The sequence below is a fragment of the Hakea prostrata genome, chromosome 3 (genome assembly GCF_041222555.1).
Source record: "Hakea prostrata isolate BN-2017 chromosome 3, UWA_Hpros_2, whole genome shotgun sequence".
In the NCBI taxonomy this organism is placed as follows: Eukaryota; Viridiplantae; Streptophyta; class Magnoliopsida; order Proteales; family Proteaceae; genus Hakea; species Hakea prostrata.
This window is the reverse complement of record NC_142602.1, coordinates 20,437,659-20,508,004: the sequence shown is the minus strand read 5'-3', so window position 1 is coordinate 20,508,004 and position 70,346 is coordinate 20,437,659. Positions and strand designations below refer to the sequence as shown.

Genomic DNA, 70,346 nt, shown 5'->3' with positions numbered 1-70,346 from the left:
GAGTGGTAAAATGGGAGGTTCAGCCTTTAATTATCTTTCAAATATCAACGTTCAATCGCAATGACACAATGACACTACACTTATAGTTGTTATATATGGCTAACTCTATTATGTACAAATTTCAGGTACAGACGACATCAACCAACATTCCATTATGGTACAATTGAATACAACGAGTTTCATCCTATGACCCTGAAATATGGTCTCTGAGAACTGAGATATTATGTATCATGCTCTGATCAACAACTCATAAACGTTGTTATTGTTATCTCCACTAACACGCTTCAACATTTCAAAGCTCTTTCGACTCCCCAGAAAATCAATCCGCCTGAATTGCACAAAACCGATCTCCACCGTCTCTTTGCTGCTGTATACAGATCGAAGCTGATCGGCATATTTGGAGTCGGTATGTATCGCGGCATCTACTTCATCTGATGACATGTTTTCCTGCAATGTAGGAAGATGCAGGCATCATTCAAACTTTACGAGCCGTCCGTTTAATCAGTTAAAAGTTGGATAAGCTGGATATAATCAGGACTCTTCACAAATACACCAAGGTTTATGATGTTGAAATGGAAGGCAGTACATCAGATAATAAATAACTGAAACCTCCAAAAAGAGATACCTGATAAAATGCATAGATACGATCTAGCACCTGCATACATGTAAAACCAGAATCGCTGAAGTATGTTCTGGAGGAAGGCCCCATCTCACCATATCGGTCAATTGGAAAAAGAATTGTCAGAAAGTGATCTTTGAATATCAACTCTGATTTTTCACTGGAACAGGAAAATGCATATCAGAAAATTTGAAAGCTGTTAAGGAAGAAAAAAAAAAGCTTCACGCTTGGTGATACAATAGAAAGGAATGGAAAACTAATTCAACGGCAACCATATGGCATTAGCCAGATGAAAAATAGGTCCAAGCTTTACTCGTGTGGCATATGCCAGCATAGAAGCACTCAGAAGAGCTTTCCCCCAGCAAATAGTGTGCCCATAAGGCATTAACAATCAAATTGATTTTTAATGGCCTACCAATTATAGAAACTGAGGGACTATGGTCTTCAAGTCAAGAGTCTTGGCGTAGATCTTCAAAATGGACCACAGAAAACTGAACCCCATTCCATGCACCATTATCTGCCTAGCATTAAACATTGTCTGAAATTAAGTAAAGGGATAAATACATCAACCTTTCACTGAGTGGACGAGATAAGTTCTCAAACAAAGCTTCTGGGTTCCCTCCATCCCCTCTTGCATCAAAAAATATAGATGGATGTTGGTCGCCTACATCCTCAAAATCAATCGTATCTGAATGAATACAAGCAGTTGAAGTTGGCTCAGATATCGTCCAGCATATTGAATCCAGAAGTCTGCTTGGGGCAATAGAGCGTATTGGAGCTTGAAATGTCTGTAAAGAAGGGCAGAAAATATTGCTGGATATATGTTAATGTGAATGATCACCATATATAATAGTGTAGGAAGATGGCAAACAATAAACAAATGAAGAATTTCATCAGAAGAGGGGTCAGGAAGATCTTACCACTGTTATAGACATGTAGTGACACCATGTCTATTTTATGCTCTCCAACTTACATACCCCAGCATCCCTATGTAATGATATGACAGGATCATGTAGTAGGTTAATTTTTTTCATCTAGGATAAGTCTAAATTTCGATAGCATATTGATACGGTCGGTTTGGACAAGTGTCCGGTTGGACCGACCAACCATGGCTGAACCAAACAGACTGCATGCCACCCTGCACACGCTAGGTATTATGCAAAGTAGGGATAACCAACTTCACCTAAATTCTCGAGCCAAATAGACTGCACGCCACACTGCACGCGCTAGGTGTTATGCAGAAGTAGGGATAACCAACTTCACCTAAATTCTCGGACATCGTTCCTTATCGAAAAAGGAAGACATGGTTGGTCATAGAGTCCAGGTTGAACTCAAACACTATCCATCCCAAGAAAACCCTAAATCAGACGATCAGGAGGTGCTCCAGGAAATCGATCGTATGGCCAAGGTAATAATAGTATCTAGAGCAAATTGCACTGGCACCTCAAATTGGAGGCCTTAAAGCACTGACACCCCCACTTTATGTTTAAAAAGCACAGACCCCAAAATTGAATTTTCATTGGATATATTTGTCAAAATTATCACTGAAAACCTTTCAGACATTGTTTATTATAGGGATATTTTTTTAAAAAAAAACAGTAATTTAATTGTTTTCAGTGATAAATTTGACAAATATATCCAATGAAAATTTAATTTTGGGGTCCCCATGCTTTTTGAACATAAAGTGGGGTGTCAGTGTTTTAAGACCTCCATTTTGGGATGCCAGTGCAATTTGCTCTAGTATCTATATAAACCTAGTACATTTATATAAACCTAGTACATTGCCATAACCAAGTATGCTGAGTCTAGTCTACAATCTAGTATTCAGAGCTCTACAATTTGTCATAGTATGAGCTTTCACTAACTTGATCGTCAAAGGCGTTCCTCGGCTACCTCAGCCGAGCACGTTGTTTTGCAGGTTAGTTTGGCTTGCACTGACGAACAGGTTTTTGGGGCAACACATATGAACCAAGAGTATCCAACCATAGGAAGATTGACCCCAGCCCTCCTGTTGCCAGAATCTTTCTATATTGGTCTGGGTATGTAGATAGTAGCATCATACAATGACAAATTAGCAAGTGCATCCTATTGACAAATTAGCCAGTGCACCTTATTGACAAAGAAGGCATGTAATCCAATGTGTCTGAATTTACAGTAGAGAACCTCTATTGTAACTGTATGTAAAGGAACAAGCAATGGATATAACTAAGTAGCTCAATGCAAGAAAATGCCACCAATGATTTACCTGCTGCATACGGTAACCACGGCGATTTCGAACTCCACTTTTTGCCAAATTAACAATCTTTTGTCTTTCTTCAGGGGTTTTTATAAATTTTCTCTCAGCTGATTGAAAATTTAGTGAATCTTGACAGGCACCAATTGTATTTGCTTCCTGAAAGAAGTTGGAGAACAGTGGAGGCACAGTTACAAGTATACAGAGGGCATTGAAGTGGGTAAAAAGCTAATTTGCAGGCCAAAAATGAACTTTTGGTTACATAGTCATGGTAGACATCGTTACATACTAGTCAACAGAGAACTGCTCCAGAAGTGCAGTCGTTTAATTGAGCAAAAAAGTATATTATTACAGACAATTTTTTTTAATGCTACAAATATAATAACAGGGAAACCTCATTCGCTTTAGCTACCCACTATAATTCAAATAGAATAGCTTAACAAAAGCAGGTTTTATGGATTAATACCACATTTACTCAACTGATTCCCAAATAGGTTTCCCGTTACTCTTTATTCAATGTGAAGTTGGGAACACACATTGGTTGTTTCAAGGCTTCAACACTTTACTGCTGATCAAAATTCCAAGATTCGATAATTTTCCTAGTAGATTCAACTTAGAAAATGGTAACTGATTAACTCCACATTTATGTTCAAAGAAATTAATATATTTAGTAATCAAATTTCCTTTTATTTTTTGGTAAAAAGTAAAATTTTAGATAATTATATAATGAAAGACATAATATTCTTAACAGGTTTGTCCTGCAAGAGAACTGTTGGACTTGTGATATAAAATACATACATTCAGCTTCAACTGGTAACTAAAACAGGGAGGGTAACTAATACCAGAAGTGCAAGGGCATCCCTAGCTACCTTCTGCATATTCATTGAGAGAGAGAAGAGGAGGAAGCAATTGTAACACAGAAAAAATTATCAAAATATTTTCACACTGCAAGCATGTAGGGAAAAATTGCATCTGACACACTCAGACTGAAAAACAGAAACAGCAACAATACCTTTTCTGCAATTAAAGTCTGAAAATTTTCCAGGATCACCCCAACCTGCCTAGCTAAATCAGCAGACAGATGCACAAGCCTTTGCATATTTTTCTCCTTTTTTGTTTTTAGAATCCAAAACGGCTGAAATTCACAGATAAATGACTTCAATGGTGATCAGATTCAAGCATAGAGCCTCTTATGATGATGCAAATGCATTAATACAACTTTCAAGCAACCAAGGAAACCTAATGCTAACATAGGATTGAACATAGCAACAGTTCCCAGCATCAGTGACCCCCCAAAAAAAATCCAACTGATGGATAACCATCCTGGACCACCCTTTCAATCAGCTGAGATGTGTAGGGTTGTTTAAACAGCAGCAATGAAAAAAAACAAACTCAGTAGCACTCACTGTAACAAGATTATCAGTGTGGCCAAGATATCTCTGAACAGAAGGTCCTTCACACACTACATGACTTGCACTGGAACCAACAAACCAGTTATCCACAATTGTAGCACCTTCTTGAATAGATGCCTCAACAACCTGTCATGAATGAACTGGTTATCCCCAAATGTAGCACCTTCCCAAAATCTCAATTAACGAGAAACTTTCAGTGAGGAGTCAAATTTTTTGTACGACTAGAATAGATTGTGCTACAGAATGCAAGATGCTAAGATAGTCTACCCAAATCTGCTGGACTAGAGCCCAATATTCACTAGAGAGCTACGACAAAAAAGCCGTGTCTCCCAGAGGAAACGAATTGATCCTATCAAGTAGAAGTTCAATGAAGATCCTACCTTACTTTGTAGTTCCATGGAAATATCTGAGTCGACAAATATGGAATGTCTGGAAAAAACTGCTGCCCCAGTTTTACCCTCCTCCTTTTCAGTTACATGTGTATTTGGTAGCAGAGTGGTGTTATATTGTTTGCTATCTGCACGCAGACTGACAGGCATACAAGTATTCCCGGTGGCGGTGAACTCCAGCAGGTGATTCAACTTCTCCGCTTTTAAGTCACTTTCTCCAACAGTCTTAATACTGTAAAGTGATTCACTCAACCTCACTGCAGCATTTATGGACAATTGAAGAAGAAATGTTTTGATTATGCTCTCATAATTTCTTCCCCTTGATTACTTTCATGAGAAAAAGAATGAAAAAAAGAAGCAAAACTTCCGCTCTTAATCAATAACAATAGTTGGGGATAGTGGAAAAAGTTATCAGGAAGTCTCACTAAGGCCAGAAACTTTTTGGCAAAGTTTCTACCCAGCATACTGATTAGTAGCTGTCTGGTCAATTATCCAGGACCATCTCCACCCACAATGGGCCAAATTATCAGAGAATTCAAGACAACTTCAGAACAGAGTATGTCTACCAAGCAAAGGTAAGAGGTCAACTGGTCCAGATCCGCAAATAAATAGGACATCTCTCTGATTTCCCAGGAACTGTTCAGGATGGAATATTTCTCCAATCAATAACCAGTTGTACACTGAGCTAACTGAATAGAGGCTTCTATAATAAGCAGCCATATAATAGTTTACCACAATAAGCACATCAGTGATCATAGCCCCACCCATCCAAAACATGACCAACATAATTGTTTCCAAAGTTAACTGGTGTTTAGTAATATCCATATTCAGTCTAAAATTCAGTAAAATTAGATAGGAAAAGATTTGTACTCACTATTCCTCTTAACACTATCCATGAACCATCCCAAGCTGACAACGAAGAGACCGTTTCTCAATCCATGCTTTAAAGCATGCTCAAACTTATGTCCACTGAAGCTGTAATAAGCGTTAAGTGCTGACAAAGGTTCCTTGATAAAAGTTATAGTATAACATACAATCTTTTTCAATCATGCAGAGCAAATCCAAGACAAAAGGCAGGTAAAAGGTGTCAAGTGTTAGTCAGGCAGCACGTTAGAAAGCTAGTCTTTAAGAGACATGTCGGGGATGTATTGAAGAAATGCTACAGATGTTTCGATACTCATGGATATGCCTACAAGCAAAATAAGTGTTGTCAGCATTGTATGGCGAAGGCCAAACAAAAAATGATATCCAAGCAACATCAGGTTATCTTTGTCCTCATGGCATCTATGGGATTCAAATCTTTATTGGGATGTACATCGAATTTACTAATGAATAATATTAAGTGTGGGTACCAGCCTTGGGCTGGTGGCTTTGTGCCCTACTAGTGGTATGCAGTGTTGAGGCTTGAGGTCTTGTCTCTACACAAGAAAAAGAAAGAGAAACCAATACAGTGCAAGAAGCCAGTATTCTCCCTTCAGTCCCACCCCTGGGCCAACCTATGCCCACCTAGTGGCCTGTGGACCCTTTGATAGAATGAGCCAAAAAACAAAACAATAATAACAAGCAATTAAGCTAAAAAAGTTTTAAAAAGAAAATGGATTTACATGTAAGGAGATTAAAATAATCCCAAAGGTCCAAACCAGAAAGCATCAATGTAAACATACAACTAAGTATAACTAATAAGTAACATACATTAAATATATACACATTTATACTATTCTGCAGGTAACACATTAAACTCTTAGTGGTATGTTACTATTAATGATAAGTACTAAGCAAGAAACACATATTCTATTGATCACCACAAAATCATTCAAGATTACCCAAATCTAGGCCAACTTCTAGTTTAGATGTGATACTAGGCCAAAACTCAAGCAAGAAAGGAAATATTAAAAAAATTTGTAGCATGCTTCAACCTGCAGGTTTAATGTTCAATTTCCACATGGAGAAGTAATGCAATTTTTTTCTTGTTTAATCATTTCCTCCACATTGTTTTTAGGCATAGATGGTATCCGGATTTGACCAAAAAAGCAAGAGCAAGGGGAAGTTTTCTTTTCAAAAAAATGGATTTTGGGTTTTGGCATCCTATAGATTGATTTGTTGTTTGTTTTTTTAGTTCTGCACATAATATTTTAATGTATCTCTATCATATCAAGATGGTCAATCTTGATGAGCATCAGCTGTATCAAACTGTACACCTGTACCATTGATACTTGATTCCATGGGTAGGTACCATTTATAAAGGTCTTCATATTGCATTTTCTTTTTGTTATTTCCTTGCTGTATTTTGGGTGTTCAAAGCTTTCACACAAATGACAATACAGTTTGGGGAGCTATGGCCTACCCAGTATCACCTGGTAAAAGAGGAGACAACTTGGACCAACCACAAGCTGTTCAAGGCTCTTCACAAGATTCAAACTCTGGACCTCTCACATGCACAGAAGATGTCACGACCATCAAAAGAAGAAATTATTATCACCACTAATCTAGTGACTAACCTACTTGTAATACAACCTATCAAAACCGTTTTTCAATTCATTATGCAATCCCAGAATACCCTAATTTTGAATTAGTTCAGCTTAGATACTTGCACATCTGCCATGCATAGAGATCGGGCAAATTGTTCTCATACTAATGCAACAACTAAGATACTGTGAAAAGGGTTTCTTGTGAAAGGATATCTGGGCCACCAGATGAGTACATCGTGAATGCAAGCTGGGACTGTACTGGCCACCTAATTTTTCCGTGGCGTCCATGACCTGCTTCCTCGCTTCTGTCACATTACATAGCGTATACATGAATCAATTGCTGTTAAAACTATTTATCATTTTTATTCACACACAAAACTGAAGCTTGCAATTGGAGAACACATATTTTGAAATTCGAAAAGCTGGCATTACAAACATTGTCTAAACCTTGAAAACAAACAAAATGTAAAGCAAGACAGACTGCATACCTTTGGATAGCCCAGTGACACAAATAACCAGACCAGAAAATGGACCGCTGGCTCGTATTTCAGGCAGAGACATGACAGAGGAAGCTGGGTACGTTGGCTCGAAGGATTTCGTTCCTCGCAAAGAAGACATTGAAGATGAGATACTAACAGATAGTCTCGAACAGCCATTGCTGTTTATCACCTCGACTTTTTTGCCAGCCATCTTAAATTCTCAAACCTCAACCAGAATTCAGCCCAAATTGCATAAGAAAACTGAATCAGTTTCAGAGACCCATATACATAAAAAGGTGATCTTCACAGCTTCACTGAAACGAGAGGATTTGGAGAACAGGCAAAGATATTTTCCGATATGAAAAAGAAATTCTAATCCGAAAATATTTTTCTTTCAAAGGTGAGTAACCTCTTAAGAGGACTAACCTCAGTTTGCTCAAATCTGAAAAATGAACACAAGTATGTTACCATAAAGTTTCAGAAAAGGCTAAGGTTTGCAGGTTCTAGAGCGCTAGAGGTCTATAACGCCAAATCAGATGAGAAATTGGAAATGAACCAATTACAACCATGAGTGCGAGCATGAGAACTTTGGTTGATCCATTCACCCAATGGAACTAAATCCCGAATTCTGAATTCAAAAGGGAGAAAACAAAAAAGGAAGTTTTGAAGGAGAAAAGGGGAAAAAGATGAAACTTTCCTTTGGCTTTGGGGAATCTAGAATTAAGGACAGAAAGAATTTCTGAGAACTTTTTTGCCGGCAGATAGGATAACAGAAAGAAAGGAAAACAACAAAAGAAACGACAATCTTCACGAAGAAATGCTTTTGAATTCCTAAATTGTTTCTTCCTTCTCTTGCCTTTCTCTTTATAAAATAAGAAAGGCATTTCTCAAACTGATCTATCACTATCAGAAATTCCACTTGCAGGCTTCTGGCGTTTAAACCCTATATTATAGTAGAAAACGACTGTTCGAAAAGGGGGTCCAGCTGTCCAGATCACCTCTCACTTACTTCAATTGATTTTTGCTTTGAATTTTGATACTTGAATATCTTCAAGCCTTCAACAGTTTTGAGTTATTGAATTTTTTTTTTGTGGGTAGAAGAGAGAAGGGTTGTTAGGCTTCAGAATCATCGACTCTTATTTGAGAAAAACCCAAATCTCAGAGAGGGGCAATCACCCTCAGAACACCCCATCTCCTTGAACGAGTGTCGTGCTTGAAAATTTAACTCTGATTTGAGAAAAACCCAAATCTCATAGAGGGGCAACCACCCTCAGAACACCCCATCTCCCTGAACGAGTCTCGTACTTGAAAATTTATTGAGTTGATACCTTGGGATCAAAAGGTTTAAAGTAGTGAAATCGAGTACCGTATCCGTATTGTAATTTTAAGAGATGTATCATCCCCGTATCGAGTATTGTATCGTTTTGACAATATATTTTAATGCAATTTAATAGAGATACATATCAAAATGTATCGTATAAATATAGATATGTGTCGACTAGTATCAGTATGGTATTGTGGAATACTTTAAACCTTGCTTAGGATTAGGGTCCCACTTATATGTCATATTTCATGTTTATATTTAGTTCGAATGTCATTTTATTTCTTTCTATTCATTTTTTTTTCTAGTTTTAATTTTGTAGTGATTCAATTTGCATAAACCAAACTCATGGAAATTTTTTTTTCTTATTTTGCTAAATCCTCACCTTTGAGTAGATTTCAAGTTATGAATACTCATAATATTTACGGTTTTTTTTAAATCCAATTTAACTCCCAAAATATATAACAGAAACTATTATGTATCTAGTTCAAAAACTCATTCTATTCATTTTTACTCAAAACACTTAAAATTCAAATGTAAATTGAGAGTGTAATACTAAAAATGTATTCTTTTTATGGAAATACCATTGTTTTTCATAATAATCTTTCTTAATTTTCCCCATCAGTTTTTATTAATTTTTCATTTTAACATATCAAATTTACTTTTCATTAATTTATTAGGACAAAAGTTACCAACCCATTTTTCATTTTTGACCAAAATGGATTATTGTATTCATTTCTTCTAACTAGACAAAATAGAGAATAAGAATTGATACAAAAAAAAAACCTTGACCTTATGGATCATATGGTCTCTACTTGTCCTCACAGTTAGCCTCATATAATTTGTGTCACAGAATTTGTAAGATAAGTATTTCTCATATGGACTTCATCATGTTGTCCGTGAGCTTAATGCTGTAGCAGATTTTTTGGCTGGGCTTTACCCATCTGTACATGAAATTTCTTTCTCTCCTCATTCTTTACCTGAAGTTTTGTCTCGTATTATAAAAGATGACGCTGAAGGGAAGACTAATTTTTTCTTTCTAATACACAGCTACCTTTTACCGGGAAAAAAAAAATCCACAAATTTAAATTTATTTTTCTTCGAATAAGGGAATGATTAACAAATAATTCACCAAACTTACGGAGATTTAACCTCTTTTTTTTTTTTTTTTTTAATTATTCACCTAAACAACTCAGAGAGATTTTTTTTTGGAAAAAGGTAGCTGTGTATTAGAAAAAAAGAAAAAGTTACAATCTGAAATAAGTCTTCCCTTCAGCGTCATCTTTTATAATACGAGACAACGCTTCAGGTAAAGAATGAGGAGAGAAAGAAATTTCATGTACAGATGGGTAAAGCCCAGCCAAAAATCAGCTCCAACGATTAAGCTCACGGACAACATGATGAAGCCCATATTGGCATAACCGTCTCAATGAGTCTCGGATATCACAGACATCCTCTGTTGCATACCATGGTATGGTAAACCGACCTAAAATCATCGCAATAGCACTCGATGAATCAGAGCGAATCTGGACTCTCTGGATAGAATGTTTCAAAACTAGTACTAGTCCTCGACGAATGGCCGTAAGCTCCATGCAAAGAACATTTGTTTCCGGACATCTACCAGCAAATAGCAAGATAATCGCACCCATCTCATTTCTCGCAAGAATCCCATATCCTCCTTGATTCCCCATGACAGAGCCTTCACAATTGAGAGAAACCCATTCTGCAGGTGGTTTATTCCAAGTTAGAGCATGTGGTATTGAAATCCTATATTGCCCCTTGATCTTCCAACGATGAAACAAAGACCGATTGCGATCATTATCTATGACTTGTTCTGTCCCAAGGAATCTCAACCTCGTATCATAAATAATACGGTTTAAAACATCAGTGTGAGTCTCTGACTTCCCCTGAAAAATGCGATTATTCCTCTCTATCCAAAGACGATAGAGAAAGCAACAAAAACTGAACCGAAATAGTTTACCCATCAAATCCGGTGTTGTTGAAATGAGAAGCCGCCTGTGTCAACTCTTTCGCCTAGATCTATCACTTGGCTTAAAACCATGTAATCGAAGAATCGACCGTCCCAATTTTGAATATACGCAGCAAAAAATAAATGGTCATGTGTCTCGTCTTTCAGAAGACAGAGAAGAACACATGTTGGGTCGAGGCAACACCCCGGTTAAACAGTCGACTTCTCACAGGGAGCCGATGATGAGCAGCCATCCAAGTAACAAACATGAACCTAGTTGGTGCTATGGACCGCCACACCAGAGACCACCAATTTACGGTTGGAGCATGAGGCCGGATAACTTCATGTGCACTTTGCATAGAAAAATGACCAGAGGAAGTATGTAACCATATGAGGGAATCCCGTTGAAGCCGCTGCCATATTTTGGTTGTCTTGATCTCCTCCCATCTATCACATAATAAAGGATCATTGCAAGGGTTGAACCACCGATTGGCGTAAATGATTTTAGATACTGGCATCATGATGTCCACGACCAATGGCTTCCACAATAAGGTCATTTGGCTTGGCAATCGGACCATTTGGAAGCCATGGGTCATGCCATAACATAACTTGATTCCCATCTTTAATCAGAAAACGCCTGCAAAGTGTAAGAGTAGAACGAAGGTTCAGAATAACCTTGAGGGTATGTGAACAATCCCAGGGAATATGCATAGACCAAATAGAGTCAAAGCTAAACCACCTCTTGCAAACATACACACACCAATTTGTTGGAGCTTTTGAAGCCAGACACCAAGTATGGCGAAGAAGGGCAATTTTGTTCCAAAGTTCAAGCCTACGTAATCCCAACCCGCCTTCTTTAATAGGTTTACATACCTCTTGCCAGGAAATTCTGTAGGATCCCACACCAGAAGTACCCTTCCATAAAAATCTACAGAATATGGACTCGAGCCTTCCATAACTAAGATACTAGATATGTCCATCTTTATATATGCCCATGCTCCATCCCGCATTGCCTAGCTGTTTGTTATGTATTCCAGCACAAAGCAACAATAGATAATTAGTATAAGATATGCAAAGATTAAGTCTGAATCTTATATGGTTTTCAATCAATTTTTCATTAGGACCCATGGGTTCATTTATTGACAGTAGGAGTTTTAAATCTAGTATCCACTTTGAAACTTGCCCTAAGACATTAGCAGGTTTCGAGTGAAGCTTTTTTGAAAGGTATAAGATTTCTCTCCTTTCACATAAAGTAACCGGTTATTGTAAATACAGATAGAAACCATGTTTTAGTCTCCTTATCCATTTGGAAATCAGAGATAAATGCATTGCAAAGATGTAAAAGTGAGTGATGATGCCAATGTTCTGTTCGCAACCGTAGTAGCCCAGCTACTTGCATTCTCTTTGTCCACCTGCAAGAAATAAAGACACTCACACATTGTTTCTCACACTATTGTGTCCATCGGGATAAGGTATTTTGAAGAGGTAAACCTACATTCAATAATCGCCAAAGAAATAATTAAAATTTCGGGCTGATGGGAAGTTTTCAAAAAAATCCCCACCACTTCGAAAACTCGTTTCGAAGAGTCGGGAATTTTCATCTCAACATGGCGTTAGCTCTCAATTTGGTGGAAAGCTGCCCGTTGAAGAAAGGGTAGAAATTCAAGAGTCTGATTAGAAAGTAAGATACGAGGGATATCAGATAACTCCCTATTAAGTGCTTCAAAGTCTACTGCCAGACGAGCCACTGTACATTAAGAATTAATATTAACCATTGTCAATGAAGAATCCTTTAATGGTAGGAAGTGAGTTAATTCCTTCACTGAATATGAACCCAGCAAGGGTAAAGAAGTGGGGTAGAGATTGAGACTATACACTGCCTCAGCCTGAAAACCCCAGGTACTCACATGATCCCTCATCATGCTAGTATGTTAGATATCATAATCTGTGAATGGAGTCAGAAATGAAACGTATAGATACAGATGCTTTTACGTTTTCTTTAGATGATTAAGGTCAATAAGCAATACTGTGCATGATAGCCACTAGAGAGAATGGAAGCACTGTATATGTTGTGTGTGCAGTGTGCTGCTGTCAAATCCTGTTAAGTGACATGAACCACCTGCAACAGGTGGACACAAATAGATTTGAAGTGGATTCCAGGAGGGACTTTCTGATGCTTGGGTCTGCTAGACAAGGCCAAAGTTCTGAAAGGATGTGAGAGAGACAGATTACTAAAAGAAATTTTGTTTGTAAGTGATACGTGATGATTTTAGAATTCAATAGCTGTGATAGATTAAGAGGGTTGATCGAGAATATTACAGTTAGTTGTCACATACTGTCTTCTTATGAATCACACTGGACATACCTGCATGACAACAAATAAAATTTTATAATAATCGCGGGTGAAAAGTGAATGACTTTATGTCTAAGCCCTCTTTGATTAATTTTATTATAGATAGTTAAGGCGGCAATTATAAAATCATTGTCATTATCAAAGTCAAAGAGTAACACAGTTGATTCAATAATGGAGTGAGGAAACAGTTGCTCTACTATGGCTTTGGCTGGGATCTTATAGCCTTTCTTTAAATTAAGGGAGGTCACCATAGGCAATCTTCTATGCAAAAGCTTCAAAGAAAGTCTAACTTTTTTGGGGTTAATTAGAGGCAAATGCTACAGTATTGACCAAAAAAGGGTCTTCATTATCATTATAGTTTTCCAAAGAAAAGCTATGTATTCCTCCTAGGTAATGGTAGACCATACAAACTTGTCCTTTCTTGAATGGACAGAGGCAGCTGGGATGTTCAAAATGCATTGAGCAACATCTGAATGCCACCATTCATTTACCAATTCATAGCTCCATGTTTGATCATGAGTAATGAAGTGAACAATTACTTGTAGAAGGTGCTTTTTTCTTCTTCTTCTTTTTGTTGGGGTGGGTGGGGAAGGAAAGGTGCTTGTAATTGTGGAAGTCTAATAATCCATTTGCCCTTCCAAGGATTGATTGCTCCTCCATTACCTACTTGTTTGAATAGCCTCTTGAAGAGCAAATCTCAAGCATAAATAATGGATTTTCACCCCATGGAAATTTTGACTAGCCTGGGCTTTAAGAGAGTTTTCATTTTTTAAGTATTTTGCTTTCAATATTTTACCTCACTACTCACAATGATAAGTTTAGCTAAAGAAATTCATTCCCATACATTTTTTCAAAAGGGGTCGATTCATATTTTCCATCAGTTTTACATTGAGATAAGCACTTCTTTTGGATTAGCATATCTTATGCCAAGAGATGGTTTGGATTAATGATCCTGCTCCAGTGGATTAAAAGAAATTTCTTCAAGAGACATGAAGGTCTTAGAGCACCACACTGATAATTTGAAGCAAGACACAAAGTGAGAAAAAAATAATGTTAAGTTTATCTTAAATAATATGTGGGCTTGGATTAATTACTGGGATTAATAACTGATGGGGTCTCAACACATCAGGCCGATAGACTACCATTAGGTTTGAAATGGGCCAAACCAGTTCATTTGTGAAAATGGACTAAGGTTTAGAATTACTATTATAAATAACTATGACAAAGTCTCTCCAATCATTTAAGTTATTTGGTGTCTTCTCTCTCCACAAGAAAGAGGTACTGTAGAAAAGACAAGAAAATTAGAGAAGGCTTCATCAATTGAAGAACGTTTCGTTACTCTTAAGATTTAGCATTCAAGGTTTGGACTAATCTTTTTCAATATACGTCTTGTGTAAGATATGTCCAATACTTCCTAAATATCATATCGTATTCTAGTTCTTGCATGATTTTTAATTGATTGGAATTTTGAAAAAAACCATCGATATTGTTCTAACCCATAGTACTAATGATGGACTAAATTAAAATGAATTTACTTACTACACATTAGCCATTTTTGTCTTCGACCAATGTTGCAATCTAGAGATGACCATTTGAACAAGGGAATCGCATTGTTGTCTCTTCAATTTACCACAATTGAATGGGATGCCTAAGTAAATATCAACTTCAGTTGGTGGGAAATTTGAATGACAACTCTCTTTTCAAGGATGAGGAAGTCCTTGGGTTGTATCGAACTCTAGTTTTCTAGACATTAAATCTTTAATCCAAAAAAAGCACAATAATATTGAATGTGTTTTTTTTTTTTTTTTGGGTTAAAATATTGAATGTGTTTTTGGAAGTTGAAAAATAGTTCTCATTGAAAGCTGAGTGGCTTGATAATCTATACCACTAATTAGCTTTTTTTTTTTGTATCTTGTTTTAGTGGTATGTCTGATCGTAGTGGTGCTGTGGTGTGTCTGTGCCACTTATATTTTATTGAATCTCAACTACTCAAAGCCCCGTGTACATATTTAATAAACTTAAATAACACAAAACAAGTTTTTTTTTTTTTTAATGATTGTGCCCTTGAGATTTAAAAAAATTATTGTAGTACACATTTGACGGTGAACATCATATGCACCACCATGTCAGATGCTCAAGTAAATCAAGATCCATCTTTTTTCCATATGAAAATGCTAATATATTTTGCCAATGCAGGGTTGATTGGTTGGTAAGATTTATATTCTTAATAAAGAGATAGTAAGTTCAACCCTTGTGGATGACATATATAATATCTCTATACCCAATATATATAGTCTGTTACAAAAATATATATGAGGAAAAAAAAAATGTTCATACAAGACAAAATAAAATTATGGTCACAAAATCAGTGTGGAGACCGTGTGTCTTTCTAGACCTTCTTGTGAACCCCTTTCTCTACCAAACTTCCTCTTTTGAGTTTTCCATTTTCCATCTTAATTTGGTTATTTCTTCATGGTGGAAAAGTGTATTCAATTACTACGCAGTGATTATATGATTGTGACTTGGGCAAAACAACTAAAGAGTCTGGTTACTTTTTTTTTTTTTTTTAATTAGAAATAGTTTCCTCTTCTCCAAGACTCAAGATACCCCTTCCGAGGTGCTATTACAAGCTTTGAAAGCGTTTGAAGAGTTCTACAAAGTGAAGAATAAATATGAAAAAACAAATACAACAAAGTTTTCTCAACTTTAAGCAATTGTATGGACCCCCCTCATCAAGATTGGCTCAAGATTAACTATTATGCATCTTGGAAGAAAGGAGAGCCTAAATGAGCCTAAATGAGGTCTAGGTATTATTTGCAGGGATTTTGTATTTGTCATATCTGAATTTTAGAGCCTTGGTAGCAGCAGGGAAGGGGAGGCGTTGATAGTTAGAATAGCTTTAATTGAAGTAGCTTAGATAAGATTATAATACAATCAAATTAATTTGTAGTTATCAGCCCTATCTCTAAAGAGCAATGGTCCTCTTATATCACAATTAGGTTCATTTTAAATGATATCGTGTATCTTAAGACTAGATTTGAGTTTTGTATTTTTGAGTATGTTTTTAGGTTGGTAAATTCAATAGCCGATAACCTAGTTAGGAATACCATGTCAGCTAGGAGCATGACTTTGGTGTCTGTTTCTATTCTATAGTGAAAGATCTTTGTATCCTTTCTTCTTCGAACTCGTCTTCTGAATAAAAAATCTCTTTGAACAACAAAAATAATATTAGGTCGTGTCGTTATAGAGATCCTTCCCTGTCGGCTGTCGCTGTAGCTACCCCCACTTGCCCGGAAAGAAAAGAGACCGATTTAGACGGAAAGGTGGACAGCTCATCAACCGTTGATGCGACGAGCAATTAATAAATAGGCATCCACAACGGACGGCCTCTGAAGTTAGATTCCAATCCGGCAATCCACAATATGTCAATGCCTTTATGGCAGGTGGACCCACAAAATCCCACACTGTGAGGTGGAAAGCTATAAGCTGGCAAATGACATTCAAACTTCAAACGACTAACCATTTAAAAAATGGGTTACCGAGAGGGAAAATAAGAAATATTCAAAATCCATCCTTAACGGCTCTTTCAAGTACGGAATAGCATAGGGATTTAGTTAAGCCATGTGGTACAGAATAGGCAAAGCTGTTATTGGCTTATTCCTAACGGCTCTTTCAGTTTTATTTATTTTTTAGTAGGATCTTTCAAGTTAGGGACCAAAGAGAGGCTTCAAAATTGAAAAGTAATTGTTATTTTATTGCGACCAAAGCTATGATTTGTTGATTAAAAAAAAAAAAAAAAAGAACTATGATTTTTATCTCTGTTGGTCTCCTAAGTCTAACCATCGTTATTTGTTTCACTATGATTTTTTTTTCTTAAATAATATAATTTTCCAATAATGTGTGCAAAATTTTGTTTCCCCTCTAAATAATAGTTGTCAAAATTTGTATTGTATGCTCTCTTATTATAAATGTAAAATAAATAAATAAAATTTCTGAATAACACAAATGGATAAATTTTACACATTCTATTAGTAGCAAAGACTTCAAGGTGGCCATCCTTTCCATCAATTTTGTTTATTAAAATATTATTATATTAGAGTTTTTTAATAAAAAATTTAAATTATATTCCGAAAAAGAAAAAGAGAAAAATTATGGATATGATTTCTAATAAAGTCAATAGTAAATAACTTGTGGATATGCTTTTTAGATTTTTTTTTTGGGTGTGCAGCAACTTCCTATTAGTTATAACAGAAATCGAAGAGGTATTGAATTCCACTCTCTGTCCCTTCACATTTTCTGGACCAAATTCAGAGCATAAACTTGCAACCCTACTCACAATTATTCGTGCCACTGACCAACCACCTCATTAACACCATTATAACTTTTTTATTAATTCTTTTTTCAAATAATTAAAGCAACTTTAATTAGTTGAAAATCAACATTATTCATTTTTATTATTATTATTTTTGCGTGTAAGAAGATAGGAGTCATGAAGTCATTGCCAAGTGCCAACAGGGACAGACTAGTAACACACAGTAGTTTTTCTTTAGAAATTAGAATAGGATTGGATCGCGCTAAAGTTGCCGCACACGGACTCCCCGCGGCTGCGCTATTGGCAGCGCGGCTCCTCCGCTGTTGGCGGCGCTCAACTCTCTCCTTCTCCCTAAGCTTCAACGTGGCTTCCGCGTCCGCTTCGGCCGCGTTTTTGCTCCCTGTTGCTCCAAATTAAAAATATCCACTTTTCCAAGAAAGACGAACCGTCGGTCATGCGCTTGAAAATCTTACAAACTCCATTGGAAAGCGATTCCGAAAATTTCTCGAACGTTTTCTTTATTCTCCCACCCACGCAGTTACTCTTTCAAACACTCTTGGCATCAATCGCGAAGGGTCTGGAGGCCAATCCCAGGTACATAACCGATCGCCTCAGGTGATCTGTTGGGCTTCCTTGTGGTTCATTTGATTCATTTTTCAAGATTTTTCGCCGAAAAATCTAGCTAGCTGAACCAAGATGGTGGATGTGTTCGTAAAATCCGTCGACGATGGCTTAAAACTATCGAAAAGGATTTACTTTGGGAAGGATCGTGCTGTTTCACCTCCGAAACAAGTGGCTATGGAGACCAGCCATTCTTATCTTCCAACATCTCCTATGGTTTACGCTGTTATTTTTGATCCTTCCATTGTTGATAATCCTGATATGCCAAGCTACCAGCCTCATGTCCATGGTCGCTGCGATCCCCCAGCGTTGCTTCCACTTCAGATGAATGACATTGCTCTGGAGGCAGAATGCTGTTTAGATACCGTGATTGTCACTGTTCGTGGTTCCTGGCGTGTTCATTGTGTCATGGGAAGCCGTAGCTGCGATTGCCGCCTTGTTATCCCCATGAGCGAACAGGTACCATTCGAAGTTTAAATTTTTGGATGAAATCACAAAAGCCAATGAATGCGTTAATGCACCTGTTTTAATTCTTGATGACTTCTACTACTAAATGCATCACAAAATTTTCTTTTTGGATGGATAATAAATTGTATTCAATAAGCGCAAAAGAATACCATAGAAATTCTCAAAGGGGTCGAGTGGTGGGGAGTTGGGGTGGCTAGGAAAAGGAAATATACAATCGATAACCATCCTCAGGGGACATCCTCCCGTACTTAGTATGTGTCTGGACAGGAACGTCCCGAGATTGAACAAGAACAAGTATCCAGGTAGGACTCAAAGGAGATGGTTCCAAATTTGTTAGTGATTTTGTGGTCAACGTTCTCAGACTCCGTTCCTTCTAGACATGGTAGATATTTGCAGAAAAACCTATCTTGTAAGTCAACGCAAGTTTCTTTTAAGACCTTCAAGAAACATTACAACTGTCATTCGAAGACGGATTCTAGCATGCTAAGCAACAAAGGACAGGTGATGAATGTCCTTGGTGGCATTCCAACAGAAATAACCAGGAGAAAGAGTAGAGAACCTTTTTTTTTTCTGGTTTGAAAAACGACTCTGTTTGGAGAGACTGGGTGAACAGTCTCTAAATTATGAAACTGTGACCAGTAATATGACCTTTTAACCAGCAACAACATGCTAAGGGACCTCGGATGCTCAAGCCTTAATTAGGTTCCAAGTTGAAGAAGAGGAGAACATGCCCAGAAAAGTTTCAGCCAAGTGAGAAGGTCACCAATTCCCATGGTCTTTTGACAATCAGTGGTAGAACACCTCATTGCTTCGATCAGGTTAGGAGAAGATGTAGGCCCATGCTGCCATTCTCCTTCAGAGATGATTAGATACCATGACTCACTCTGTACCGTGATCAAATGTCTGATTCTGAAGTGGCATTTATTTTTTGCCAGTCTGAACTACCTGAAATATCTGATATGTCAGTCAAAATTATTTGTCTTTGAACTATGGTCTAAATTCTGATATAGTGCCAGCTCCTTCAACTTTAAATGTGGGAAAGTTTTTTATACCTCCCTAATTTGAATCAGATCAGAAATAGGAGTTCTGCATGATACAAATATCCCATGTTTAGTGAAAGAATCTCATACAAAAACCATCTGACCTAGGAGCATTTTGGGGCTTAATTGCTTTGATGGTCACATTGATCTCATTTCTTACTACTAGATGCATGATGCATCATACATTCACAACTATGATCAATCATAAATTTTCATGTTTACAATTTGGTAGAAATTTATAACAGATCAATGTAAATATTCCATGGAGAGCAAGGGAGTGGGCACCCTGATATACCATTTCTTGAGCTTGTTGCTAGAAGATTGCAAGCTATTGCCAATTAATTGGAAGATGCATGTACTAGCAATTCCAATTTTATCATTCCACTTAATAGACTTGGATAGCTAGTTAACATTGTTTCTATTGCTGCTGGGGGCTCCTCATGATGAGAAATTGAGAATCTTATGGATGAATGGGGTAAATAAAAATAAAGAAGAAAAAAAGTTTATGCAGAGAAAACACCAAAGAGGAAAATAACATGAAACTGTAGAAATGCAATACAAGGAGAAGAAAAGAAAAAAAGAGAGGGGTTGGGGGGTTGGGGAGAGGACAAACAAAATAATAGTAATCTTAACTGCTAGAGTATCTATAGTAGAGTGGTTAAACAGGAAGCTGATCCAGTTAGTTGAAAACCTGAAAAACCCTTAATTGAGTTTTCAGGAAGACTTAATATTTAAAGAATGTATCACATTAGCAGTCTCTGAACTTCAAAAGTTGGCACAGTCTATTGGTCAACTTGTCGATTGGTGATTTTGTTTGGTTTCATGTGCACATAGTTGTAATATACTGCTTACAGCTCTGTTCACTTGTCATATGGTTCATGTTAGGGTTGGAGTTTAAGCGTTGAATGAATGTGTCTTCAATGCATTAATTTCTTCTCCTTTTCCTGTGCTTCGTTCAAAAGTTCTGTTTGATACTCTGGAGCCTTAAATATTTGAGATAATATCCCAGGAAGAAAAGGTTTAAAACTAGATATAATGATTAGCTACTCCCATGCTACTTTTGACAAAGATATGTTATTATGTTAATCTGGTTGTCAATCACTGAGTTGGAGCATATTTCGTTCAGTTGGCTTGCAACTCTAAATGTACTTATTTACCGTTCTCAAGCAATATATGATTTGGCTAACAGGGTTCAATTCTAGGTGTTGAGGTTGATGTCGCTAGAAAGTCATATTGCACCCAACTGGTTGCTATTGACGAAAAGATTGATATGGAAAAATTAGCCAAAGACAAATGCTTTTTGACACCTCAAATCTTTACAGTGACAGTTCCTGAGGTAATAATCTATTGGACTTGATGGTCCAACTTTTGATATCTAGAAATCATAGTTGTGCTACTCTTGGATTGAATTGTCTAACTGTTATTACCTCTCCTTTTCAAGATTGATGGAGGGTCCAATCTCTCTATTAAAGTCAGTTGGTCTCAGAAAATTTCCTATGGTGACGGTCAGTTCTCCCTTAAAATACCATTTAGCTTTCCAGAGTATGTCACTCCTGTGGGAAAAAAACTTGCCAAAAGGGAAAAGATACAGTTGAAGGTGAATTATGATAATGCTACTGGGGTAGTATGCAAGACAACTAGCCACCTGTTGAAGGTATCCTTTACTTTTTCATTTTGAACTTTAGGGTTAATCTTTGCATGAGTTTCAACTTATCTTTTTCTTTTCCTTTTTCTCCTTCTGGTTCTGGGGACAGCAAATAGGGCGCCAAGCAGGAAACTTGTGTTTCTTATATGAAGCAGATGTTCTTACATGGTCAAGAACTGATTTTAATTATTCGTATATGGTAAGACCCTGCACTTGATATCATTGCTAATCTTCTGAAGGTGGATCTAAATTGATAGATCTACATATTCAGTTTTAAGCCGCAAGGGATGCGTGGAGCTATCATACGAGATATATGAAATCTTATTTCATAAATTTTTTTATTTTTGAATTTGCAGGTTACACCAAGTGAAATATCTGGAGGCTTGCTTTTGCAATCTCCTTCCATACATGACTATGATCAAAGAGAGATGTTCTGCTTTCATCTATTTCCTGGAAATCACCAGCATAGAAAGGTTCATTTACTTTGATCTAGTATTTGTTCCTTCTACCATTCAAACATACTTTTACTCCCATGGATATTTACTTAATTCTATTTGTGAGAAGATTTCTTGACCACTGGCACACTTGTTTTGTGCTGCATGTGACCATCTTGATGGAGGAGGCAAGTGCATTCTGTCGCCTGGAAAATATTCACTTGTAAAGCTGGAAGCCTGGAAAGGCTAATCAGGCTAGGAAATTCTCAAGTAGTCAATTAACTAAGTTTATACAACATTTGGAGTTGGTTCAAAGTACACTCTTACTGAGAATATTATATGCATTTGGAAGGGTAACAAGCATATGACATAACTTATCCATTAGGTTCAACCACCTCCACTGCAAACTCCCTCCCCCCTCCCCAACCGCAAAAAAACCCCTCCTAAGACAATACCATCCAAAGGGGATTGGTAATATACTGGCCAGTTAGTTGTTGGACTGAAACTACTAGGAACATTGACTTGACTCCTGAGATCAATTTGTGGGCCTGAATTTCTATCGAAGTAAGTTGGACTGGATAGATGAAATAATCCCTCTAAAGTTGTGGGGCTGGTGTGCTTAGTTAAACTTTTGAATGCTGGGTCCATCCAACATATTCATGGGTTTATGCTTGGTTTCTTAGCTAGATTGTAATGTAGCCTCAAGTGAATGTGGGTGAGTTATTCCAGGATCTTTTAAGAGAACCAACTCATATGGGACTAAGAAAGGGTTCCTTGGAATTTTGGGGTTAGGGCGTATGGGTGGTTGTTCCCCAATTGGTTCCTCACTTGGGGTTTTGGTTTGTCTGATGGGATATAAATGGATAAAGGTATAAGGATATTTAGTTAGGGTATAAAGAATACTTTAACCCATCCCATGGGAGGTTGATTAATTCAGTGATATGGGGTAGATTTGGGATCTGATGAAAACATAGGGGAGTGGGGGCAAAACTGTAGAGGAATTTATATTTTTATCCTTAGAATAATCTTTTCAAGTTTCAATGATTTTGGATGGGTGGTTTGGGAGTTATCGGGTTCTTGATTTTGTAGGGAAAAGAGGGTGAAAATAAGAAGAACGGGTAATCTAAGGTTAGGTTGGTCCTGTGGAGTTGAAATTGGGATGGAAGGTCACTAGGGTTGGAGGAATGGGAGTTTTAAAGTTTGGGACAGATCCAACTGCTTGATTGGCTCAAATTCGATCTTGAATTTTGGATCTTTAAGAAAGTCCGAAAATTCAAGAAAATAAAAAAGAGGGTGACATGAGAGGGAGAATGAAAGTAAATGTTGACTTGTTAATTACCTGTAACAGAAGCCTTGTAATAGGGGTGTGCTGGAGATGGGAAGAAGTGGAGGCAGGCTAAAAGCACTGCCAAAGGAGAATCCTTCAAATAGAAACCCTAGGGTGCTTATTCGATCACATGGCAGTCACTTACCACTGATGAGAAGCTCTACTAACTTTGCTTTTAGGCAACAACATGCACATTTAATTGTATTCTGCATTCTGCATTCTGTCCTGTTACATGCCTAGGGTTTTATTTATAGCCTTACATAAGAAGTTCTAGTAGAGTTAGGACTTAAAAACCGATTTTCCTTGTTGTACTCAGCATACTAATCCAAATTCAAATAGAACTCTTATAACTAGATCTAGAAGGACTCTATCATATTCTAGGCTTTATCAAACATAAACAATAATTAAACATAAAAGACTATTCTGCCCTTGTTACTTAAGTTGGCTGACTTTACATAATTTGACCAATTAAAATAAAAACCTATTTTCGTACTTGACCTAAGTACGAAACTTATGGACCCATTGAGTATGCCCATGACCACATAAACTTGCTGAACAAAGGCCCAATGCTCATAGGTATCAATCCTAAGTTGATTTCAAAAGGGAAGTGGCCAATTTGGTGCCAAACCTGCATCAGATTGTCTTTAACTCAAACCTTGGCCTTAGAACAAACAGAGCCTTTTGGGACTTGCTATTGTTATGAGTTTTTTTATTTTTTTCTTCTTCTAATGACTGTAAAGAAAAACAAAGACATTTATGAGAGATTTATTGTTGTTTAATTACTGATTTGCAATTTGTTTATTTGATCTTAGAATAACTTATAAATTTTATTTGATCTATAATGAATCACCGGGTTTGCATGCTTATTCTCATCTTAATAAATAACATAAGATCCGAAACTCTTGCAGCTGTTCTGTATGCTGGTTATTCTCTGATATCCAGTGGATTCCTTCCAGCCATATAGACCAAGCAAAACCAAAAGGGCTTAGAAGCCAGATTCTCTCCCTTTGATGTTACAAGGTCTGGTCAGAACCTATTTCAGGCTTACTGTTCCATTCCTGAAAGTAATCATCTGAATGCTTGCGAAATCAAATTAAAATTCAATGGGCCAAGGAGTGGTAGAGAATAAGATGTCGCATAGTACAGTGTATATACATGGAATAAATTGGATCCATGGATGTTAGAGTCTTAATGGAATTCTTGGCAGCAAAGGAGATCGAGTGTTGGGGATGGTATATGCGAACTGTGGGCAGAAGATTCTGATGGTGAATTTGGACTGGATTTTATTATAAAAACAAAAACAGGAAAGGGGGAAGTCAAGGTTAGGATAGAACTGGGGATTGGGGTAATGTTTTGCTGAATTTGAACCTTGTCAATGGCTGAAACTGAAGAAGACATACATCCCAACCTTGAATCTTGAAGATGTTCTTCAACCTTGTCGTGGATTTAGGAACATGAGAATGGCTTATCATTATTGACGGAGGCCTCACTTGTATTTGTGATAATGGGTTGCTTAGAACTACAAGTTTGCCACTTAGGGCCTGTTCGGATATTTCAACCAGAATATAAAATAGCAGAACATGAAGTATGAAATATATACTGCGAGTTCGTGCATACATGTTGATCATGTCCAGCTTGCATAGCATAGGATGAAAGGCCTTCCCAGTCCTTTTGTAAAGATTTTCCACTTGATCTCCTTCTGGACAAATGGAATGCATTTTGTCTTACTACCAAATACGCCTTGATAAAGTGTCGATCAATTTCAATGTGTTTTGTTTGATCATGTCAAAGTGGATTGTAACACCTGTAACTGTTTTGCGATCAACATCATAGGTAAAACAATGGGAACACTCAACTTCTGGTGAAGGGTCTTGAGCCATGTAAATTCAGAAAACCTTGTGCCATGGTGCGGTACTCTGACTTTGCGCTAGATTGAGCTGGCACATGTGGCGTTTTGCTATACCATGTGAGAAGATAGCCACCAACAAATGTTCATTACTTTGTACTAGATTTATGATCAGTATGGGAGCCTACCCAGTTGACATGTAGGGTTTCCAACCCTCATATGATCATGCGGAGAAAGTAGGATTACTTGTCCAGGGGTGGATCTCAAGTACTGAAGGACCTGGTACAAAGCTTTAAAATGAGTGGTGTGAGGACTCATGCATAAACTGACTAACAAGGCTCACAGCATAGGCAATATTAGGTCTAGTATGAGAGGCCTCTGACATCTACCTCAATCAATTGGTTCTCCTTCTTTGTCTAACAAATGTCCATTGGATTCTAGTGGAGTGGTGGCTGGTTGACATCCCAAGGAACCAGTCTCTGAGTGAAGATCAAAGGTATATTTCCTTTGAGAGAGGGATAACCCTTTTGTAGAGCAGCTACATCAATTCCTAGAAAATACCTTGGTGGCCCAAGATCTTTAATCTCAAATTACTTATCTAAATAAGTCTTCACAAGAGAAACCTCAGCTTCACTGATCCCTGTCACGACTATATCATCAACATGTAGAACAAGAACAGTGATAACTGTATACTGCAGATGCATTGAAGTCCCTTCAATATACTGGCTACTGTATATTAGTCATCCGCCATCCAGGTTGTCAAGGCGTCGCCTAAGCGTTGTCGCCTAGGCATCCTGGCCCTTTTGTGGGTCAAGGTGATCTGGTGTCACCTTGTCGCCTTGATTTTCATTGCCCCTTGTTGCCTCGCCCTCCCTTGTCGCCTTGACAATCTTGCCATCCTATATTTACCACCCAAAAACGATTGCTTTCACTGGCCCCTCGATTCAGGTCAAGGCAATTCATATGTAGGGGCTGTGAGTTGCTTTTGGGCAGACCTACCCTACCTGAGCCTGTTTAATTGTCAACCCTACTGCTCCTGCTATTACTTCTGCAGTTGTCCTCATCCATATGCCCAAAAAAATAAATATAATAATAATAATAATAATAAAAAATCTGCATTTAGGCTGCTCAGCTCAGCCAACATTTTTGTCTGGAGAAAGGAAAATGGAATAAAAACTTTATATATGGCTTGCTTCAGCATCCTGACCTCAAGTAAACTGTCTGTCTCAACCATGTAATCATATTCAAACTTCAGATGCAAATGCAATTCAATCAAGGAAAGCGGTGCTGTTCCTGCTCATTCAGGTCTGTCTTGTTTGACAGTTAAAGTATGTGCTATGGAGAAGCTCCATTCTCTTATTAGTTCCCTTAGGAATTACAGTATGTTATCTGTGTGCATTGTTTTAATATATTTTTTTTTCTTTCATTCTACATATGAATAAAATATGCAGCCTTTTATGAGATAAAAATGTGTCACTTTTTGTATCTCTGATAGTTAAACTTTGCTCCCTTTTGAAAATAAATTTGTGAAATGGTTCTACGATTCAACAAATTATGTTACGTATATTTTGGTTATTTATTGTTACTTTTTTTCTTTTTGGGGTTTTGGTATAGTGCTGTTATGATTACTACTTATTTAGTTTTTTGTTTAGTGTTATCTCATTATAATTTATTTGACAGGCTTTCAAAAAGGAAGTGGTATTTGTTGTTGATATAAGTGGAAGCATGAAGGGAAGGCCCCTTGAGAATGTAAAGAATGGGATATGTGCAGCTCTCTCCAAACTCAATCCAGAAGACTCATTTAACGTTATAGCTTTCAATGGAGAGACATTCTTATTTTCATCCTCAATGGAGTTGGCCACCAAGGAGATGATTGAAAATGCATCCCAATGGATTAATATAAATTTTATTGCTGGGGGTGGTACCAACATTTTGTCTCCACTAAGTCAGGTATAATCTACTGAACTAGTTTTTAGTGTTCTACTCAATAAAAAATTTTCATTGTTATCAATGTTATTATATTTTAACTTGGTCCTTAATATCCCTTGTGTGCATGTGTGTTGGGGGTGGGGGGGGTTTAGGGGGGGTGCACATATCAGTGTACTATTTTGAATGAATTCTCTATGGGCCTCACATACAATTTAAGTGTGCTAAAGTGCAAAATGTGGTCCTATGGGAGTGGTAGACCCCTGTTGGAATATGGTTATTGATTTTTAGTAACAGGAACCACTCACAGGAGTGGTAACTAAGTGAATGGTTGTCTAGTTGAGCCTGTAAGAAGGTATTGAACTTGCACCCTAGAGGCTGTCCTTTAAGGCTTCAGGTCAACTGGATGACTTGGATTCATGGCTGATCACATCTTTCATGTGTCCTTTTCAAGTTACTTCCATTTCTATTAGCTGTTTTGTGAAATGTTTTCACTTCTGCTCTTTTACTAATATCGATATCATTTTTTTTTTGAACTTTTAAATATTTTACATTTGTTGTATCCTACTTCTTTTTAGGCGATGGAGATGTTGCCAAAAACCTGTGATTCAATTCCTCTCATTTTCCTGATTACTGATGGGTCAGTTGAAGATGAAAAGCACATATGTGAGGTTATGAAAACTAATCTGACAAGTAGAGGATCAATGGCTCCACGGATTTTCAGTTTTGGCATAGGTATGAGTTGTCAAGTTTCACTCCCATTTTTTCTTGGTCTAGATACTCAAGGTGGGGAAAAAGAATCAGAATATTTTCAAGGGACTGAAAAATTCCTTGGCTGAATATTTTTTGAGGCTGTTTATGGGAAACTTAAGATATATTATTGTAGCATTCATTTTTTTTTTCTTCCTTCTTTTGCTCAGTTTACAGTATATTGATGTTATGCTTTTATGGCTCAATAATAAAAAAAATAACTAAAATAAAAAATTGCAATAAAAGAAATATCATTTAATTAACAATTTATAATTAATATTATCTTTTGATATTCCATATGCATGATTAGATGATTGAGCTAATAAAATTTATTCAATCTGTAATTCTGTTCTTTGAAGTTTGAAATGATTATTGCAAATAATATTATCTATATGAGCAAGTATGCATGGGTTGAGGGTTGACAAGAATTGCAATGGGAAAACAGTAAGATTTAAAATGAAATCCATCCTTGCTGTTAAGAGGTGGCTGAATCTCTATTTATGTCAGTTTCAAATTCCTAATGAAGTTTCAGCCTGGATTTTCACCAGCCAAGCTATGAGTATTTGTGGCATTTCATCTTCCTATGCTTCTATCTTTAAATTCTTTATTCATCTATTTGAAACATCAGTTTCTTCATCTAGTAGCCTGATACCTTCCTGAGAAGGAAGAACTTAATTTGCTTGGTTATTTTTTATTTTAATTTCTGACATATTCTTGCTGGCTTGGGTTTGTTTCAACTGTACCATAGAACTAGATTTGAGCACAACCTGATCAAATAATAAAGAACTTAACTGACCTCAATTGTTGGATGTAATAAATTTGAAAAAATGCTCACAACCCAAAGTAGGTAAAACTACTAGCAAGTACACCTACCAAATTCATTTGAAATTATAATGTAAGATAATAATCATTAATACACAGTATGCTTTTTCAAGTTGGTTCACTCCAGGTGAGTCAACCTAGCCAAATAGTTGGTCTGACTGGCAATTTTAAGATAATCCAAATCGTGCTGTAGAGTTCAAACTGGTTCCAAATCATCCCAAAAGGTGACTCTGACACAGGAGCACTTGTTTGGACCAGCCCAAGCCCATTGAGGAGCCCAGATGTAGATGAACCAGGGCCCAATTTAGTTTTTTTTCCGAAAGGATACTATAGTTTATTTATTTAGATTTATTATTATTTGGACCTCCTTTGTCTTAGAATCTTTTGCTTAGGCTAGAATTCTTTTTAGTTTTAGAATATGACTTAGATTTATGTTTCAGTTACAGTGTCTAGCTAGGAGTCTTTATTATTTCTTTAAATATATGATTATAAACTTCTGAAAGTTCCAGATTACTAGAATGCGTTGGCTGATTGTATGCTTTCGCCTCCCCCTCTTTCCTCCTGTGGCCTTTCCTTTCTCTTCTCCACCTGAATACCACCTCCTTATTTATATTAACCTTAATCTTTTTATTTGTACTAGCAGTGGGCAGTGCCTTTTTTTGATTTTTTTTTTTGGATGAATAAATAATTTATTAAAAGAACAATTGCAAATACATCAAGCCTGAAGGATCGCACAACTACAGAGCGAGTACATAGCTAAATGGGACAAGGCACAACTACAGAGGCCCAGAGAAACTAGTTTGCAGGCTTCTTCTTTTTCTTCTTTCGCTTGGAGGAGTTGAGACCAACAAGGAAGTCTTTGCCGAATGGGTTGTGTCCTTTTAAAGGGCGATTACTTCTTCTGCACTCAACACGGTCAAGGTCAAGCGAAGGAGGGGAGTGCGGAGAGGCAGGAGCGAGCAGAGATTGGGGAAGGTCACAAAACAAAAGATTGGTAACAGGAGGGTCGGCTGGGTTGGCTGAGTGGACTGGGGTCAGGGCTTCAGTGTTATGGGAAGAGGACATGAGAGTTGGGCTAGGGTGGGATGGGCTGAGCAAGATGGAGTTAGGGAGAGAACTAGGGAGGGGGCCCAGGATAGAAGGAGGGCCATGAGAGATGGGCTTGGGACGATCTTTAAGATGGGCCTCCAAAGAGGGAGAGAGAGAGAGGGATTGAGGGATGGGGACCAAGGGGGATGGGAGAGAGGGTTATTTTCGATGGGAGGAGAGAGAGAGGCATAGTGGGATGGCAGAGTTGATGCAGTGCAAACCATGAACTGAGCGTGGAGTTGCAGGTCGTCAGTGGAGGAAGATAGTGGATTTTGATGTCTTTTCTCTTACTGCTCTTCCCGCTCACTCTCTCATCTTGGGTATATGAAGTCCTTCCATGGAGATTTTGTCCTCTAACTGAAAGGGTTCTTATTCAGCCACCAAGAACAGTACCAGGCAGTTTTTTTTTTTTTTGATGATATGATGGTTGACACACTAAATTATCACTTTAATTTCAGGATTATGAGTTGCAAATCTGGTTGCATGTCTCTCATGTTACTGATTCAGGGTTCATGAAGGGAGGAAGACAGAGTTAGTCTTGATGTTACATTGTCCTCCCCTATGTTCACTTATTAGATCCCACCTTTATTTTGTTTTCGATTCTAAACTGCCCCTTTCACCATGTTACATTCCCTTTGCTTGTGACATGAAGTTTCAATAAAGTATCATAGTGCGATTATGTTACTTCTCTTTTAAGTGCTGCCATGGCATGGAAACCACATACTTGCCGTAACCTTTATTGATCCTTTAGAACTGTGGGTGCGCTCGGAGTGAATCAAAATTTCCATGTCAGACTCCTCCAATCAGCGTAAGTCTGTTGGGCCATTGGCATTAAGCTTGGTTCAGTACCGGCACAGAAAAGTATAATGGGCATATTGTATTGGGAATAAACCTTAGGTGGGATTATTTATGCATTGGGTCCATTTTTTTTCTGTGTAATTGGCCACTTTAATGGGCTAAGCTGTGGGTACGAGGTAGGCATATGGGATTAGACTTAGTAGCAGCTTATTTTCATTGCTAGGCTAATTAATGTAGCGGATTAGTCTTTTTGTTTCCTAGCTGAGTGATTACTGTTTTTGGAGCTCTACCCCGTCTTGGGGATTCTGGAAAATTATTTAATGTTTTTGTAATAATATGAGCAGTAAGTAAACTAAGGAAGAAGAGAAGAAGAAGCTAAATGAATAAAATAGAAAGAAATCTCTTATCTAATAATAGAAGCTAAAGGAATAAAACTAAATTGGGCAGAATAAAACCAGATCTAAGCAAATCTGGGGTGGACCCCACATAGGGTGCTTACCACTGAGCCATACATATCATAACAGATTTAGTTGTTTATATAAACGTCTGGAATTTTACACTCCATTTGCAATTGCAAATGCTGATTAGGATGTTATCAACCCCTCCTTTTACAATACACTGAAATAATAGTTGAGCTCTCAATCATCCAAGAAAAATCAGAAACATGGCTAATTTAGGACTGATGAGGAAAAAGAAAAAAAAAATCCAGAAACAAGGATCTTAAACCAGGGAATGAGTCACATGTATGATGATGGGCTAAAATATGAAACAGAATAGCCATTAGGGGCTGGGTCAGACAGAGAATTACAGCTATAGGTCTGAAATAAGTAGAGGTCAGCATTTAAGGTTTCTATGCAATCAGCAGACTGTATCTTACCTACAGGTTTCATAAAAGGCTGAAATTGCAGAAATTGATCTCAGGGACAGGTCGAGGGAGAAAAAGTGGCAAAAACAGATCCAATGAACTAGAAAAGTGGATCTAGTGGTCTTGTTACAAGGGATGAATTTAGAGTCTTAGACCAGTGAATGTGATAAAACTGGTGGTAGGATTGGGGTGGGAACTGAGGTTATGGAACCAAGTATGGGACAACATCAGAAACTAACCAGAAGTGAAGTCAGAACTTGCATCAGTGCAAATTAACTATTGAAGACAACCTTCCAGTTCCAACAGCTTTGGAACAACATAGGAATGAAGACAACAATAGACGTCAGCATCCCAGGCTCCCCCAACCACAAGGAATTGACTGGATTCAGCACAGGCTCCCTTCCTCCTTAAAGTATACCTTGGAATCTCCATGGCTGAGCAAGCAAGCATGCAAAAAGTAGGAAGGTTTGAAGTAAAAAGATAGTGGGCTATCTTGTGCCCCCATGAGTCACTTGATAGATTAATTGAAAGAACCAGCTAGGACAAAAATCAGAAGGTTTCCAAACTGGAAGTTTTCATTATGTCCCCCCTGCTTGGAGTACAAGAGACTATTAGTTAGAAACTGATGTATGACAGTGAAGTAACTGCTGACAATTGTATTAAGGACAAATTACATTTGATCTACAATCAGTTGCATCTACTACCCTGAAAAGAAATCAATTACAAATATCCTCTTACTGTTAATTAGTAAATCTAAATGATGATATTAACAGTAAGGGGGTATTTGTAATCAATTTCTTTTAAGGGTAGTAGATGTTATTGATTGCAAATCTAGGGGGCCTATATGTAATTTGCCCTTCTTTCTTGAATTAACTCTCAGTTCTGCATCAAGGCTAGTTTACTGCAAGAAACTCTCAGTTAGAAGCCTATGTGAAGTTATATACATTCCATCATGGGTCTTTTGAGAAATGGGAGACTTAAGATTAAGGGTGTCAATTTGGTACCAAAACCGAAAATGCCCATTTAAATTCGTACCATCCCAAACCGTTTAAAAAAAAGAATAGTACGACTTTTAAAAAGGGTTTGTATTGCGGTACAGTATGGTAACAGGTTTTGGTGTCATACCAATGACATTTACTAAAACGTACTGTAGGAAACCGTTCGAGGGTAAAACCATTTTGTACCGTCTAATACAGCATAAGTACCATTTATATATATCGTTTTAATACTGCAACTGACATCACATACATACCGTTTTTATACTGCAATCAGACTGTACATACCATACCATCTAATACTGCATATGTACACCCCCCCCCCCCCCCCCCCCCAAAAAAAAAAAAAAAAAAAAAAAAAAAAAAGAAGAAGAAGAAGAAAAGAAAAGAAGCAACAACACCTGTTTTTATACCACAGCCATATCATACCATGGGCAGCACCAGTAATGGTCTGGTAATGGTAGATAGAAAACGATGCAGTAAGGCTTCCGTTTTGGGTATACATTTTCTAAACTGTACAGCTTAACTTACTTACTGAAGATGTTCCAGATGGAAAGGAAGGAATGTCTAGAATACCTGGGTCTAGTCAAATACAATTTGAGGGATTTTGTAGGTTCTTTGATCAAGGTTTGACTGAAGAACTTATTAGTTTCCAAAATTGAAGATCCAGATCAAGAAAGTGAATTTCAATTGTTTACAGAAACATATCAATTGGTAAAACCTTTGTTAAAAGAAAGAGATGCTGTGTGAATCACTCACATATTTTTCTGAATTATATGTATCTGTGCAATTAACTTGGAAAATTGGTAGGGATATGTGAGAACAAATAATTTTTTTAGTGGAAATATTCATCTAAAGAATTCCCCATGAATTTTATAGTAAATGGAATGTATAAAATTATGATCAATAAAATATTGCAAAGTTTTGGCATATATTACCATTTTGGATTGGATCATAATGGAATTTCAGTCTATACCGTATCATAATATCAGATTGAGGAGGAAGATCATAATTAGAGATTGATAGAAAAGCAAGGTTATGGGCTCGCATGAGTAGGAATCAAGTAATATCTATTCTAGTTCCATCATCGGCTATGAGTTCGAATCTAAGATAATTTCTAGATAATGTTTATTACCCTAATTCTCTTGTCTTTCTTGAATGATAAGGAGAAAAAAATGGATTTTGTCAAAAAGGTTTTAGAGTTTTATCAACAATTTGTTTGTGTAGGTGAGGATATGGTATTGTATCCCTATCCAAGAAATTACAAAAGAATTTGTTTTTCCAACAAAGGTGTGAATTAGGAAGGATTTTTTTTTTTGGGGGGGGGGGGGGGGGTAACAATTAGGATGGATTGGTTGATAAAATATGAATTAGAGACTGAATTTCAATATACCTCAGAACAATACATTTTTGTTACTGCGAGATGTATTGGCAACTATGGAATATTTGATAAGATTGAAATTTGGAATGGGTATACTAAGATCTACTAGAAAGTAAGTAACTAACATCAACTACAAACTAGAACAAAACCACCAAGGAGAAATAATGGCTGCAAAGCTGCAGCTTTCTTTTTGAATTAACCTTCAGATCTGCTGATGTAACCCCCAAATTGATGGCCAGTTACAGGATCAGTTCACTTTAATTCAGCAGTAAAGTTTGAGGTTCCTCAACCCTGCAGTTATACTGTAGTGCTTGTTTTTGAAGGATCTAGGCCTCAAAAAAGGGCAGGCTAGGTTCGGTTAAGGTTAGAAGGGCTGGGTTTTATGGAATTCAAACTTGAACCTTGCTGTAGTTTTAATTCAGAATTGAAACTCCAAGTTCTAGGGCTTGGGGAAAATTAGGGTTTCTAGGGGATGAATGGGGATAGGATTAGGATTGAAGGTAGTGGGGAGGGGTAGGGGTAGGGGTAGGGGATGATGAATCCAAAAGGAAACTGGATTCAGGTGAAGGGTTTGAGGGATCTAGGTGATAAGAGGTAAGGGTTACTAGGGTTTTGGGAAAGAAGATGGAAGTGCAGAAATTTTAGGGTTCTGAGAAGAAATTAAGGATGGGGGAGAGGACCTGAAGTTAGGGAAGGGGTGGGGGTGATTGTGCCCAAAGGGGCTGGGGTTTGGATGATGGAATCGGAGACCTAGGGTTTAGAAGTTAATAAGGCTGCCACAGAGAAAGGGAGGGTAAAAGGGGAAGGCGAGATGGGGTACGATTGGGGTATGGTGGGTTGGAAGTATTAGGGCTAGGGGAAGAGGGGAAAGGCGGCTGCAGGCTATTGGGGGGGGGGGGGAAGAAAGCTGCTATAGGAAAGAGAAGGGGAAAGGTAAGGACAGGGATGCAGGGAGGGTGTACGTACTTGTTATGGGGGAAGAGAGGTTGAAGAATTGCAGCAAAGTCAGGGAGCACCAAGCACCTGCAGGCTTCCTCCTTGGAAACCCTTCGACTCCAATCAATTCACATTCAAACAATGTCTATTCTATAATTTATAAGCTGTCTTGTTCACAAGTGTAGAGCTCAATTTATAGCCTTACATTGAAGGATTCATACTAGGACTTAAAGTTGGAAAACAAAACAAACTAGGACTTCTAAATTAATTAAGACTCCCATTCTACTAAGGACTCTCACTTATCTCAACCTAGGATGATTCAAATTACACAACAAGAGGACTAATTTCTTTGGTCTACAACTAAAGGAATCCTTATCTAAGTAGGACTCCCAACTAGACTAGGACTTTGTCATACTTTGACCAAAACTCAATCAAATTCCAAAATAAAAATAGAGTTGGAATCCAACTAACCCTAATTGGACTTATTTTGGATTGTTCAAATTACCAAACTGCCCCTCACTTAGTGCAATTTTCCTTCAGGTGTGGGGTTCTGGTTAGAACCCTAGGCCCTGTTTCGGCCCTTGGTCTTCTATTGGGATGGCCGTGGCTCTGGTTCACATCATTTGCATCAGCTAGTTTTTCCATGTGAGATGCAAGAAGGTTTGTGAGACTCAAGCAGGATCAGGATGACACTCCAACTATGATCTGGTGAGACTGATGGTTGATCAGTGGGACTCTGGGCTGCACCTAGCCAACCTGACCCTTCATATTCCACAGCCTGACCACCCTTAACCTTCCACCTTCAAATACATCTTTTTCCTTCCCTTCAGAGTGCCTCAGCCCTCACCATTATTATCAATAGAATCGACAACCTCAATCTTATTAGCCTACCATTTTTTGTCCTATATGACTTCTTTTATCTGGTTGCTGTCCATAATTTATCCTGAAGTGCAGATCTGAGATCAACCATCAAGTACCACATGTTGTATGGATGCTGAAAAGTGAAAACAAGTTTCAGCCTGCACATGTGATCAAAACGAGTAGCAGAGGAAGGTGGCCATTAGGCCTACCTTTCTGTTGACACCCATGGATACACTAGTTTGGTGGACCCCTGTCTTTGTTTTATTAATCTGCAGTTCTGCAAGCATCAAGTTATATTGTGTTATGAGAGTTCTCCTATTTATTTTCATAAATTATATCGTGTTTTCCTTTTATATCCAGCCAAATTAAATTCTAAAACAATACTTTCCAGGTTCATATTGTAATCATTATTTTCTGCAAATGCTTGCGCTTATCAGCAGGGGTCACTATGAAGCTGCATATGATGCAGGTTAGTAATCTTGTTTTTTTTTCCCTGGAAAAAAGAAGAAGCCTACGAGTATTTGTATTTTACTTTTCTTAGGACCTGCAATATTTGTGAAATAAAGTGATGGCTGATTATTCCAGCTATGTAGATGTTATATCTTTTCTGCTGGATTTTCTCTGGAAGCCAATTCCTTTTATCAACTCTCTTGGTTTTGCTCAGATTCAATTGACCTTCACATGGAAAGACTATTCACGGCAGCATCAACTACCATTCTTGCTGATATAACCATTGACACTTTAGAGTGTCTTGATGGGCTCGAGGTAGGGTTTCCTGACATGTCTTTTCTAGTTAGGTATTTCTGACATGTTCTTATTTACTGGGAAGTGAGAAACATTTTACCTTCAATGGTTATTCTTTTTTGCATGTCATCAAATTTATGCATTTTGCATATCTTATTATGGCTAGCCATCATCTTTTTGTATGTTCACCATATCTGACTATGCTATCAGCCACTAATGGGTGACCTGTCTTGTTGACAAAGCCAACCAGTATTTGGTTATTCATTTTGCCTCTTCTAGGTGTGGTTCCCTACATTTCTTCAGTACACTTTGCCATATTGGCATTTTCGTACTGAAAATATTAACTCATGTTGAAGAAAGCATCCTCCTTGCCTTTATTTATGAAATCTTTTTCAAGGGGTTACTTCAGTTTAGTTTTTTACTTGTGAAACCTGGCTCTTATTATCATTAACCAATCTTTCTTTTATCTTTATGGTAGGTCTACCCATTCCATATTCCAGACCTTACATCTGGAAGCCCATTGATTGTATCAGGTAGATATCAAGGGAATTTTCCTGAGTGTTTGAAAGTTAAAGGTAAGCTGGGAGATACGAACAATTTTGTGATAGACCTGAAAGTACAAAAGGCAAAGGACATCCCTCTTGACAAAGTAAGGTGTTTATTCATTTGCTCAATTAAACTTTAGTTTTCCCCCCTAAATTTTTACCCATGGTTATTTGCACCCTGTGTCCAAAAATTAGTTTATCTTTATCTCATTTTTGGTCGCAAAATACTGAATCTATCAGGTTTCAGTCATAGCTGCTGGTTATAGCCCTGTTGTTCCTGAGCCCTGATGTTTTATGCCAATATTAATGCATTGCGGACATGTTATATGGATTTATAGTGGACACATTATCGGAGTATTTTATAATCCGTATGAAACCCATAAATCGTTCGTGTTTTTTCTTTGAAATTGTGAATTAGGGAAGTAATTCTAATCAAAACTTGCAATGGGGAAGACTTATCTGAAGGAAGGATTAACACAGAATGAGATTCACTTGGTGCATTACCAAGGTGAAGTGTAACATAGTGTACGTGGAAAGATGAGGATTAATCTGAATGAAGTGAGGCAGAAATGGTCTGTGAGGCCTAACACAATGACTTTCAAATGGTACAAAACAAAGGTGGAATGTAACAAAGCCAATGTTCTATTAGTTCTAAAGTACATAAACATTCTGCATGGCTACAAAACTGCATCCCATGGCATGCAAATTATGTACAAGATGGTAGAAACTGAAGTTCTATAGCCTTGTAATTATGAAAAAAAATGAAGGGCATGCTCTGCTTGATCAAGCAGATCAAACCTGTTGTGTTAAGTTGTTGAAACAAACTTATGCTCATTTGCCTGAATATAGTGAACATACCAGAAAAGCAAGCTTGCACACTTTTATAAATTAGCAGCAGGCGAAGATTAACAAGATGAGAGGTGTACTTGCATGGAACACCAGTTGCATGGCATGTGCACACTTAATGTTTGACTAGATAGCCTCAACTCTAATTCATGTCTTAACTCCCAATTACTTGGTGTCAGCTACATGATCCTGTTCCACTATTGCTGTAAATGAAACAAGGTAAGAAATGAAAAAAAAGAAAAAAAATTTGTAGAAACAAATACATGCTTATTTTCCCACCTTAGTACCTGAGATGCATACTGGTATTAAAATATTCGGTTACGAAGTGTGCTAAGAATACTGTTACAAAACAAGGGCAAAATGGAAAAAATTGGGCTATCGCCTTGGAGCTGTGTTTGAGTTGGTTTTGGACTTGGGATTTCTATTCTATTTTCTGTTTTCTGAGTTTTAGTTCTATTCTACGTAAATTGATATAATCTATAGATATAATAAAGATAAAGGTATTGAAAGTCTTTATGACTGATAACGAAGCTCCACAAAGTACATCATGAGCAGATTTCTCTCTTTCTCTCTTCAATCTCTGTTTCTTCTTCTCTTTATTGGTGTTGGTTACAAATCTTGGGATTGTTTACAAATACAAATAATATACCAAGTAGCTTACCTTTTGAGGTAATTTATTGGCAATTGTAACCCATAAAGGTTCTCAAACCAAGCATCCATTGTTGTAAAACTCGTTTCAATTCCCAAATTCCAATTCTATATGCAAGTCATATTGCCTTAGTAATTTTGATTGTATTTAATTCATCAGATGCCGTTAGAAAAAAACAGTTTCATCATAGATTAATTAGTCATTGAAAAAACAAAGAAGTGATATGGCTATATATTACTTACTCTTTTCACTTATCACCTTCTGGACAGGTTGTTGCAAAGCAACAAATTGATGTACTTACTGCTCAAGCATGGCTGCAGGAAGATAAAGCTATTGAGGAGAAGGTTTGTTAATTGGTGATTCAAAATTAAAATTGGTAATTTAAAAGATTCTATAAATTCAGTGGGAAATATTTTATCCCAAACTCTTGAAGGTCCTTGATAATTTTTTTATTAACAGGTGGCAAAACTGAGCATACAAGCTAGTGTTCCATCTGAATATACTCATTGGTTCTTAGTTCAGACTGGAAAAGGGAAGCAAGCATTTGAACCATCAGGGATTCAACAGGTATACTATCTACTGAAATACTAAAATAAATGCTATTGTGTCCATTATTTAAGTTTCAGATCTGAAAGAGTACTTTACTAAAATTCTATCATAGAAAGCAATAGAACAATGTATATCCTATTTTAGGTAAGGATTTCCTTAAACTTCTCATTTAGATGTTACAGTAAATTTGTATGGTCACTGTTGTTTCATACTTTCATTATATGGAGTGGATGGCTTTTAAATGTTAGTTGCTGGTCTGTGTTAAGAGTAGAAATTCATATGATTTGTAGAGCCTATTGGAGGGCAAGAATCCATGTAGTAGAGCCTATATAGTGGACATTCGTTTGATCTGTTGCTTTGTGCCTTGTTCCTCTTCCATCTTTCTTTTTTTAGTTTTCATCTCATTTTCCATACCTCTATTACCTACTTTCTTTTAGACCTCAGTTTTCATACATCTTTTTTGCTTGGATCTATGTAGCCGACCTCATTAAGTTGGGATAAAGCTGAGTTTTTGATGTTAAAAGGAGAGATAAGTGAAATTTTGATCCAAAAGTTCTGGTGAAAGGGTTTCACCTCTTGTTTCGTTTGGGACATGTTGAAATTTTTGCGAGTTTTGAACTACTGTTTTAACATTAAAAGCAGTTGGATGGGATCTGGTCCCTCCAGACTAGTCTCCATGTGAGTTGTTAGAGAACGTAGCTAGAGTTCTCTGCTCTGAACTTTGGCAGGACAGTTGTTGAATAGGGCCAGCTTTGAATTTCTAGGTTTGGGTAATTGTCAGGTCACCAAAGAGAGTTTTTTCAGGAAAAATCTGTGCACATTAATTAGTCAGATTTCTATTCTACGTTGTTACCCTAACAACAACCAAACCTCCCCTGCCCTGTCCCTGCCCCCACGGGGTTCTCTTGTGTGCTTATTTTCCCCATTTTGGACTACAGTGTGCCTAGACACGTAAAATGACCAGCCTTGGACATGTTCAGGCACCTTGTTTACAACTATGGTAGGCTGTAAGGAGCAGTAACTACTTCCAAATAACACCTATAGTATGCTAGTTACTGAATTTTTAAAAACCAGATTAACTGTTTCTATTCTTCAAAATTTTATCGATGGTGAAAAAGCTGAGATTTTCCTCAACTCTCTGAAGGAAACTTTGTTTAACAGGCCTTGCAAATTTAACATTGTGATTTTTCAAACAGTGTGATAATGCTATTACTAATTTATTTTCCTTGTATACTGCCTTTTACATGTGTTACTTTTGTTGTGTCAACAATTACGTATTTTTCAAATGAAGTAATAATTAATCTTGTTCTTGAATAAATAGCAGTCATGGGGATGTAACTTCTGTTCCTTGTTTATTTCAAGCATACAGCATATTCTTATGTCTTGTGTATCACATATTATTATGTCAAGCGTATTGCATATTATTCCATGTACTTACCGTGCTTTTGTCCATTTTGTATTTGAATTGGAGATCACCTTGCATTCTCCAACACCATACTTGCACCAGTAGACCCACCCCCTTTGGTTGCTATTTTTTCCTGTTATAACTTTTGTTTCATCTTCATTTCCAGACGTAATAGCATATATTTTCATTGTAGTCTATTTGGTTGACGGTAATATTTTTTTTCACATTTTTGTATGGTTTTCTGCTTAACTTATTGGTTGTTCTTTAAACCTTTGTCATTCAGGTTTCAAACAAAATCAACCTTCAGAGTCAGGTGGACTCCAAAGGCTGCAAAGTAGTCTTGCTTCAGGGCTTGAGCCAGGGCTTTGGGAACATAATTGCCACAGCTGAGAACATTCCTCCGGGATCTGAAGGTGACACATCTGAAGCGGCCGACATAATAATCAAGGCTGCTTCAAACTTTTGTGGCAAGCTGGGTGATTGCTGCTGTTGCATGTGCTGCATCAGGGCTTGTTCCAGGATGAATGACCAATGTGCCATTTTCCTAACACAATGCTGTACTGTCTTGTCATGTTTTGGCTGCTTCACCTGCTGTTCAGACATCTGCTGTTCAGGTAGTGAAGGATGATCAATAGGTTAAAAGGAAAACGAAAATATTGCTTCTATATGTACTTTGGGAGATATTCCTTAAACGTGATATGCAATATTCTTCCATGTCCTCTGTAAATATGCCAAAGGACGATTGAAATAGACATTTTTTTTTTGGTAAGAGATTGAAATAGACATACTGATGATCTCTTTGTGTGCTTCCTTGCTGTACAATGGCGTATTCATATTGCTGCTGAAATAGTTCCCACCTTCCTGACAGTTGGTTCTACAGCACTTCAGGAAACATAACCATACTAGAAAGCAATACATATTCCTGTAGCCCCAATCTACCTTTGAAAGACATGGATGGGACTCACTAATTCTATCAGGAAAATTAGGTTCTAGTATCTCCTAAATCCAATGACTCATCCTGACCTGGTAAGTAGCTTTGTTGCAACACCAAAATCGTATGATGAGTTTGCCCGTCTGATTCCTGGCTTTTGGGGGGAACGAAACCAAGGAGCTGCCATGACTAGTGTAATGAAAGATCATTTTTCACTGCTTTGTTAGCAGTTTCAACATCAGCAAGATCCAGTTCCATTACTTTAATGACAGGGTACTAAACACGTACAGTTTCTTTCTTATACCTAGAAGAGATGTTCATATGGACTCAAAAACAAGAGTTTAAGAGTTTCTAAACATGTGTAATGGTCACCAATGCTCTACAACTGCAAAAGACCCAGAGGAGGGGACTTTCATTTTGTCTCTGAAACCAATTGTCTGCCCACGTTCTGTACAGGCACATTCAATTTGGTCTAGTGTCCTTTTGTCCATCAGCTTCACCAATGGTTTCAGAGATCACCTTCTCCTTAGTACTTACCACTTCGGACCCTCTTTCAGTGATGTTTTCCTCAACGTGTTCAACTTCTGCCTTTGAATCTTGTTTCTTGCCAGTGGAGTCCCTCGAAGTAAGATGTAACTTATCCTGTATCTTTGTCACACCTTTCTCCATGGGTTCTATCGCTTGATTTATTGTCAATACAACATCCTTTATAACCTGTTTAGAACAACAAAAACGAGACTGAAATCTTGAACCTGCTTTTCTAATAAAACAAGAAACTTGAAACTGCTTAGAACACAGAAAAGAGAGGCTGGAACTCAGATAATACAAATAATACATGCATTGATCTAAAGAAAATTCATTGCAAGCAGAAAGACAGGAAAGTGCTCACATGTTCGCCGCCTCCAACAACAATGTCTTGAACACTCTCAGTGACGCTTGTCCCAGGAGCCTCAACATGAGTGTCAGCTTTTTCAACGAAAGCTGGTTTCTCCTTACCATCCTCCTCCACTCTCAGTATGGCTTCAGTTTCTTTGCTGGAGAGCTTCCCATGTCGAGAAACGGGCAACGAATGGTAAGGTTCCGTTGAGAAGACGAAAATATGGGCAACAGCTGCAATGGCCATCTGTCAAGCCAGAGGAACAGATGTGCATGATCTTGGCTGTAGAATGCCAAAAAAAAAGAAAAGAAAAGAAGAGAAACTGCTGTTTTTTTACTACCAGAGAAATTTGAGAAAGGGTGTTCCATATGAATTTATGGAACTACTCATGCATTAGATGAAATCCAAATTCATGTGCTTTAGCTTGATACATTCATTTTTATATTTTCTTTCAGCTCTCTGAATTCATTTCTTATAATTGCCGGCATAAATGAGTCATGTCAATAATATGCCTGCCTGCATGAAGTCTATAATATGGACAGAGTGGAGAATCTAAAAATTTTACATCCAACCAGTAATCTCTCAAGGAGATATCAGACTATTTATGTAACAGGCCATTGTTAAATCTCCAAAATATAAGCTGAAGAAAGAGGGTGATATTTAAATTCATGAGATGCATTTGTTAGTTGAACATTTACTGTTGATTCCCTGCAGTAAGCATAAAGATGATATCACAAAAGAACAGAGCAACTTGTTGGATGATCATCCTTATGATAGCATCATTTGAAACTGAGCAAACACTACTCTCTACTCTCTTGTAAAATAGTCGAACTATTAGCAGGGTAGTCACCTCCAGTAAACAGTTAATTGGGCAGGACATCCCATGGCTGCATCCTTGGATAAAATATTTATTGGACGATCCAAGTCAAAAGTTCCTGGTAATTTCTTTCCTTTCAAAGTAACTGCCAGTTGTGTGAACCCTTTTCGACTGCCAAAGTTCAATCACTGGTCAATTGGGGATATGATGCCTGATAATATGGGTGTTATGTTCAGAGGAGAAATGTGCATTAAGCTTCTGCACCAATTAGTTTGGCCAAAGAAATAAGGGGATTTCCCCCTCCCCTTTAAAGACTGTTCCCAAATGGCTAGACAGAAATGCAATTTTACTAAGAACAGTTGTGGTAGAATTATCACTTTGTTAACTGCTAGCCTGGCAGGTGTGTACATCAGGATAGTAAAAAGAATATGATAAACAGTTGGAGAACCCTAAAGTTTGTTAGCTAAGATCACTTATTTTTATCAGTTGATACATTGAACATGATCCACTTGCATGGTTGGTCATATCCACATAGATGTGCACTACATGCCTTACTATGATCGTTTATTATCTTTTTTGCTTAATAGTCATCTTAAGTTCCACTGCAAAATGCAATCACTAGACAAGGGTGGGTGTTAGTTATAAAGGAGAATCAAGTTTCCAGTAAATTAGTTGTTGGAATGCTTTGAGTTCCTTTGGCCATATAGAACAAGGTAACAAGTAACAACTTACTTCTATGCAGATTAGGAAGTCCTGTAATCCACTTCGAAATTTTTTGTCCTTGGGTAGAACGCCAAGTGCGCATAATATTGCGATACCAACACCTTGCCACCAAGTTGCAAATACAATGGCCTTGAAGCTGATGAACTTTGCAAGCGGTTTTATTGGTTGCAGTACATGATGAGTCACATTATAGAACTGCACCAGACAATACAAAGCCCACATCTGACTAAAGTTCAGCACTGCTGCTATATATGGGTACCTGCAATGAATTATCATCAGCTTACCTTAAAAGGAAAAAATGAAAGAAATCATGCACATAGACACCCCCCACCCCAAAAAAAAAAAAAAAAAAAACCCCTCCCCTCTCCTCCCACCAAAAAGAAAAAGAAAAAAATCAACTAGCTCAATTTGGTTTATTTGGATGTCCATGCAGATAATCTATCTAATTTTAAAAAAAGGTGTAATTCCAATTTGACCCATCAACTTCCACTATTTACACATACCTCCCCAACTTTCCAAATTAATTCCTTACTAAACCAACTCTGTTAATCCAATTTACAGGCATTCAGTTTTGGATCTTCCAAATCACCTGGTTCTGTTAGCTGCAATCCCTTCCCTAGTTTGCATTCTACAACTCATCAATGAGAAATAGGGTTTGTTGTCTTCTCATTTGATCTTGCTCCACTTGGCAAGTAATGGAAGAAATGGAGTTTCAAGCATTATGGCATTTTGGTAGATACATATTTAATTCCAACGTTGAGTCTACAGTTAACAGACTGGGTGTTACAATGAGTTAGTTTGGATGGCAGGGGATTTGTGTGTAAACAATGAAACTTGATGGTGAAAGCAGAATTACACCTTACTTCAGGAGTTACATGTGAATTTCCCAGGAAGAATTACTTACACCCTCTCAGTTATATTTCTATTGGTGAAATTAGCACAAACTTTCAGGAGCAAAAGAAATGCTGGATGTGTTAGATAATACAACTCAACCAAAATGGATGCAAAGATAGCAAACAAACTATATTATACCAACCAAAACAACTAATCATGAAGACAAAGGATATCAATTATACCACGCTGATGCCACAAGTGATGAAAAAAGGGCATTTTGATATCCTCAATAAGCAGTGCAGTTGTAAATGATACGTACCCATAGTACCACTTGAATTCTCCATCACCATAAACACCAAAGAGTTCCAACAATAAGGCCAGGAAGGCACAAGCAGTCTTCAGAATCATCTGAGCCATCCACAATATTAAAAGTGAACAAAAGCATGAAAGAAAGGATAGTGTTTGTTGGCTTACATATTGTACAAGACCAAATTTCACAATTCTGTACAAGTCTTTTCCCAGTGCACTTGGCCGGAGGAAAAAGCTGAAAAATGATCTCTTAGCTGCTGCTTGTTCTAGCAATGGCTTGTCTTCTTCCGACAATGATTTGGAAAGCTGTTCTCTTGATCCACCTTCTAGTAGTTCCATGACTCTTTCTTCACCACCTGACATAGTTCTTCCATTAGAAGGGTCCTGATTCTACAACTAGGTATCACGGAATTCAGAGGTATGCAAAGGCATACTTGTATCATGTGATCACAAGAATTTCTCTCAATCTAAAAATGCTAATAACATCCCACAGAGTATATAGGCACCGGTTATACACAATCTCAAGGTAAGTATACAAATTTAGTTCTGAGGGAGAAGCTAGAGGCAGAATGAATGTTTAATATGGAAAAGGAAAAAAGAGGCATAATTAACAGGAGTCTGACAATAAATTGACTTGTTTTAACAAGGAAAATGACAGTATATCTCACAGAATTTATTATGAGATCGATAGATTTAATGGCGCTAGTGAAAAAGCTGAAGGCTTACCAAGGCAGGCAACCAAATATCTTCCAAAAGCATACAAAGCAAATGCTTCATAGCAGTTCCTCAGGATATCACATGCAATGGAGAATCTTGTGTTCCACAAAGATATGATCTGGGAGAGAAAAGACACAAAGATATAATCGGGAGAAAATAAAGAGAAAATTGAAATTTGAGCTGTGCATGATGGTAAACAATTTCATCTCTAAGTTAAATTTTTATCCCTGGTGTGATGGGCTCAACCTGTGTCACGCAGCAACGTGAGGCCTTTGTTTCATGTTTCTAGAGAAACATAAAGTTTGATGTGACAAAACAATTTTTTGAAACAAAGAGTCAAAGAATTTTTCATTTTCAGCAAATCACATAAACATGCATTCACATTGTTTAAGAAATAACATCCAAAAGCTTGTGAATTGCCATATTAACTGCTCCTTGGGGGTTCAAAACGTTGGATTCTATAATCTTTATAATTTTAGCAGGATTGACTGATGAAATGTCTATTCCATGTACCGCTTGATATGGTAGATAAAAGCAAGCAAACTGGTTTTAATCAAATTAGATATTTTTCCCCATCTGTTTGGAAGGAGGAATAACAACTCCCCATTTTCATATGACCAGACATGCCAAATATGCCCCCCCCCCCCCCTCAAAAAATACAAATGTCACTGGCTATGATGCTTTCAATTGGAGTTGATACTTACAGACTCAGTAGCATAGACAGGAACCATGAAAATAACTGCAACGATCCATGTCTGTTCCTGAAAACAAATCGAATGTCTGTGTTAGGCTTAACTGAACTACAATAGAACATAACCTTGATTTCTTCAATTTTCATTTTTTTTTGTCCCCCCCCCCCCCTTTCTTATGTAGTGTGGTTGACCTCCAGATGCCATGCCCAATAAACCAAAGTTCAACCTGAAAAACTCTCTGGAGATTTTGAACAAGGATTTGGACAACTATAACGAGAGTTCAATGATATTCATCCCAGTAACAACCAACAGCAATACGCAGAAAAGCACACATTGATGTGAACCTGTTTGCCTTCTCACCTCAAGAAAAATATAATCTCACCGTATGAAAGTCAAGCAAGTTGATTAAGCAGAGACTACCCTGTCCCCATAATTGAAGGATTCTGAAGAACTGACCTCTGGGTTGGTGTAAGATCGAAGATGCTGGAAAATCAGATTGATGGAGAGTGCCAATGCAACCACTACGAAGCATCCTCCTATGATGACAGCTGGTGTGTGAAGAACTGTGTATGCTTCTCCATACTCGAACATGTTAATGGATGCCATTCCAACATCTTCTATCATACACCATCTGCAGCTTGATACGGAAAATTTCAAAGCCAGCTTGCTGTTTCGTGATGATTAAGCCTAATGTGGATGACAACAACAACAGAGGGGAAGAATTTAAGCGTTAGCTTTAAAGGAAAACTTCAAATTCTATAGATGTTCGATGTGACACTTACTCGGACAAAAAAAACCGCCGTTACAGCAATGCTTCGAACTCCAAGAACCCTAACTTGAAATTCTAAGTAAATCCTGTTCTCTCCTCTAGCAGTTACTAACAGATCGAGTTGCAGAGAGTATCCAATTGCAGATTGATGAGTCATTACTAAATAATTACGTGGTTCCCTCAAATGGCGACACGTATTTTCATTTAATGAGCCTGACCTGGCAGTCCACATGGCTAATTCTCCATTACCTTCGGTAGGAGGCAATAGGCATCTCCACTTAAAATACTGAATGGCGCCAAGTCTTGACGACCGTCAGATCAGACTTTTTGAAACGATTGAGACCCTCTACGTAGGATAAGGGCTGATATTGCCACGTGGCAATCAGTTGATATAATCAGAAGTCGTTTTTCCGTTACGACCGAACCCTGAGTAGCTTAATCCGTTACGAGTTACGCCCGGTATAAGAACAAGGCGGCGGAGTATTGTCTCGTCTTGCCAATCTTAACTTCAGTTTCAGCCATGAGTCGAAATGGAAGTCTGCTCATGTTCTTCCTTTGTTCGATGTTTTTGCTTAGCAGGTAAGTAACACTAGGGTTTCTTCCCTATGCATAATGTGAAAGTGAAGATTCGTTTCTAATGCTATTCATTCTCAGTGACTAGTGAAATTTGTGATCCATTGGATCGTGCTATTGTGGTTGTTTATTTCTCTGAATTTTTTGGTCGATCCTTGTGATTTGTTGTGCTTCTAATCTCTCGCGAGTTTGATTAGCTTCGGCTATGGAACAATTCACCCTGATTCGATTCTATTCATGTATTTTCGAATGATTTGAATTATGTTTGGCATGTTCAGTACTTCATAGGAACTTAGGTTTCGTTTTCGCTATTCATTGCTCTGGCTCTCAGTGTCTTCGTATTTACTTGAATTTGCAAGGAATTCAGATTTCCAAGCTTTGCCAGTACAGAGAAAGAGAAGACACTGGCGATGATTAAGCCAGATGGTTTTTCTGGTAATTATACAGCGGAAATAAAGAGGGTTATCCTGCAGTCCGGTTTCGCCATTCTTAACGAGAAGATAGTTCGTCTTGACAAGGAGAATGCCACAGAGTTTTATGCTGAGCACTCTGAAAGGACTTTCTTTCCTAACCTTGTTGAATACATGACAAGGTATGGCCATGAATTATTGTTGTCTTTTTTTATTTCTTTTTGATAAGTCTCTAAAGGAATGATCAACTCAATAGATTAGACGAGGAAGAGTTAGATTACTTCATGTTAACTAATAAGCTAATATTTCAATACTTAGTCAAATTGAAATCCATAATAAGATTGTCTTTTAATATGTTCTTTAAAATTTAAACTGAGTAGTCTCTGGAACATTGTTCCACCAAAGTTTTCTAATAGCTTACTTCAGTGGTCATGGGGTTTATTTTCTACTTCTTGAGTTGACACCTCTTATCCCACTGTTAAAGCATTTTATTTTGTCTATCTGAATGGAAAAATATTGGCTACAGACTCCTATGAACTAGCTTTGATTAAACTGTATGCGAGTTGCATGTTTCCATATAACACTGGTTCTATCACTGGAAACAAACTCTATATATACATATATATCATGCATTTGTCTGCATTATATGCACATTCATACAAGCTAAACTTCCAGTATGCAGCATTGCTATTCTCTCCCTCTTCTTCATCTCTTCTTCTGTGATCTGATCTTGATTCTGTCAGTGGTCCAGTGGTTGTGATGGTATTGGAGAAGGTGAATGCTATTTCTGATTGGCGTGCTCTGATTGGGCCAACTGATGCACAAAAGGCTAAGATTACACACCCAGACAGGTTAAGTTCTAATCTTCTTCATTGTCTTTAATTTCATGTTGATATGGCAAATCTACTATTTTTCTCTACTTTTTCTTGCTTTGGTGACTGTTTTGGTGTTAAAAATCATGCACTGAATCCAAGCAGTAAATAGCTTTGGGTTTTATCATTTATGTATGAAGGTGGTGCTGAAAATTTTTGCTGGTGAAGAAGATAATTTTTTTATTCCCCTTTTTTGGCTAGTTTTGGTGTTTATAGGTTGTGCCTGGTGCACTGATACCAAACTCCAACTAGGAAGTTTAGACAAGGGTCTGACTTATGGTTTAACGTGGATGGAGGGAGCTTATTTTTTAGATGAAACTGGGTTAGATCAGATTTGAGGAGTTCAAGTTTTCTTCTTTGGCTGGTTAGTTGTGAAAAGTGTTTTCTGTTCGGTTGACTATTGAGATATACATTGATGATCTAAGGGTGTAGGAAACTGAAATTGAAAGAGAACTACAGTTCAAAGGGTGAATCAAGGTTATTTTGAATTGGTCAGCATTTTTTGAAGAAAAGGATAAAGGTAGTAGAAACTAGAATGAAGAAAGAATAGGACAGGTAGAATTGTGCATAAGATTTTCTAAGTTTTCACTTTGCCAATTTTAAGCATCACAGTTTCAGAACCAGTGATTGTTTCTCATGTTGGTCAGGTGATTGAAGGATTACTCTTTGACAACTCATTAAGCATTATTGAGAAATACTTGGCTTAAATACCATAAAGAAGAATCATGGGATTGCCCTAGAGAAACTTAGTAGTATCACTGAATGAATAGAAAATTGAAAAAATGGCTGTCACTCTTTAAGAAAGAGAGAATCTGGTGTACTGGCGCTCTATAAGATGAATTGGAAATATAACATCTACTGCTTGAGTAACAGACTGTAACAACTTATGATGCATGTGCAATTGGCATAAATAACCCAAAGGAATGAGATCCTAATGTTACTAGAAGAAGATGCAAGCCATGTATTCCACCCAAACTGCAGTCTTGTATTATGTTGGATCCTCAAGGAGTTTATGGGTCAAGAGGAGCTGAATATCGTTCCCACATAACTTTATGTAGTAGTAGTGTCTTATTAAAGTGGCTTCACTATAATGAAAATCTATGTGATCAAAGACCTAGCACCTGCTACAGGGAAACAAACTCAGCAGCGGACTATCTGGCAGGCTTAGCTGCAGAATTGGGGACATCGGGAATCGCTTCGAGATTCAGCACCGATTTTAAAGGAATTAGAATGGGATACGGCTGGTCAACCTAGATTTCGGTTCCAGAAATAAAGGCCTGAAAAGGATACATCTTTATGTCATGTGATGGTGGAGGTAACCCCTTGTAGTGGAAGTAATACTGATGTAACCTCACCTTTTTTTTTCGCTTCTTAATAAAATGACCTTTTAGCGAAGGAAAAAAAGGAAGGCCTAGGACCTACATAACCCAATCAAAGCTTATTTCCAATAAAATAGGCCCTTAAGTGAGCTATCTTCATCAATTCTGCCCTGTGTATAAGAATTTCGTGTACAAGATTGGTGGGGTTGCTGAATCAAATATTCACGACCATTCTTCAATTGGAGTAGAATTCAACAACTATTTGTTCCATCTGTTGTCCCTTCATGGTTTTGATAGCAAAAAGTTAGACTAATCACAAGGGATGCAAATCTATAAGAGGATTGCAAACTTCAGGTTACCAATGGTAAATAGTTCAATTGATTCTTAGATTTGTAGGACATTTCAGAACAATAATGATTTAGTAATTCATTTTTCGTTTTTTTTTTTTTTTTTTGAAGGGGGGGGGGTTCAGCAGTTCAGGGGTTGTGGAATCAAAGGGAAGGATAAAGATGGGAGAGCCTTCCTCAGACTTGGGTATCTCAGTGATCCTCTTTCCGTGTTTTGATCTCTCTTGCCAATGGCATCTCACCATGTTTTCTTACAGAAGAAAGCAAAGGCTTTTCTCTTTTTCCTTAATCTCATTACTTCAATTCTTTGTACAAGGGCTTTGCAATCTTACAGACACTAGAAAAGAAAGGCACAACAGAATTTAGGTCCATTAAAACTGGCACATCAAAAGAAAGCTTGTGGGGGTAAAGGGCTTAGTATCTACATAACTCATCTGAATGCTTTTATTTTTGGTTCAAACTCATCTGAATGCTTATTTCCAATAAAGTAGGTCATTTAGGTAACTTATCTGAATTAGGACTTTATCCATGAGAATCAAATAAAATAAAATCAAATAGTGAAAACTCCATATAGATAATTTATTTCTTTCTGCACATTCATGTGAGTGCAATGGACAGGGAGCTCCCTTAGTGGCAGCTCTTATTTTCACGTTTTTAAGTGTGCAGGTAACAGGTGGCTACTGATATTTGTTTTAGATTAATTCCCAACATTTCTTTTTGACCCATGACTAAAAAGAAACTGAATAAAATAGTCAGATCTCTCTCTCTCTCTCTCTCTCTCTCTCTCTCTCTCTCTCTCTCTCCACGATATATATGTGTGTGCATATATATACCTTCTCCCATGGCTGAAACCTCCATGCAAGCCCTCAAAACCATCTGGGCAATGTGCTAGTCCAAATACTTGACATCTTAATGACTTCTGATATAGTCTTCTAGGCCTCCTATATCTCAAAGGTTTATTGCGGCCTTATTTTAAAATTACTACTGTTTTCAGTTTGTACGTGATTGGTTTTCTCATGGATTCATGTTATTTGCTTTTTCTTGGGGATACTGATCTTATTATATGCTTTTTATATTCATTTCCAGCATCAGAGCCCTCTGTGGATTAAATTCGGAAAGAAACTGTGTCCATGGTTCAGACTCTCCTCACTCTTCAGCCAGGGAGATTTTGTTTTTCTTTGGGGAGATGTATTCATCAGGTAACTGCTCACTATAACTGTGGGCTGTGGTCTTTTGTGTTCTCAATTTCTCTTCTTTCCCTTTCTCTGTCTTGTGTCCATGCACTGATTCAGTTCTGTAATTGTTATAACATACATAAACTTTGGTTTTCCATTCCCCTCTCTAATTAGAGAAAGGAGGGGGAAATTTAAATGCAACAATATCAATCTCACCACTTAGGTAAAAAAGCTGGAAAAAGACTTTGGGTGGTGTTAGGAAATAAGCCTTAATCAACCAAAGCGGTAGCTGAACTTGAAAGAGAATGAAGAAGAAATCAGAGAAGAAGAAGAAGAAAAAGAATCAGAAACAATAGGCTGCGATTCTAGCTTACTCTCCTAGAATAAGAACCTCTCTATTTGTAGATTTCAGAGTCCAAAAATACAAATTGAGAAGCAAGCCATCTTGCCCTCTAAAAAAGGAAATAAGAACATGAAATTAGAAAGAACTTGAAAATAAAAACTATGCTGAAAATAGAAACTATACTTTCTAATTCTCCTAAAACTTGATCACCAAGGAACCTTTTCCAAGAAAGGAAAGTATGTAACTCAAATTCTTCAAAACTTGTGAACGAAGTCACCATCTCTAAAATTAGAAACTCAATAACTTGAGCATGAAGACAGCAGCCACTCTCAACAGTCCCCCTCAAGCTGGAGTAGACACAAAGAAAGCTCCAACTTGGACAATAATAATAAACTTGAAGGCAACACCAGTCTTGAACCGTGTAGCAATAGCAGACACCAATAAACACCAAGAGTACTTCACTTAGGAGATAATCAACTTAAGAAAAAAACTTCTAATTCTTTATGTCGAACAAACCATCCAATACTGAGATCGATCGACGATATTAAAGACGAACAAAATCCTAAGTATAGCAGCATCAAAGGCATTTTCCAAATTATGCCAGTAGTAGCAAGGAAGGAATAAAAAATTCATAGCTTCAATGTCCACACATAACCTCTTCTTGCAAGAAGGCAAAATAATAGGCAAAGGCGTGGGAAGGTAAAGAAACAGTATTGATTATTGTGGACCAAGCAGGTAGGTAAATGGTAGTAAAGGTTATTGTATACCAAGTAGGTAAAAGGAAGTATAAGTTATTATGGATCAGAAGTAGCAAAAGTAGGCAAAAGGTAGTATAGGTTATTGTAGAATACCGTCTTAAAAGGATTAAATTCTTCACCACAAAATGTTCTTCAATACATTCTGAGTAGATATAGAAAGACTCTCCAATCTCCCCCTCATGTGTAGCACATGTGGACAATTAATGACAACTAATATCCAACATAGGAAAGTCCCAAACGGACAAGAATGACAAATAAAGGAAAGGGATGGCACCCTTGGCATCTGATGAGCATTCTCTTCAACCTTCTTGGCCCCCGCGCAGTCTATGATACCTCCCTAAGTCTACCTCCCTAGACTCCTTCATCTCCCTTGGGGATTGGGCTCCTCTCCCCCACCCTAGTCTCACTCTTATTTGGAATGCTCTCCCTCCAATCCTTAGCCTAGCCCGTGACACCTCCATTTGGTCCCCATCTCCCTCCAAAGCATTTACTCCCTCATCCGCTTGGAATCTCCTCCGCTCCCCCCATCCCCCTGTCCCTTGGTCCCACTTTGTTTAGTTCAAAGGTCACATTCCCCGTCATTCCCTCACCCTTTGGAGAGCCTTCAACAATGCCCTCCCTACCCAATCCTTCCTCATCAGCCGCCACATCCCTACCAACCCTAGATGCATCCTTTGTTGGAATGGTTCTGAGGACATTGACCACCTATTTTTCTCCTGTCCCTTCTCCCGTCCCCTTTGGGATAGAACCCTTGCTTCCATTTGGCCCCACTCGAGGCGCTCACATGGGTTCAATCGTGATTGGCTTTGTATTTCAAGGAATTATGTCGGTCTATCCATCTGGGACCGACTTGGCAAGCTAGTCTTTTGTGCCGCCATCCATCACATTTGGTGGGAGCGCAACCTTAGAAGATGGACCACCAAATCGCGATCCCTAGATCTGATTTGGAAAGCCATCTTCTTTGATGTTTCATCTAGATTGCTCTCCCTCCCCCATCCCCCTGTTGCTGACAGCCCCAGAAATAGGTTGATTGTTACCTTCTGGGGCCTCAGCTGCTCCTTCATCTCCCCCTCTTGAGTTCCCTCCCCCCCCCCCTCCTCTTTCTTCTTTCTTGTTTGCCCTTTATTATTCTGTTGTGCTGTTGTTGTTTTTTAATATATTATTCATTCACACAAAAAAAAAGGAAAGGGATGGCAAATCTCTAAATATCACAAAATTGAAACAGGAGGGGCACAAATGTAATTAGAGAAAACCCCAAAAGGAAACACTGACCCCTCCACCCCCCCCCCCAAAAAAAAAAAAAAAAAAAAAAGAGCCTAAATTTAAGGAAGCACTCCAACAATGTAAACACAAAATAAGGTAAGTCTAGGAATCAGAAAACTAAATGAGAAATCAGGGTAAAAAAAGTCCAAATTAGGAACAGAATCCGAAAACATGACTAGAAACTGAATCAGGGACAGAACAAAAAATAGAATAGAAAACAAACCAGGTATTGAACCCAAAATTGATTCAAATCTGAACCCAAAACTGATCCGAATCTGAACCCAAAACTAAATCAGAATTGAACCAAGAACTGAACCAGAATCTGAACTGAACCAAACAAACACCTAAACCAGAAGTTGAACCCAAAACTCAACCAACTAAACCAGTAAGCAATCGACTTATCTTTTTCCTCAAACCTGAAAATTGAAGATGACGACACCTACAATTTCTCTCCTGCGTTATCCCCCCCCCCCCTTTTTGAAGATGTCAACTTTGAACAACAATGATGGTCCATTTGTAGAGATCGCAGCTTAAAACTCTTAGATGGCAGAAGAAAATGACACCAAAAAACACATCTTGAACTTGCGATCTGAATAGAGTTTCAAAGAAAACTCAAGAAACTCAAAACCAAAACACCCAAACCCAACAACCAGTAGCGCCATTGGCAATAAACAGGAAATTAATCAAACATCTACAGATGAACTTCGCACCAAAACTTTGAGATTGTTGTGCTCTTCAACTAGCACATATTGTACAAATCACAAATCTCGATGGAAGAGATCAGCACCAAAACTTCCAAAGCAAAAAAATGGAGGGGAAGAAGAGAAACAAAAGCTGAAACCTAATTTTTTTCTTTTTCATTTTAAATCTTCATGGGAACCCTAGTTCAATGAATAGTTTAGTTCATCGTCTTCATTGAACTAAGGTTTCATTCATCAAACTGGAAACCTAAACGACTCTCTAACCGGCAATCACAAAGAGAAACAAATGTTGATTAAACCTGGTTCTGATACCATGTTAGGAAATAAGCTTTAATCAGCCAAAACAATAGTTGAACTTGAAAGAGAATGAAGAAGAAGAAGATGAAGAGTCAGCAACAATGGGCGATTCTAGCTTACTCTCCTAGAACCATCACAACCTCTCTATTTATAGGTTTCATAGTCCAAAAATACAACTTGAGAAGTAAGCCATCTTGCCCTATAAAAAAGAAAATAATGAGTACATGAAATTAGAAAGAACTTGAAAATAGAAACTATACTTTCTAATTCTCCTAAACCTTGATCACCAAGGAACCTTTTCCAAGAAAGGAAAGTATGTAACTCAAATTCGCCAAAACTTGTGAACCAAGTCACCATCTCAAAAATTAGAAACTCAATAACTTGAGCATCAAGGCCAGATAAGCTTAAGGAGGCAGGCCAGATGAGCGTAAGAATAGAGCCACGAGACCCAGATAGAGTCATGCTTAGAAGCAATCTTCCAGATGAGCTTAAGGAGGTAGGCCAGGATTTCTTTTGGACTGCTCCCTACCCTTCTAACCCTTCTTGGATCTAGAGGAAGATCCTTCTCCGTCGCCGTTGTGCTCTCTCCGCCATATCTATCCAAGTCTCGTGTGGCTCCTCTACCCTTTTCTAGCTTGACCCTTGGCATCCGTTGGGCATTCTCTTCACCCTCCTTGGCCCTCGCACTGTCTATGAAACCCGCATTCCCAAGACTACCACCCTTGACACTTTCATCTCCCAGGGGGCATGGTCCCCTCTCCCCCACCCTAGTCTCACACATATCTAGAATGTGCTCCCCCCTATCCTTAACCATCCTTGTGATAGCACCATTTGGTCCCCTTCGCCTTCCAAATCCTTTTCTACTTCCTCTGCATGGAATCTCCTGCACCCCCCTCACCCCCCTGTCCCATCTTGTTTGGTTCAAAGGTCACATCCCCCGTCACTCCCTTACCCTTTGGAGAGCCCTCAACCTTGCTCTTCCTACCCAATCCTTCCTTATTAGCCGCCATATCCCCGACAACCCTAGTTGTGCCCTTTGTTGGAATGGTTTTGAGGACATTGATCATCTTTTTTTCTCCTGCCCCTTTCCCCACCCCCTTTGGGATAGAGCCCTTGCGTCCATCTAGCCCCGCTCAAGACGCTCACAAGGGTTTGTTCGTGATTGGTCCTGGATCTTGAGAAACTTCTCCGGCTGCTCTATTTGCGATCGCCTAGGCAAGCTCGTCTTTTGTGTTGTTATCCATCACATTTGGTGGGAGCGCAATCTTAGAAGATGGACCACCAAATCCCGATCCTTTGACATGATTTGGAAAGCCATCTTCTTTGATGTTTCATTGAGGCTACTTTCCCTTCCCCATCCCCCTGTGGCCGACAACCCCAGAAATAGGTTCATTGTTAGTTTCTGGGGTCTCAGCTGCTCTCTCATCTCCCCCCCCCCTTGAGCTTCTTGCTCCCCCGTGTGGATCCTTTGTATTTTCCTTTGTGTTGCTCTTTGTCTTAATATATTATTTATTCATCCAAAAAAAAAAGGCAGCAGCCACTCTCAACAGGTGGCCATATTCCTTTCTGATCAATAATTTAGAGTAATCTGAATATCGTCTTTTTGGGCGTTTTCTTATCATTGTTCTGGAGTTGTGAGCAAGTAGTTTGAATATGCTTGGCTTGAAGAAAATTATGGAAACTAGCTGCCATTTTGACCATCGATTTTCTTATTTTCTTTCTTTTCTTCCAAGTATCTACTGCTTTTAGAGAATCAACCATAAAAGGGAGTACTCTTATTTTTGGTCTGCTGTACTGCAGGAGAAGGTACTTCAAATCATGATGAACTATAGCAGGTATTATTGAATTTGAACGACCAGATAACTCCATATGCTGGTTTTCTGTACCTGCTACAGATGAATTATTCATCTTATTTTGTGTTGATCTATCTCTTACACTAGCTTGTTTGTTTTTTGGGGCTTGAAGATTTGTGCAGTAGTATACCACTAGCTGTCTAGATAATCCTCAACTAAACTGATACATAGATATGGAACATTCTTACAGATGATTTTGTTTCCTTGCCTAATATGTAATTATATTTAACTCTGAACATCCCAAAGCCCTTCATACTTTGCTTGTAATATAAAATGTTGAAGCTTAGATAGGGAGACATAATGAACTGCCAATGGTAAAAACAGCCCATACTCAAGGTGAAGATCCACACACTAGAATAATAAACAGGAGTGGCAAAAAAAAATCTATATTTTGTGTGTGTTTTTTTTTAACAGAGCATCTGTAGTTCCTTTTACAATTATATCAAGTAATACTACTATCTGCTTTACGTGATTCTTTCTGGAAGGTTGACACCTTCATTTCTGGTGAAATTTGTGGAATAAAGCTATTTCTTTAATTTTTAATGTTAACTAAGCGTGGCTTATCTAAATTGAATGTAACACTTATAAGAACCTTCTGCCAAAAGATTTCTGGTGCTTCTCAGTCAACGAGCAGTGATCAATTCCTTCTACTTGAAATCTAGTGAATGATCTAAAGTGGCTGTCACAATTGGGACTCATATTCAATATTATCATCTAGCATTCAGCAATGCATCCTCCTGATAGCCCAATTATTCATAATGTACGTCATTATGGGCGGTGGTGTAGCTGAATCTACAATTTTAGAATGTTTAGTTATCAAAAAGTAAATCGAAGTGTTATCCATTAAGAGATACATACAAGTTATGTAGTCGCAGTTTCAATTTATACAATGTTTCTCATGCAGACAAAGAGAATATCTGGATAATTGTGATTTAACATTCCTAGTTAGTTGCCATTCCAGTATAAAGACTGAGGCCATATTTATCAACTGTTTCCAACTTCAAGCAATTAAAGCCGGAACTCAAGATCCATTTGGATTTCCTTCTTGACCAATCAATTGCTGCATTGTCATCATATTATATTATCGTACCATCGTTACATTTGTATTCTTAACTTGTGTGTACATTTACAGTTTTGATTACTTAGTGATCTCTTTAGATAAATCTACATGTTTATTAGGAATTAAAAATTTCAGATATTGTTGATGTGAGTTTCAATCCCACTATCTGCTATGTTTGTCACCTAGGATTTATCCAGTTCATCCTTTGGAACCATATCAAATCTCAGATATGATGTGATGAAATAGGATGAATTAAGTTTTTTATAAATAGGTATCTTCATTGAACATACTCTACCATAAAGCCAGGAATCTTTCCAAGCCAAGGAACGTTCTCTGAACTCTCACTGTATGTATGAATTCCATTGGTCCCACAGTGATACCATTTGAAGAATCTGTCAGGTCTTCTAATTTCAATAAGTAGATTGTCTGCTCTATATGTTCCAAAGGGAATAATACATTTAAGAGTTAGTTCAGGCATTTAGTTCAGGCATTTGAAGGAGCGTACTTTGGTTCTTTCAATAAGTTTCAAATTAGTGTAGAGTCAGCTCCGAAAGAGAAAAAGAGACTGATAGAATGCCAAAGGCAAATAGAGTTTTTGCATATTGCTATTACTGCTTGAACAAGGTCTATATAAGGATGGAGGATTTATACATCTAATACATCTTGATTGGACGAAGACCTTATGGAATGAAAGGAACTAAAAATAAGTTATTGAAGAAGTCTTGTATTCGATTTGATTGTCAAGATCATTACTACAATTTAATTTTGAGTTTTCAGATACTTTTGACTAGATGAGTTTGTGTTTCAAGCAGAAAAGTTGATGTATAGAGTTGTAGAGGATGGTAAGAAAGAGCTGTAGAGTTGAAGGTCATTGAGCTACAGGAGTAATTCGACTCTGATTTAGATTGAAGGAGTTAAAAAAAAATCAATGGTAAATCTTAAATGATTCTAAGAGAAGTAAGGCACAGCATATGCAACTTGAGGAAGTAGTGCTTATGGATTTTGCTGCAGATAGACATACTACAGTGACAACAGAACAAAATGTTGCTATATCTGAAGCTGCATCAAGTAAAACCCTTCATGTTGAAGGTTAACTCCAGCTTCATACCCCAAAAAAAAAAAAAAAAAAAAAAAAAAAAAAGAAGTCGTTCATAGCTGTGATGTCATGTTCTTCACTGGATTGAGGTAAAATCTAAATTAAGGAGCCAGCTGTAGTGTAGTTTAGCTAGTCAAACTTGAAACCATAAAAGGGTGCCGTTTTCTAGAGGGTTAAGTTACAAAGGTGTAAAATTTCCATTTTTGGAATGTTTGGTGCAAATAGTTATATTATTAGGCAGATTCTGACTGGGTTTGAACAAAGTGCCCTAAATAGGTGGTGCTTTTATATATTTTTGTAGCTATATAAGGGGAAATCACATGGCCTCATTGGTTTAGAAATTTAGTCTGTCTATTGGTTTAAGACTAAATGCCCTCTTTTATAACTTCATGTAGGCTTTCGAGATTTTCAACAAATTATTCTTTTCCTCCAATCAAAGGAACGGGTAATTCTAGGATTTATGGGAAAATCAATTAAATCCTATGTAAATGACTCGATATAGGTAATAGCAGAAAGATCTGCACATCAATTTATAACCAGGCTTTTGACCCCAAAAGAAAGAAAAAGAAAATTTTATAACAAAACAGAAGTACACTTGGCTTTCTCCTTGACGTTTTGCGATTAGTTTCGTCTAAATCACTAAAGATAAGTCTACGTAATTCTACACCCCTAAGATTACTTTATATATAAACGAGATTAACTCTCCCACAGATTCCCAGATGTACTTTTTGTGTGCGTAAATAGTAACCGGTGCCAACGATGAACATGATGGATTCAACTTGTAGATATTGATGATCAGAAATCTGTTCTTAATTAAAAAAAAATTAAGGATATCTACCTTGGTTAACAACTACCTCTCTCTCTCTCTATATATATATATATTGGGTCTTTGTAGACATGGGGACAACTTATATATAACTAATAGTTTGTTGTATATGGGGGGACAAATACTGACTCTTACCCCTCCCAAAAAAAAATCTACAATATATTTATCAGAAAGAAAGAAAACTACATATCCAACCTAGAATGGGTCATTTTTTTCATACAAAATAAAACCTATAATGGTCTAGTGCTGGGGTTCAGATTATTTTTCCGTTGAAGGACCGCATATTGTTCAACTATGTTTCTTCAACACATAATAGGGGTAGGAATTATGAAAAATCTACTAGAGGTGTAGTGCAAGAGTTTGGATTATCTTCCTGTTGAGGGACCACATATTGCTCCCATATGCTTTTTCTACACATAATAAGGGTAAGGCTTGTGTAAAATCTATTAGAGATTCCACTTCTAAATTATTTATCAGTATTTAGATATGAGTTTCACTTTCACCCTTGTTATGTGGTTAAAAAAAATCAAGAAAGCAATATGTGCTTGCTCAATTGAGAGGTGTTCCAGACTCTTAGTGCAGTAGCGTTGTGCATATCGAGCATGTCATAAGGAACCCGATTCATACTATTCTCAAGGAAGTTGGTGAGATAGGAAAAGAGAGATGAGTTGACAAAGTCAATCGTCCATACTTAAAAATTAGTGTAATCTAGTTTATAGCGGGGTAAAGATTACCCTAGTGGGAAACCCCAATTAGGTAAAGGGGAAAAAGAGAATAAGGCATGGATAGAAGTCACCCATAACCACAGCTATTGCTTGGGAGGTCGTCGGACTGTGCATCTCGGTTGAGATTTCAATCTTGACGGTTGATTTCTCATTAATTGAGATTGAAATCTCAACTGCTCGTTTCTCGACGGTGGAGGTCAAAATTTGACTGAGATATTAATCCGGCGGTTCATACTGTCTCGCTGAATGGTTTAGTACATTTATTCTAAGCAAAATCAACAAAACCACGTGTTGATAAGAGATCAATTGCACGAATCTAATGTTTTTAAACAAGATTGTCGTAACACGTGGGCAAACCAAATTACACAAAAGCAAAAACTCCACAAATTTTTGGGTTGGGCAAGTACCGAGGCTTCCCTCTCCCTATAGATTTGGGTATTTTCACATGGCAATGTTGCCATGTTGGTGTGTAATGAGGGCAATGCAATGATGTAACCAACACGGGAGGAGGGAGGGCCAGAGAGGCCGAGAGGGATATGACACCTTCGAGCGCCGAATATTTTGGGAACTTCAACCATCGAATGTCAAAATGATATTCTCCACCGTCTGGAAGAGTTTTGTCTCAAGACCCTCAACATAAGAATCCATGAAGCTGTGAGTGATTGTTTAGGAGAAAGGGGAGCCAAATAAAGAGAAGGAAACTTATATGATCCACTGTGCTGACCAAAATCAAAGATGTTCATTAGAAGAAAAGGAAAAAAAACAAAAAACAAAACAAAATCAAAGAGGGTTTTAAAACCAATGTACACACAGTTCACCAAAAATATATAGGGACTTGTAGCCTATGCCAACATTTGCAGATCCCCTCCACAATGGGATTTGCAGCACAGGTGAGGTACTTGGGAAAACGCTTTATGTACAGCTCCATAAAATTTGAACAGTCTGGATCATTAATTTTTCAATGATCAAGATTTCAATCTGATGCTCTGAAATATATCGCTCAATAGTTCTGTACATTAAATGCGCAGGACTGAGGCAAACTCTGTGGTACTTGGACTTGCTCGTTACAAAGTCCATCATTCTCCCAACAGTTCCTGCTTTATTATCGTATTTTGATGGATTTGCTTGTGTTAATTTCTCCATAGTTACTGAGATAATGTTTAGAGAGTATATCTTCCTTTTCCATTACATCATGAAGAACAAAAGGAGAAGAATGTAAATCTTATTGATCGAGAAATCAAATTTGAGTGGATTATTTTGAGGATCGGGCACCAAACTTGATTTAAGGAATTGCAATTGTTTTGGTTTGCATCACTTTGAAAATTTAAAAAATAAGAAATTGCTTCTTTATTTCTTTTGAGGGAAGAATAGAATTTGAAAGGAGGACGGGCGTTTCATGGGATGATATGTTGCTCAAGATATTAGAGGTGGGCTTCTTAATACCTTTTTTTTGATACCTTTGTATTTTCCTCTAATTAGAAATATATTTTTGTATTTTGATTTGATTGAATCAGCATTGTTGCCTTCAAATTTGCTCTCTTGTCAACTGGCTGACCCTTAGCTTAGACCAAGCTGAGCCCCTGTTCAAGAAAGAAAGTTGTTAGAGAGGGACCGCTCCAAGGACTGGTTGACCACCTTTGATGCCTGAGTGACAACACTGTCTCTGAAGTGGGGCTTTTCAGGTCACAGAGATCGGAAAGTGTGGGAAGAAAGTTGAGTGCCTAACCCCTTTACCTGATCAGCTAGGGTCATCTAACTTTTAGAGAGACTTGTCTACTTAGATCCCAATTTTTGCGATGTTCGACACGTGGAGCGAAGACTATACTAAGCCTTAGTATAGCTCAGCTGCCCTTGTGAAAGGTAGAAGTGGATTCCTTGCGATATCTCGAAAAAGCTTCAATTCGATAGTTTGAAATTTTGCTTGACTGTCATGCGCATGATTGAAGCAAGGTCCAGAATATCTTGCTTTAGAGGTCATGGAAGGTAGGTATGTCAACATCAATCAGCGCTAGATGTTAAGATCGTGTCCATCTCTAGACGTGGCATGTTAATGTTGGTTTGGAAGTGTCTCAAGACCCCTCTTCGAAAAGATTGGCTTAGGACAACTTTGCCTAGGTGATCCACTGTGGTTTCTTGACCTACACCTGTCCCTGACTTTGTTCCAATGTGTATCAGTTGGTGATTGTTGGGGGCTAACAATCGATCAATGCATCGTAACCAAGACAATGGCCTAGAGCAAGGGCTTGGGTCAAGAATAGAGACCGAGCCCCTAGTCTAGGGCAGGGGACCACTGAGTCAGACATCTTTGGTTAAAACATGTTAGAGGTATATGATAGGCATTAAGTAGGCTAGTTTGATCTTGATTGACCTTGATTAAACCTGTTGGTCTTCACTATCGCTTATCCAAAGTTTGCACTTATCAACCTTAACCCACCCTAGGTTTAGAAAATCCACACAAACTCTATTTGGGCTACCGGCTCATCAGGGCCAAATTTATACCCCCTAATACATGACAATGTTCGTTTATTGATCCTTAAGGAAAAGAAGAAATATCTAACCAAGATATTCTTTAAGGCCGTTTTTTTCACTAAGTATGTGTTTGGCAACGTTTCCATTATGAGAGACCAGCTCTTATGCAAAACTATTTTTTAATGTTTCTGTGCTAAAATACCATTCTTTGCATTCTCAAAGGCTGTAGATAGAACACTAAAAACTTTTTTTTAATAACGTTATCCACTAAAATGCCCCTCTACATCCTAATAATAATATTGCACTTGGTGAAGATACAGATCAAGGGATAAGATAAGCATATTCTGCATGAGTGCAGATTCAAATGTACTTTCTCTCGCATTATGAGTTTTTAGTACTACTAGTGACACGCCTTTCTTATTCCAACCACATATGACCCATGGCATGATACCATCAATACCATCGTTGGTATGATATGTGAAATCTTTCTTACATGGGCAGCAAATGAAACCCCTCCCTTTACAGATCAATTGTGTCTCACATGAGAAATGATAAATAAATTATTGAATCGACAAAGGTGGCATTCATAGTCCACAAATACCACAAGAGCTGTACGATTATTATTAAGATATAAAGGAGCTTCATAATTTAAAGCTATGAATGCATGCAATATTTTATCCTAGCTAGATGGGTATGAGCAACGTCAGGTCAGAGACTAAACTACAGGAGCTAGCCGACACCTTCTGAAGATTAGAATATTTGGTACAGCCTCACCCATAACTTGTTAGTTCACTATGATGTTAAATGAATTAAGAATGATAATTAGGGATATATTAATTTTAGCAAAGCTATAAAAAGAAGCTGTGGAAAATGTGAAAAACATATACATATTCAACGAGATTTACGTGATCTATTCGAAGGCCAGAGCGAGTAGAGATGGTTTTATTATAAAATTAAAAAATAGATTTTTTTCAATATTTTGAGAGACAAGATATCAGGGTTTGACTCTTCTTGTGGTATATGTAATCGTTCCTAATACTTTACGTGGTAAAGTTACACGTTATGTGTCTTCGTAATAATTTATGAGTTTAGAGATAATATGAATAAAATGGCTTTAAAATATAATCTAGATTATTAAATCAACATATTTGTTAATATGGGTCATACATGAGAAACATAATTTGTAAAAATAGCTGAGCTTCATGATCAAAATGTATGCCAGATTTGAAGGTTAAGATTAAGGGATGGGTAGAATACTATGCGCCCAAGGAACTATGTGGAAGTTGCGGCTGCTTTTAAGTGATTCTGTTCAAGTAACAAGACGAGAAATATAAGGCAGTGTGTCTGGTTAGTAAGGAACACTTCCATGCGTTCCTTGTGACATCTTTCTTATCCTTGCCCATACCTTCTCCCATTTAAACATTAAAAGCTGCACACCCTCACCTTCTTCTGCTTCTGTATGCAGGTTGGCTTGGAAGTAAGCAAAAAGAAACTAGTGGGCAGCCATCTTCTCAACTCACAAGTCACAACTATAATAGGCATAGTCCTTGAAAAGAAAATCTGAGTTATTGCCTTGAACCTTTGCATGAGTAGATTATAATAGGTGCTTGAATCATGCCACTTATGCAAAATGTGAATACAACGCATCAAACTCCCTACCTGAGTGTAATCTGGTCGACTGTTGGCTCAAGTTTGGTTCTTGAGAATCAAAGAGAGTGAGAGTAGGTCATTTCTGAGGATGGAAAGCCACCTCCAATAATTAAGTCAAATTCAAGAAAACACAATCTTTGTATGAAAGAGTAAATGCTCTAAAAAGAAATATCTTTTTTGGAACTTGCAGGAGAATAAATGTCAGAGTTATTTTAACTGAGCTTACCTTGATTTGTGCTAAGTATTGGGCTTATATACCAGATTCGTACATCTAAAGTGACAAAGATACATCACAACCATCTGATCTTCCAGCTCAGGATGAAGGGTTGTGATTACCCACTATAGATTACTTAATCACTAAGTTAAGAACTCAATCTTCTTAGAGAAGCTTCAGGCAGTTGTACCTTATCCTAGCTTAATTAGACATTTAGAGTCACGTGGGTGTAGATGTGACATCAGTCCCTTACTTTGGTAGACAAAATGTAAGGCATGACACTCAAAATGGCTTGAGTGAATGAGAAGCCTCCTAATAAGTGATGGACATTTAATGAGCCCTAGAGCATTAAATGTTGAATTTAAGGCTTTGATTGACGTTTGGATAAAGATACGTCGAATCCCCTTATAGCATTACTTTTGCGAGATATAGCTTATTCTCAGGCACTTGACAGGGGTTATCAGAGAAGCCTTTCACGTCACGATGCATTTACAGAGAAATATCCTCCAAAGACATCAATCCTCCAAGAAGCACTACTTTTGGAAGTGCTATCCCGAGAAGTGACAAAAACCCCCCACGAACTAAATTAGAACCTGTGCTTTAACTTTCGTGGTCTGTTCGGATGTAACGATTTGAACCATAATATATATAACACCTAATCAACATATGATTATAAGATTATTATTTTTTATTTGTTTAAATTGATGTGTTTAAACCAAAGTGATCAACAATGACCGTTGAGATGTCAAAAAATTATTTAGTTAATAGTTTCACCTGGGTTTTGTCTAACTCTTTGGTGCCTTCATATATATACTTAGAAGAAGTGTTTTGATATAATGCCTAAGGTTTTGAAACAGACAGGCATTTTCAAATAGCACATGAAGCAGCAAAAATTGGGAGACATTATGTGATTATTGGTCACTGTTTCGTGGACAAGCTCGCTGGAAAGAAGAACAGTTTCGAATTCCTCTCGGATGTATTCTCATTTGTCTGAGATTGATGAGCAACCCAGTGCAGTGAGGTAGAAAGATGCTTAAGATTTAAGCCAATGCCCATGAAATTTAGAGCAAATAAGAAGTAAGATATGGAGATATTTATATTATAATATCATTGTTGTTGTTTATGCAACTAATTAAATAATATAAGAAGCAACAGCTACAGTGACTGGGAAATGAGCATATAGTAGTTGAAAAATGGTGGAAGATAGAATGGGAGAGAAAGAGAGAGAGAGAGAGACATAGAGAGAAAAGAGGGTGAAAGGCTGTGCTTGGGAACTTGAACCAGTAGCAAGTAGTTGCTTGGCAGTGGAATTCCCTAAAGCTCTTTATTTAATATCTCCCGATGCTTCTTCTCTATTTAATACTCTTCCAATGCTTTTATTGGCCTAGAGGACCTGATCAATTGTATTATTGGTCCTCATTTTTCCAGAACCGCCACCACCATTTCCATTGGTTGCCACTCCCATCATCTAGCTATCTCTGTTGGTGTTTGAAGAGAAGCCCAAAATCCATCTACAGCTCTGAACGATGAAGGTAAATACACAAAGCAAATGGAAGTGGAGAGAGAGAGAGAGAGAGAGAGAGAGAGAGAGAGAGATCAACGTTGGTTAGTTAATAAGTGTAGTTTGATTTGGTTGTTTGTAGATCTTCAACTGGATGCAAAGTAAGCTTAGCGGAAGACCGGGGAGCAATAAGACCAGTACTGGAGTTTCAGTCAATCGTAAGTGCTCTTCCAATTTTTCTCTTCTGTGTCTTCTTTCATGGTTATAGCAGAGTGTAAATTTCTTCCTACCATCAAATCCTACACAAATTGTTTCTCCTGAAATTTGAGTTCTACACTTCTACCTCCTTGAACTCCTCTTATTGACTCATATGTTTAACTCGAAACAAAAATAAAAATGTCATAATTCTTTCAGGAAGTCAATTCTTGCATTTTATTATGTTGTGTTGGTTTTGAATTGCTGGATGTTGTGTGGTCATTTTAATTTTTCCTCCTATTTCCTGCATTTTTTTTAATTAAATTCAGTTGAAGGTCTCTTTTTGTGTGGGTTACCTTTTAGAACCAGAGAAATATTTTTTTTTGGTAAAATAGAGAAGGAATCGAGGGATGCTTATTAAATTAGGGATAAATTTCATGAAAAAATAAAATATATTTCAATTAAGTTTAGGGAATAGAATTTTATTGATTGCATCTATATAATAGTATAATACTAAGAAAGAATTCTTAGAATTGTGGTATAAAGTTAGAATGTCTCAATACATCTGACTCCACTTCTAGAAGGTGTTGTGCATTTAAAGGCTAAAAATGCATAAGAACGTATGTGTATTCATGCATGTCGATGATTGTCCAACTCCTAGCTATCAATTGTCTCTTTGAGCAACTATTCTCTTGAGAGATAATAAGCTCAATTCACGACTCCTTCAACTGGTGGTCCTTTCCTTTCGCTACAAGGTAACCATCGTGGAGTGGAATGGACGAGATGAAATGTGATTACCACCAAAGAAGAGTTTGGTCTTATTAGATCCAAATTCCCCATTCGCAACTCGTAGTCTTTTTGTTTATAAGTTCAATTTCTCTATTCATAATAGTCGAGAATTATGTTTTTTTCATATCTATCTACTATATATTAGGAAGAAAATCCACATCTAAACACTAAGATAAATAAAAAATAGGCTAATGATAGAAAAATATGAAAAAAAAATACAATATTTTATCCTCGAAGATTGAAGCTCCGAACTCATTCCCCATGTTGGATAGTATCCTATTTACCTCCTGTTTGTCAAAAGTAAACAAACACCCACCTTCACCCTTCCTCTTACAAGTGTACAATTGTGTGTTAATAAATGGTGTTACATGAAAGTTCTACACATATCCATCGAAATCAAAGCCGTTCAATGTTATTGCTTTCCTTGGGATCAAGTGCTCATGAGATTTCGAAATTCCTTACTCTAAACAGTCAAATTCCATTTTACCAAACATGGTCATACACTCAATACTTTTCCACGGAGAGATGGAAAGGTGAAAAGGTATGCTTGAAAAGGAGGAGCGGAAAATCTGGCAACCCTTTCCCTGGAAGACTCCTTTTGTTTTTCGTTTCCCGGAGCACACGTGTGGGTGGGTTTGAAAATCACCATTTGGCGTCTTAGGCTCTTGGAGACCTTGCTTCAGTCAAGTAACACAACTTTGACTGTCGGATCAAAATCTAGGACGAGATCAAAATGTCAACCAAAATTTTGGATCCGACGATCCGAAATTCGGCTTAACAGTCTTACATATTAAATGCGCAGGACTGAAAGCAATTTTCATCTCTTGGTCGTTCAAGCCAGAGTGCTTGCTGTAGAAGTGTCAGTCAAATCTAAATAAAACCGGTGAAACCATTGAAATCCATTTTGCTTTGGTCTCAAATGAACCCGGTCGGACCAGTTTCGAAGAGGTTGGGATCTGGGTCGGCTAGTAGGTCACAGTAAATTCATTTTCAATTAACAAAACATGCGTAAGGTCCAAAGTGTCTGACATCTGCTGATCTCCCAAATCAATTTCTGAAATAATTTGGCCTTTCTTCTGTATTTACCCAGGTCAAACCAGGCAAGAACCTCGTAAGGAAGAATTCAGCGATTGGCCACATGGGTTGCTAGCAATTGGGACGTTCGGAAACAACAATCTGAAGGAAGAATCACAGAGTGATCATAATAATGCTCAAGAAGATCCATCTTCATCGCTTGAACTCCTGGAAGATTTCACACCTGAAGAAGTTGGTAAATTACAGAAAGAATTAACTAAGCTATTATCACGTAAACCTGTGTCAGGAGAAAGCAGTAGAAATCTCCCATTAGACAAATTCTTAAACTGCCCATCAAGCTTGGAAGTTGATAGAACAAATTGCACCAAGTTCTGTGATGATTTAGATGATAAAGATCCTCAGTACCAAGAGCATACCATCAGTACTGTCGTTTTGAATAAAGGCAAAAACGTTTACTTGGATGGTAATACTAACAATGCAAACATAATCAAGAAAAGATCTGTAACCTTTCTTCTTAAGAAGATGTTTGCTTGTAGAAGTGGATTTGCACCAACTCCAAGTTTAAGAGATCCAATTCCCGATTCAAGAATGGAAAAGGTATGTATTCATATATATTTACATGCCCAGTGAATATTTTATTAGTGCTTAGTGAAAGAAGATTAATATATACATATATATCCTTTCCTTCCTGCAGCTTTTGAGGACAATCATTCAAAAAAAGTTATATACGCAAAGTCCTACTCCAACTGCATCCATGAAGAGGTATCTGGAAAATAGACATATGGTGGGGAAGAAAAGGGAGGAAGATGACTTGCAGGAGAAAGCTAAAGATGGCAGTAAATGGGTCAAGACAGACTCTGAATGTAAGTTGTTCTTACTATGAAACCATGGTAGATTGATGCATGCCTAGGACTAAATTCTTAAACAGAATTTGGATGAAAGATTAATATTGAGAAGAATTTCTGTGATGCAGATATTGTTCTGGAGATCTAAAGGTTATGTTCAATTTTGGGCAGTATATGATTACAAAACTTGCCTGGTAATAACAATCTCTGAACCTTGAAGAATTCTATACATATTACTGGACAGACAACAACCACTGTTTTGAATGGATTTCTGCAGATCTCAATATCATTTGAATCAAATTTTCCAACAAAAGTGGGAACAAGCACAAGAGATGGGTGTTGCAGATCAAAACATGAATAAAGCGATCTACTAAAAGAAATTCAGGTGGTTAAACTAACACGGGAGCAATTGTGGAGTTTGGGAACAAAGATCCAAGAATTCTGGTTTTGTTATGTGAAGATGCTTATGGAATATGTTTCCTTGGGATTCATACCATCAACGATTGCACATGATGTGTATCAAGTAATGACAGATTCTTGTTTGATATCCCGTGTGAGGACTGAGGAGTATTTTGATCTTGGCTGATGCTAATCACTTTCCAATTTCACCTTTTCATCAATATATATATATACATATGGTTGTGTAGAGGCTAATAAATCAAACAAGTGACTTCAAACAATATATACATGATCATACTGATATGGTCGGAACCAAATCAGATCGATAACCAACGACTCAATCGAAGGTGGTTCAACCTATATCTGGTCGAACCATTAACAAACCAAGAGATATCCAATCTCATCCACAACTAATTCCCGAAAATGTCGGAATAAGGACCCGGATCGAATTACTTCATCAAGAATCCAAAACGGACTCATTAGTTACAATACAAATCAAACACTCTTTCTTAACCAATTGTTGGAATCTTGGACAAAGCTAACCATTCTCAACACCACCAAAAGCATTGAAGCTTCTCGTCAATTTACCAGAAAAAAAAATTGAATCCATTGAGTAAGCAGATACTATAGGGACGATGCACAACCTCGAAGAAAAAAACAAGCAAAACATAATCATAAATAGAGGAAAATAGTTTCCATCATTTAAGAAAACTTATCACTTTTATACTTCACAAAATGCAATGCTTTGCTGGTCTCCCATCCCCTATAGGGATAGATATATTCAAGTTTATCCCACAAATACTATTTAAAGGGAAACCTAAAACTATAATCACTTATGATTACAATTTTACCTTATATAAATAAT

At 37.5% G+C, this 70,346-nt stretch overlaps 6 protein-coding genes across 12 annotated transcripts in view; 4 read left to right on the top strand and 2 right to left on the bottom strand.

Annotated features, from left to right (window-relative positions):
* Positions 1-450, top strand: part of LOC149021484 (polyadenylate-binding protein-interacting protein 7-like) — a 12,694-nt gene extending 12,244 nt beyond the window's left edge. For both annotated transcript variants that reach the window (XM_089149723.1, XM_089149722.1), the window contains exon 7: positions 1-450. This exon is cut by the window's left edge and continues 780 nt beyond it. The gene's annotated coding sequence lies outside the window, so the exon portion shown is untranslated.
* LOC149021483 (uncharacterized) lies at positions 229-8,498 on the bottom strand. 3 transcript variants are annotated; one of them, XM_089149719.1, is made up of 10 exons: positions 7,610-8,498; positions 7,306-7,426; positions 5,528-5,628; positions 4,645-4,910; positions 4,259-4,390; positions 3,865-3,987; positions 2,865-3,011; positions 1,190-1,407; positions 626-779; positions 229-447 (listed from the first exon to the last, which is right to left on the bottom strand). In XM_089149719.1, exons 1-10 carry the CDS (start codon positions 7,809-7,811, stop codon positions 229-231), a joined length of 1,683 nt encoding a protein of 560 aa, XP_089005845.1. In that variant the 5' UTR covers positions 7,812-8,498. The 3 variants fall into 3 exon arrangements, with proteins under 3 accessions (XP_089005845.1, XP_089005846.1, XP_089005847.1); XM_089149720.1 differs by having other exon boundaries at positions 5,528-5,630; positions 7,335-7,426; XM_089149721.1 differs by lacking the exon at positions 3,865-3,987.
* A 9,280-nt stretch (positions 8,499-17,778) lies between these two features.
* On the top strand, positions 17,779-41,475 carry LOC149021482 (uncharacterized). The gene is made up of 13 exons (XM_089149716.1): positions 17,779-18,635; positions 20,874-21,020; positions 21,126-21,338; positions 21,439-21,528; positions 21,686-21,802; positions 26,617-26,886; positions 27,441-27,597; positions 35,751-35,828; positions 36,024-36,124; positions 36,582-36,752; positions 38,413-38,487; positions 38,603-38,710; positions 40,381-41,475. The coding sequence occupies exons 1-13, from the start codon at positions 18,252-18,254 to the stop codon at positions 40,723-40,725; spliced, it is 2,256 nt and encodes a 751-aa protein (XP_089005842.1). The 5' UTR covers positions 17,779-18,251; the 3' UTR covers positions 40,726-41,475.
* Positions 41,475-46,603, bottom strand: LOC149021481 (organic solute transporter ostalpha protein (DUF300)). The gene is made up of 8 exons (XM_089149718.1): positions 46,454-46,603; positions 46,010-46,066; positions 45,315-45,423; positions 44,754-44,944; positions 44,599-44,687; positions 43,455-43,704; positions 41,918-42,151; positions 41,475-41,742 (listed from the first exon to the last, which is right to left on the bottom strand). Exons 1-8 carry the CDS (start codon positions 46,601-46,603, stop codon positions 41,491-41,493), a joined length of 1,332 nt encoding a protein of 443 aa, XP_089005844.1. The 3' UTR covers positions 41,475-41,490.
* Positions 46,604-47,240: 637 nt separating this feature from the next.
* LOC149021480 (Nucleoside diphosphate kinase family protein) lies at positions 47,241-59,962 on the top strand. Of its 3 annotated transcripts, XM_089149714.1 has the most exons (6): positions 47,241-47,345; positions 47,707-47,931; positions 48,493-48,600; positions 51,374-51,486; positions 56,625-56,659; positions 57,267-59,962. In XM_089149714.1, exons 1-5 carry the CDS (start codon positions 47,287-47,289, stop codon positions 56,654-56,656), a joined length of 537 nt encoding a protein of 178 aa, XP_089005840.1. In that variant the 5' UTR covers positions 47,241-47,286; the 3' UTR covers positions 56,657-56,659; positions 57,267-59,962. The 3 variants fall into 3 exon arrangements, with proteins under 3 accessions (XP_089005840.1, XP_089005839.1, XP_089005841.1); XM_089149713.1 differs by lacking the exon at positions 57,267-59,962 and having other exon boundaries at positions 47,243-47,345; positions 56,625-57,256; XM_089149715.1 differs by lacking the exon at positions 57,267-59,962 and having other exon boundaries at positions 47,267-47,345; positions 47,699-47,931; positions 56,625-57,256.
* A 6,118-nt stretch (positions 59,963-66,080) lies between these two features.
* On the top strand, positions 66,081-69,634 carry LOC149021479 (protein DEEPER ROOTING 1-like). Of its 2 annotated transcripts, XM_089147127.1 has the most exons (6): positions 66,081-66,249; positions 66,361-66,436; positions 68,293-68,834; positions 68,932-69,100; positions 69,211-69,276; positions 69,360-69,634. In XM_089147127.1, exons 1-5 carry the CDS (start codon positions 66,244-66,246, stop codon positions 69,228-69,230), a joined length of 813 nt encoding a protein of 270 aa, XP_089003253.1. In that variant the 5' UTR covers positions 66,081-66,243; the 3' UTR covers positions 69,231-69,276; positions 69,360-69,634. The 2 variants fall into 2 exon arrangements, with proteins under 2 accessions (XP_089003253.1, XP_089003252.1); XM_089147126.1 differs by having other exon boundaries at positions 69,211-69,634.
* The last annotated feature ends 712 nt before the right edge of the window (positions 69,635-70,346 follow it).

Excerpts from the sequence above, each read along its gene's own strand:
- LOC149021479 (XM_089147127.1), top strand. Across the intron at positions 66,437-68,292 it reads TACTGGAGTTTCAGTCAATC|GTCAAACCAGGCAAGAACCT; the intron begins GTAAGTGCTCTT and ends GTATTTACCCAG. Across the intron at positions 68,835-68,931 it reads CCGATTCAAGAATGGAAAAG|CTTTTGAGGACAATCATTCA; the intron begins GTATGTATTCAT and ends TCCTTCCTGCAG.
- LOC149021480 (XM_089149714.1), top strand. The coding sequence starts at position 47,287 with ATGAGTCGAAATGGAAGTCTGCTCATGTTCTTCCTTTGTTCGATGTTT. Across the intron at positions 47,932-48,492 it reads CTTGTTGAATACATGACAAG|TGGTCCAGTGGTTGTGATGG; the intron begins GTATGGCCATGA and ends TGATTCTGTCAG. Across the intron at positions 48,601-51,373 it reads AAGATTACACACCCAGACAG|CATCAGAGCCCTCTGTGGAT; the intron begins GTTAAGTTCTAA and ends ATTCATTTCCAG.
- LOC149021482 (XM_089149716.1), top strand. The coding sequence starts at position 18,252 with ATGGTGGATGTGTTCGTAAAATCCGTCGACGATGGCTTAAAACTATCG. Across the intron at positions 36,753-38,412 it reads AGGACATCCCTCTTGACAAA|GTTGTTGCAAAGCAACAAAT; the intron begins GTAAGGTGTTTA and ends CCTTCTGGACAG. Across the intron at positions 38,711-40,380 it reads AACCATCAGGGATTCAACAG|GTTTCAAACAAAATCAACCT; the intron begins GTATACTATCTA and ends TTTGTCATTCAG.
- LOC149021481 (XM_089149718.1), bottom strand. The coding sequence starts at position 46,603 with ATGGCATCCATTAACATGTTCGAGTATGGAGAAGCATACACAGTTCTT. Across the intron at positions 44,688-44,753 it reads AATTTGGTCTTGTACAATAT|ATGATTCTGAAGACTGCTTG; the intron begins GTAAGCCAACAA and ends TGGATGGCTCAG. Across the intron at positions 43,705-44,598 it reads GAATTCAAGTGGTACTATGG|GTACCCATATATAGCAGCAG; the intron begins GTACGTATCATT and ends AATTCATTGCAG.
- LOC149021483 (XM_089149719.1), bottom strand. The coding sequence starts at position 7,811 with ATGGCTGGCAAAAAAGTCGAGGTGATAAACAGCAATGGCTGTTCGAGA. Across the intron at positions 7,427-7,609 it reads TGTCACTGGGCTATCCAAAG|AAGCGAGGAAGCAGGTCATG; the intron begins GTATGCAGTCTG and ends GTAATGTGACAG. Across the intron at positions 4,391-4,644 it reads CCATGGAACTACAAAGTAAG|GTTGTTGAGGCATCTATTCA; the intron begins GTAGGATCTTCA and ends CATTCATGACAG.